A 72,089-nucleotide genomic window follows, 5' to 3' on the forward strand; every position below is an offset into this window, starting at 1 on the left:
ATTCCCAACACATGAGCTTTTGCAACCACAACAACAAGGGAAGAAAATAACAGCAATTTCTCAGACTTAGTGAAAATCACATGTTGAGGCATAATTTATGCGTAAGTAATTTTGGTGATTGTTGACAATACCATACAGGACTAATCGTGTGTGTCAAGGTTTCAGGCAACATTCGTCAACGGCACAAGACGACACGACTCCTCTCTTCGGGAACGGAAGCACGGCGCTATCCTAGATTCTTTTCATTTGAGTCATAGGAAAGCCGTACTATTAAGAGGGGATCCGTAGTGGAAAGGTTTGGGTGGAATCTATCTTTGCACGCGCACACCTCTATTTTCTCCCTTTCCTTTATCCTTGTCGCGGCCCTCGCCTGTTTGTTCTTTGCGTCTCGGCAAAATGGTCCCCAGCGGTAGTACCGCTGGTCCCAGCGGTAGTACCGCTGGACTGCAAGCGGTAGTACCGCTGCAGCCAGCGGTAGTACCGCTGGCTGGCGGTAGTACCGCCCCTGTTCAGCGGTAGTACCGCTGGCCAGCGGTAGTACCGCCCCTGGTCAGCGGTAGTACCGCTCCAGGTGCCCTGTTCCACCTACCTAGCGGTACTTCGTGGACGGACCCTTTTGCGAAGACTTTATCGGCGGTAGTAGTGTTTATACACTACCAAGGGCCAGCGGTAGTACCGCTGCTCCAGCGGTAGTACCGCTGGAAGCCCCAGCGGTAGTACCGCTGAGTGCAGCGGTAGTACCGCCAGGCAGCGGTAGTACCGCTCCTTCCCAGCGGTACTACCGCTGGATTTCGGGCAGAGAGTGGGAAAACGGTCTGAATTTTCCCCCCACTATATAAAGGGTTCTTCTAGCTGAGGAACCCTATCTTTGACCTCTCTAAGCTCCATTGTTGCTCCACAAGCTTAAAAGTGCCCGATCTCTCTCCCTAGCCAATCAAACTTGTTGATTCTTTAGGGACTGGTTGAGAAGGCCTAGATTCACACTTCCACCGAGAGAAAAGTTGATTCCCCCACCTATCCCTTGCGGATCTTGTTACTCTTGGGTGTTTGAGCATCCTAGATGGTTGAGGTCACCTCGAAGCCATATTCCATTGTGGTGAAGCTTCGTGGTCTTGTTGGGAGCCTCCAAGCTTTGTGTGGAGTTGCCCCAACCTTGTTTGTAAAGGTTCGGTCGCCGCCTTCAAGGGCACCTATAGTGGAATCACGGTACCTTGCATCGTGCGAGGGCGTGAGGAGAATATGGTGGCCTTAGTGGCTTTTTGGGGAGCATTGTGCCTCCACACCGCTCCAACGGAGACGTACTTCCTGTCAAAGGGAAGGAACTTCGGTAACACATCCTCGCCTTCATCGGTTCCACTTGTGGTTATCTCTATCCTTTACTTTGTATTTGCTTTCGCTTGTGACTATATCTTAGTAGTCTTAATAGCTCTCATTGTTAGCTTCTATAGGGTTCACCTCATTGTCATATTATTTGTGAACCCGTTTAGTGTTTACCTTAACTTGCTAAGATTAATTAAAAAGTGGTCGTTGTCTATTCACCCCCCCCCCTCTAGCCAACCATATCGATCCTTTCAATTGGTATCAGAGCCACGTCTCTTTATTAAGGGTTTAACCACCCGAAGAGTATGGAAGGCGAAGAGGAAGTGAACCATGGGCAAACCGAGGGCATGGACTTGACTTCGGTCACAAGGGACGACTTGAATACGGCTATGGCAGCCCTCAAGACGTCCTTGACGAGCGAAGTCAAAACCATGCTTAAGGATTTAATTGATGGTCTTAGAAGTTCTCCCGAACCGGCTTTAGTGGTTAAACCCACCATTTCCGATTCGGAGGCCAACTCCTCTAAGGAAGCGGCTAAAGGTATGCAAACTGCTTCACCTCACGAAAAGGATGGGAATGGAACACATGCCTCTGTTCCACCTCCCCTGACTTATGGAGGACCCGTTCTCGCACCTCGTCTTAATCCTGTTGGTCCTCCTCCTAAACTTGTGAAAGGTGACTTTGCTAACTGGGTATTTTCTATTAAGTCTCATTTGAATCACAGCTCAACAAACTTGTGGAGAATCATCGAGCAAGGATATTACCCCCATGACCCAAGCAACCTCACTCCAAGAGAAGATGCAGACAACCAATATAATCACTCTGCGCTGTTTATCCTTCAGTCTGCTGTGCCACCTGAAGATCTTCCCCACTTACGTCCCTTCACCTTGGCCAAGGATTGTTGGGAGCATATTATGGTGTTGTATAAGGGAAGCTCAAGTATTCAACGATCCAACTACGAAGTGATACTTGATCAGGCCGATGAGTTTGTGATGAAGGAAGAAGAGGACCCTCGTGATCTCTATCGGAGGGTGACTGCTATTGCCGTGGCACTAAAGGATCATGGAAGTAAGGATGTGGATGACACTTGGGTCAAACGCAAGTTCCTCAAAGCCATCATGCCTTTCAACAAAGCCATGTCATCTGTCATCCGTCAGCGGCCAGACTTTCACTCTTTGTCTTCCAGTGAAGTGTTGGATGAGTTCATTGCAATGTCAATCATGAACGAAACTGCCGACAATGCACTTGCTCGTGTCCGATCAAAAACCGCTTCACCCAAACTTGCGTTGAAAGCAAGAGTAATGCTTGAAGAAGAAGAAGAAGATGAGGAAGAGGAGAGCTGCCCGGAAGACACAAAGTATGCCTATCATGAGCACATGGCTCTTGCATCAAGGCAATTCTGGGGAAATAAAAGGAACTCGAGACCAACCTTCAACAAGAACAACTCAAGTGTTTTCAAACCCAAACAACGAGTAAGGACATGCTATAACTGTGGCAACGTGAGTCACTTCGTGGCAGAATGTCCATATGAGAAGAGAGAAGACAATGGAGGCAAGCTCATTCGCAAAGACAGAACCAAAGCATTTCCAATCAAGAACAACTTTGTGAAGAAACCTCACCCAAAAGGAATGGTGGCCCTGGAGGAGTATCCTTCTGATGATGATGATGATGATGATACAGTGGCAACGGCAACTGTTGCTATAGCCACTACCCCTTCCCAGAAGGTGTCTCTTTTCAACGCCCCCAACGAGAACCACATCACCAAGTGCCTCATGGCAAAAGGTACCAATCAGGTAACTTCTATCATTAAGACCAACATTACTTCTACTCCTTCATTGTTAAATTGTGTAGAAGATAGTGATGTTGGAAAACTTAATGAACATGATCTTGATAAGTTTCTATGCACTATTAAGGGAGAAACCAAGAAGCATTTTGTTGCTCTCTTGGAACAATTGGGTGAGGCCACTGACCTTATTGAGTCTCATGAGGAGACCATCTCCGAGCTTCATGGACATAGTCGTGACTATGCCGATGAAATTGCTGAATTATCTAGTACTCTTGAAGAAGAGCGCACTCTTCGTTTGGCTCTTGAGGAGTCATATAACGATGACTGCACTAAAATGCAAAAGAAACTGGATCATGATGTTGTTCTTACTCGCATGCTTAAATCTGAAAAGTATGCTCTTGAGGTTGGCCGTGAAAGACTCAAAGAAGAGTTTGACATACTTGACAAGGCCCACAAAGCCTTGAAAGGTGCTCATTTCGCTCTGAAAGAGTCTCATGATCAACTCCAAGCAAAGCTTACCAAGGAGATCTCTACTTGTCCTCCCTTTGTGCTAATTGATAATACTTGTGCAACTAACCCTTGTTGTGAGCATGTTCATCTTGTGGAAGAAAATGCCAAGTTAAAGGAGAAACTTGAGAAGGGCCTTGTGTCATGCAGACAAGGTGAGAAGAGTCTGAACGATCTCTTGAGCACTCAAAAGGGTGTTGTAGGAAAGGAAGGAATTGGACTTACCTCCAAGTCAAAAGGTAAAAGAAAGAACAAGAACAAACGATCTCTCACCCTCATGGACATCTTTGTCAAGGAGGGTGAGGGTACTCAGAAGGTGAACAGGAACAAGGTGAACTATGGGAACCTCAAGAAGGGCAAAGCCGTTCCTACGAACACAGCCGGCAAACTCAATTCCTCTTATGTGTTATGTTGTGCTAGTGATGGGCATGTTTATGCCAGATTTATTGGTTCCTACGATGAAGATATTGAATGGGCTATCTGGGTTCCTAAGACCCTTGTCTCTAACATGAAAGGACCCATTAAAAAATGGGTACCTAAAACCAAGCCTTGATCCATTGCAGGAGTTTGCTTCCGGTGGGGTGTCATGGTTGCTCGATAGTGGAGCAACAAATCATATGACCGGAAGCAAGGACTTAGTGGTGGATGTGCACCCTTCTCCATCTATGCCCACCCATGTCCAATTCGCTGATGCATCCTCGTCAAAGGTATTGGGATTTGGTAAGGTGGTCGTCTCTCAAGATTTGTCTATTGAGAAGGTCATGCTTGTTGAGTCTCTTGCCTACAATTTACTTTCCGTTCGTCAACTTGCAATCATGGGTTTTTCCACATTCTTTAATCTTGACACTGTGGTCCTCCTAAGGAGCAAGACTCTTAAAGTAGCCTATGTTGGACATGTCGAAAATGGTCTCTATGTGGTAAACTTTTCAAAGCGACCCACTAAGACTGCGACATGTCTAATGGCTAAAGTTGACGTGGGCTGGCTTTGGCATCGCCGCTTAGCTCATGTCAATATGAGGTCTTTGCAAAGTCTTCTGACAGGGGACCATGTTCGTGGACTAACAAATGTGAGCTTTGCTAAAGATCGTGTTTGCAGTGCTTGCATTGAAGGAAAGATTCATGAAACTGCTCATCGTCCATCAACTCTTATCTACACTAAGAGGCCATTGGAACTTCTTCACATGGATCTGTTTGGTCCTCCAACATTTGATAGTCTTGGAGGCAGAAAGTATTGCTTAGTAATTGTTGACGACTACTCAAGATATACCTGGGTATATTTCTTCAAAAGGAAGAGTGAAACTCAACAAACGGTTATCAACTTTGCCAATGAAGCGCAACGTCAACATGAAGCAAAGATCTTGATGATTAGGAGTGACAACGGCACCGAGTTCAAGAACTACACCCTAGATGAGTTTCTAGGTGCTGAGGGGATAAAGCACCAATATTCTGCACCATACACCCCTCAGCAAAACGGCGTGGCAGAAAGGAAGAACCGGACCTTGATAGACGCGGCAAGAACAATGATGGCAGAATTCAAATCTCCATACAACTTCTGGGCAGAAGCCATCAACACAGCATGTCATGCGTCCAATCGGCTCTACATCCGCAAAGGCTTGAACAAGACTCCGTATGAGATTCTGACTGGAAACAAACCCAATCTCAAGTACTTCCGGGTATTCGGTTGTAAGTGTTTCATTCTCAAAAAGGGAGCTCGGTTAGCTAAATTTGATTCTAGAGCACATGAGGGTATCTTTGTTGGTTATGCTACAAACTCTCATGCTTACCGTGTCCTCAACAAGTCCACCGGACTAATTGAGGAGACGTGTAACGTAGAGTTTGACGAAAATAATGGCTCCCAAGTGGAGCAAAGTGGTCTTTGTGATATAGGTGATGAAATTCCTCCCGAAGCCATAAGAAGAATGGGGATTGGTCAAATACTCCCCATTGAGGAACCCCTTGTGGCCGAAGGAGAAGGACAATGCTCTACTCAAGTGGAGCCATCACCCCCACAAGCCCCACACGCTTCCGATGAACAAAGAGAAGACTCTCAACAAGTTGATCAAGCTCTCAGTCAAGATCACTTGCCTAACAATGGTGATGTGCCCCATGATATTCAAGCACTACCCCAAGACCCCGAACCTACTCATGATCAAGATCAAGTGCAACCCCGAGATCTAGAACAAGTAGAAGCACAAGATCAAGATCAAGAGCAACCACTAATACAAGATCAAACTAGTGAACCTGCTCAAGTCGAAGGACAAGATGATCAGGAGACTGTCTCACAATTCCCGTCTGGAGCTCCAACAACCGGCTCAAGACGCAAGGGCAAACAGAAGCAACAAGTCGATGCTCCCCCGTTATCTAATGAAGAACTCTTGGAGCGCCGAGCAGCCAAGCATGCGAACAAGCTGAGAGTCAAGTCACATCTTATGAAGAATGTCCTTGGCAGCTTAAAAAGGGGAGTATCCACTCGTCAACAGCTTTGGAATTATTGTGAGCATCACGCGTTTGTCTCGTATTGTGAACCTCAACAGGTACAGGAAGCGCTCGATGATGAGGATTGGCTCATGGCCATGCACGAAGAACTTAACAACTTCGAGCGCAACCAAGTCTGGGATTTAGTGCCTCGGCCAACGAAGGAACATAATGTCATCGGGACCAAATGGATATTCAAGAACAAGCAAGATGCAAATGGAATTGTGATTCGAAACAAGGCAAGATTGGTGGCTCAAGGCTACTCCCAAGTCGAGGGTATCGACTACGGTGAAACCTTTGCCCCTGTCGCTCGTCTAGAATCCATTCGCATGCTACTTGCTTTTGCTTCTCATCATAACTTCAAATTACAGCAAATGGATGTGAAAAGTGCATTTCTTAATGGTCCTTTAAATGAGTTGGTATATGTCAAACAACCCCCGGGATTCGAACATCCCAAGCTCCCAAATCATGTGTACAAACTCAATAAGGCACTCTATGGTCTTAAACAAGCCCCACGCGCGTGGTATGAGTACCTTACTGAGTTGTTACAAGATCGTGGGTTTGAAATTGGGAAGATTGATCCCACTCTTTTTACTAAGAGGGTTAAAGGGGATTTATTCATATGCCAACTATATGTTGATGATATTATCTTTGGCTCTCCTAACACTTCATTCAATGAAGAATTTGCCGCGCTAATGACTGAGAAGTTTGAGATGTCCATGATGGGAGAGTTGAAGTTTTTCCTCGGATTCGAGATTAAGCAAGGTCTAGAAGGGACATTCATCAAACAAGCCAAGTACACTCAAGACATGCTCAAACGGTTCGAGCTCGAAGATGTCAAACCGGTCAAGTTTCCCATGCCAACCAGATGCAAGCTTGACAGTGATCCCAATGGTAAAGCAGTGGATCAAAAGGTATATCGCTCCATGATTGGATCCCTCCTTTACCTTTGTGCATCTAGACCGGATATTATGTTGAGTGTAGGGATATGTGCACGGTTTCAATCCGCACCAAAAGAAAGTCATTACATGGCTGTCAAACGAATCTTTCGATATTTGGCTCATACCCCAAACTTTGGCCTCTGGTATCCCAAAGGAGCAAACTTCAATCTAGTTGGCTATTCTGACTCAGACTGGGCTGGAGATTGTGTGGAGAGGAAGTCAACATCTGGAGGGTGCCAATTCCTTGGTCGCTCTTTGGTAAGTTGATCGTCAAAGAAGCAGAACTGTGTCTCCTTATCATCCACCGAAGCTGAGTATGTGGCAGCTGCAAGTTGTTGTGCACAATTGCTATGGATGAGGCAAACTTTAAAGGATTATGGTGTCACTTGTGACAAAGTGCCTCTTCTATGTGACAATCAAAGCGCCATCAAGATCTCCCTCAACCCAGTGCAACATAGCAAAACCAAACATATTGATATTCGTCATCACTTCATCCGTGAACATATCAAGCTAGGTGATATTGAGGTTCATTTCATTCACACTGAAGAGCAACTTGCAGATATTTTCACCAAGCCACTTGATGAAGCAAGGTTCCGGGAGTTAAGGCACGAGCTAAATATCATTGATTCGAGTAATGTGGATTGAAGCTAGGCATATTGCACCTCACTTCACATTTCATCTTGGTCTAGATGTAGGCATGGACATAGGGGGAGTGTTGTTCTCTCAATGAACTCTCCCTCCCCCCATTATGCGTAAACCAATCTAGTCTTTCACTTTAGCCATTTTCAAATGGCACTTGTGCCTCAAAGACGAGCATTGGTCATGAACCCAAGGATAATTCTTCGCGGTGTCATACCATTGTCTCAAACATAGGTGGCCTCGGCCACCGACCCTCCATCCTCTCTTACGTATAAAGGAGAGGATATACTATGACAAGTCGATACCTCTTCTTAGAAGTCATTCTTTTTTTTCTCTCACTTGTCATATGCCCAAGTTTTCCCGCCTTTCCTAGCCGCGTTGATACATGTCCAGCGGTACTACCGCCAGGGTAGCGGTACTACCGCCAGGACCCCAGCGGTACTACCGCCATGGGTAGCGGTACTACCGCCAGGACCCCAGCGGTACTACCGCCAGGGGTAGCGGTACTACCGCCAGGACCCCAGCGGTACTACCGCCATGGGTAGCGGTACTACCGCCAGCATTCAAAAATCTAACTCGGCCGGCCGGAATATTTTTAGGGTTTCGAGGGGAGCGGTACTACCGCCAGGGGGAGCGGTACTACCGCCAGGACCCCCAAGCGGTACTACCGCTGCGCTCCAGCGGTACTACCGCTAGGTAGCGGTACTACCGCTCTGGTACAGCGGTACTACCGCCGGGTCAGCGGTACTACCGCTGGACCCAGCGGTACTACCGCTGCCCATACCCCTTGGGCTATATAAAGGGAGGGGGAGCCCGATTTTCAATCTGTTTCTTCTTCCTCGCGGCTCCTCCCTCCCCTACCCCGAAAACCCGCTGTTTGGATCTTTCTTGGAGGAGCTCTCTCTTCCCGTTGGTGTGGAAGGGCTGATTTACTTCTTCTTCCTCCTCCAAAGCCATGAATCCCGGTAACAAAAGCTCCTCCCCTCTTCTATTTGGTTGTTTTTCGTGTTCTAGGGTTAGGAGCATTGGGGATTGCATTCATCTTGTTGATCCAATGGCTTGTTGCTAAGATTACTGCCGTGGTTTAGGGTTTCATCGTCTTAGATCGGATGTTTTAACCTTTTTGTTTAGATCTAAAACGTGCTCTCCCTTGCCTATGCATGTTTGTACCTCGTGTTACTATGTGTTCCTTTTGACAATAGGGCTGATGGATGCGTATTAATGATTATATATTCAGTCCATGCCCTAGAATACGAGTTTTATATGTCTAGATCTGACAGTCAAACCTCAGCGGTACTACCGCCAGGGCCCAGCGGTACTACCGCCAGGACCCAGCGGTACTACCGCCAGGTCTGGCGGTACTACCGCCAGGACTACCAGCGGTACTACCGCCAGAACTGGCGGTACTACCGCCCGGGCCGACGGTACTACCGCCAGGTGTGGCGGTACTACCGCCAGGAGCATTCACGGTGTTTTCTCCTTGGGCTTAGCAATGCATGTTTTCTTTTGTTTCTTTTCTTTGCACTTTCAAGATTCATTGCCTTGACTTTTCGTGTTGCCTCTTTTTCGCTTTGTGGTCTGTGTCACAGGTGGCTCTGCTCGCCGTTCGAACCCCCCACGGGACACGGCATCCAAACAGTTTCGCAACACAGAGGCGCCCGAGGGGTCTGCCACGTCTGGTCTCCCCCCTAAGAAGAAGTCCTTCAAGAAGGTTGCCCACAAGGACAAGAGGGTGAACATCCGAGCAATGTCTCCTAAAGAGTTTCTGCAGTTTCGCACCAAGAATCACTATCTCCAGGAAAGGGAGACGATTGAGGGAGTTGAAAATGTCTGGGTTAAGGACCATTGCAGGATATATCGAGATGTCATTGGAAGCTTCAAGAAGAACTACGTCTCTGTCCAGTGGATTGATTTGGCTCATCTTCAGCGGCATACAGATTACTTTGGTGATGCTCTTGCTTTGATTGACAAGATGGGGCTCAAAAACATCATCACCTTCAAGACCGATTTTGATCCCACGGCAGTTGCTCAGTTCTACGTCACTGCTCATTTCTCCCATGATGAACAGCGCTCCATGACTTGGATGACTGGGTCACAGAAGATGACTGGTTCCTGGTCAGAGTTCATGCAGTTCTTGCACATTGATTTTCAGGGTGCTGACACCCCTCTTGGGCTGCGTCCTCACGCTCCAGTCCCCGCTGATAAGGGCCTTGCAAAGGACAGACTGCAGCAACTATATCTGAGGAAGGGGGTGCTTCCCAAGCACCTGGACATTATGCACCGCATCTTTCGGAACACCCTCTTCCCTCGGAGTGGTAACTTCGATGAGGTCCATGGCGTCTTGGCTGAGATGTTGTTACTATGTGAGGAGGCTATGTCTGTGGAGTCTGCTCAATTGGATATTGCAGATGTGATGTTCACAGAACTATGGAACTGCATCATCAACCGTAAGGTCCCTATCTACGGGCCTTACCTGTTTGCTTACATCTGCCACAAGTGGGAACAGGCATTTCCGGGTGAGGTGCTCTACGCACAGTCTGACTATATTGTGCATGACCCAATCAAGCTGCGCATCAAGGATAAGTGGACCAACCCATCTTCCTCCTCTCAGCAAATGGACACAGATACAGAGACCGCTGCTGGAAGAGGACCTGCCTCTCAGCCCCGCTCGTCTGCCATGCCATCTTGGGCTATCAAGTTGCAGGACAAGATGAAGACCCTCTTCTGTATGCAGGCCAAGGGTCAGTACCAGTCACACGTGGCTGAGAAGCAGAGCCGCCAGAGGCATAAGCGTGTTCTCAGGACCTTGGATGTGGCCATCTCCAGTGGCTCAGAGGACGACATCACGCCGGAGGCCACCTGGATGCAGGCTCAGGGGTACCAGTGGTCGGGTGATGAGGCGGAAGATGAGGAGGAGACTGACCAGGAGGGGACTGACGAGTCTGGTGATCCTGAGGACGAGGAGTAGCTACCTGTGACATTAGGTGTGCCCCTTTTTGGTGTCTTGTGCCAAAGGGGGAGAGAGTCTAGGATTTGATTTCATTCGAACTTTGCATTGCTTTGCTGATTTGCTTTGAACTTGGTTTGCTTTGTTTGCTATTGTGTGTGAGACATGATCTACCCTATGTGAGTTTAGATTTATTTCCATCATATGCTGTGAGTCATATGTCATATATCTCCATCCTTTTTATTCTCATATTATTATTATCAATGCAAATCTGGTATTGTCATCAATTCACCAAAAAGGGGGAGATTGTTGAGGCATAATTTATGCGTAAGTAATTTTGGTGATTGTTGACAATACCATACAGGACTAATCGTGTGTGTCAAGGTTTCAGGCAACATTCGTCAACGGCACAAGACGACACGACTCCTCTCTTCGGGAACGGAAGCACGGCGCTATCCTAGATTCTTTTCATTTGAGTCATAGGAAAGCCGTACTATTAAGAGGGGATCCGTAGTGGAAAGGTTTGGGTGGAATCTATCTTTGCACGCGCACACCTCTATTTTCTCCCTTTCCTTTATCCTTGTCGCGGCCCTCGCCTGTTTGTTCTTTGCGTCTCGGCAAAATGGTCCCCGGCGGTAGTACCGCTGGTCCCAGCGGTAGTACCGCTGGACTGCAAGCGGTAGTACCGCTGCAGCCAGCGGTAGTACCGCTGGCTGGCGGTAGTACCGCCCCTGTTCAACGGTAGTACCGCTGGCCAGCGGTAGTACCGCCCCTGGTCAGCGGTAGTACCGCTCCAGGTGCCCTGTTCCACCTACCTAGCGGTACTTCGTGGACGGACCCTTTTGCGAAGACTTTATCGGCGGTAGTAGTGTTTATACACTACCAAGGGCCAGCGGTAGTACCGCTGCTCCAGCGGTAGTACCGCTGGAAGCCCCAGCGGTAGTACCGCTGAGTGCAGCGGTAGTACCGCTCCTTCCCAGCGGTACTACCGCTGGATTTCGGGCAGAGAGTGGGAAAACGGTCTGAATTTTCCCCCCGCTATATAAAGGGTTCTTCTAGCTGAGGAACCCTATCTTTGACCTCTCTAAGCTCCATTGTTGCTCCACAAGCTTAAAAGTGCCCGATCTCTCTCCCTAGCCAATCAAACTTGTTGATTCTTTAGGGACTGGTTGAGAAGGCCTAGATTCACACTTCCACCGAGAGAAAAGTTGATTCCCCCACCTATCCCTTGCGGATCTTGTTACTCTTGGGTGTTTGAGCATCCTAGACGGTTGAGGTCACCTCGAAGCCATATTCCATTGTGGTGAAGCTTCGTGGTCTTGTTGGGAGCCTCCAAGCTTTGTGTGGAGTTGCCCCAACCTTGTTTGTAAAGGTTCGGTCGCCGCCTTCAAGGGCACCTATAGTGGAATCACGGTACCTTGCATCGTGCGAGGGCGTGAGGAGAATACGGTGGCCTTAGTGGCTTTTTGGGGAGCATTGTGCCTCCACACCGCTCCAACGGAGACGTACTTCCTGTCAAAGGGAAGGAACTTCGGTAACACATCCTCGCCTTCATCGGTTCCACTTGTGGTTATCTCTATCCTTTACTTTGTATTTGCTTTCGCTTGTGACTATATCTTAGTAGTCTTAATAGCTCTCATTGTTAGCTTCTATAGGGTTCACCTCATTGTCATATTATTTGTGAACCCGTTTAGTGTTTACCTTAACTTGCTAAGATTAATTAAAAAGTGGTCGTTGTCTATTCACCCCCCCCCCTCTAGCCAACCATATCGATCCTTTCATCACAGCTTTCACCAAGCTGACAATTTCAGCCACATATCAACTTTGACAAGGCACAACCTGCACACACAAACTCCTAAGCATAAAACAGAACTACCATGCTGTAGAGGGGTTCACCCACTTTTGCCACATCAAGGAATCATCCTCATAGGCTCAACACGCCACATGGCACCAAGCTCTAAACATAGCATCAAGACAGAAAAATGACAATTTATGAAGTTGCTCCAAAGTGAAATCTAATTCCACCAGTGGATTCCTGGGATGATTCTACCCCAAATCCATATATAACACATGGGTACTTGCGTGGAACAAATAGGAACAAAGCTAGCTCAAAAATCCACATGAAATCAACATAAGCATATACAAGCATCATCACATGTGATGTTCACTATCGCATCACCTACACTTGCACATGCTCACACTCACAACACCAATGGTGAACATGAGGGTTAGCCCTCATGCTCTTGTGCCTAAGCACACCACCACACACACACACACATGAGCACCTACACCTAACTATATGTGCTCACACACTCATAAGCACATACACTCACACACACATACATGTCTAGGTGCAAATGAGGGTTGGCCCTCTTTCACAAGTGCATCCACATGCACACACACCATGACAAGCACTTGCACTCACACAAGTCCACATATCCATCCCTACACAGACACAACCATACTACATATACACACACTTACACTAGTGCACACACACACAAGCACATGCTCACAAGGTCCATGAGGTTGTGCAACTTGCACAAGTATGTGGGGGGGAGGTAACCACACACACATACACATATGCACAACTAGTGCATGTGCCCTCACACACACAGATACACATGAGCAACTACCTACACATGCTTCCACTACACACACACAACACCAAGTACTTGCCCACACATGCACACATACATGTATAAACACACACATACATGCACTAGCTAAAAGGGGGAACTTGCTTCCTGCCCAAACAATGCACCAAACAACCAAACTATAAAACAGCAAAAGGAAAACAAAATAAAAAAAAGGAGGAGGCTTGGGATCGAACCCAAGATCCACTGAACCACAGCACCTCCACACAACCACTGCACTACTGCCCTCGGGCTCGACAGAGAGTGGAAGGGTAACAGGGTATGTTTCCCTATCAAGCTACTGCTCACAATCCAAAACAAAATAAAAAGGGGCGCTTTGGGACTCGAACCCACGATCTCCACTGCGCCAAAACAGCCCTCTATCACTCTGCTAGTCTTACGGTGCTTAACACAGAGGGGGGCTTTGCTATTTTGAGCATCCCCCTCTGAACCTGCTACAGATTATCGGCGGCCAGAACAGGGGACGGCCACCGGTGATGCTACGGCCTAAACCGAGGAGCGGGCAGTTGCGGGAAGGAAGAGGGAAACGAGAGGAACCCATTTCACTCCTGATCACTCGAGACGGACACCTACAACTATGTCAACAACGCGCACGGCGGTGCCGGCTACAGAGAAGAACGACGGCAGCGCTGCTACGGCCTAGGAGGGGATCTACCGCAGGGAACGGAAGGGGGTCGGGGCTTACTCACCCTACGCATCGAGGAGAGGAAGCCGGCTCGACGTGGAGGATGCAGGCGACGAAGACGAAGCAGACGCTGCGGAAGAACCCGTCGGAGCAAAGGAGGAAGAGGTCGTCGTGGACGTCGTGGATGCAAAGGCGATCGACGACTCCTAGCTGCGGGAATCGAACCTCCTGGGGTCCCGCGTTCTCCTGGTGCTGTCTGGGAGGAAGGAGGGCGATGATTTTGATGGCGACGACCTCACCAGTGGCCGACCATTGCGGAGGGGAGCTCGGGCCGCCTCCTGACGACTCCCGGGAGAGAGGAGGGAGGAGAAGGGGTTAGGGCTTCGAGGGGGAAGCTCTGCTGCTTATATTGTCCTCGAGAGGCGAGCTGGAGCCGCAGGATCAAGGGGAAAACTGATCCGTGGTGGGAGGAGTGTTCGTACACAGTGACGCCAGCGGGAGGAAGGAGACGGTCGCGGTGGTGGGCTGCCTAGCGAGAGAAGAGATGGAGATGGGCCAGCAAGGGGAGAGAGCCCACTCGGGTGGCGCCAAATAGACACAAAGGAAAAACCCTCTGGGTTTTTTCCACTAAAACAAATCACAGCAGAAATAAACTCCTAGTAAAATCTAGGCTTGCAAAAAAAATGCCCCTGGTCATAAGGGAATTATGACCTATTTAAATAAAATGAAAAGAGGGTTTTTGGAGCAAAGAAATATTTACAAAACAGAATTATTGTAATCTATTTGTGAATAAATACCCCCCTTAAGATAAGTTTTAAAACACCCTGATCATAGCACCACACTAACAAGAAATACTCTAAATGAACTACATTTTACAAACAGGGTTAAAGCTAGCAAAACTTGAACTTGAGAAAAAAATAAGAAGAGGTTTAGTTGAAACCTAGCCTTGGATAAATAAGCAAAGTTGGAAGACAAGCTTTGCACATCACTTCACACACCACATACTCATCACAATCACACATAAAGATCAACACCACAACACACAAGCATGGTATGTATGCTATGGATGGCATGATGCAAAGGGAATTCAAGGCATGACCACATGAAATGGAACTCCATAGAATGACATTATGGAACCAAACAAGGCAAGGTTTCCAAATATGGCAATGTTACACTTGGGGCATTACAGAGGGGGAGGGGGAGGAGGGAGAGACACGGAGAGGGAGAGAGAGAGAGAGAGAGAGAGAGAGAGGGGAGGGGAGAGGGAGAGGGGGAGGAGAGAGAGAGAGAGAGAGAGAGAGAGGGAGGGAGAGAGGGAGGGGAGAGGGGGGAGGAGGGGGAGGGAGGGAGGGGGAGGGGGAGAGAGAGAGAGGGAGGGAGGGAATGAGGGAGAGAGATAGGGAGGGAGGGAGGGAGCGAGCGAGCAAGAGAGAGAGAGGGGGAGAGGGAGGGAGAGAGAGAGAGGAGGGAGAGAGCAAGGCGAAGGGGGTATGTGCTAGGTTTATATGGGAGGCTTCACTCACTGATTTGGTCCTAGGGGTCGGTGATATCTACTCGTTGGGAACACCGTATGGACGCTCCCAACCCTTTCCTCCTTAATGAGCCCACGGGGATCCTAGGGTCTCCTGCTCTGACCAAATGAGTGGGAACTCAAGGAAGATAAGGTTGGGAGCGTAACATTTGGGATCTATTGGTTATACCGCAATCCACTCGCCTCATATCAATGGTTCCCGATGTGCAGATAAATTTTTGAAGGACATCTGCTATATTAGCTACACACTCATACAAATAGGGACGGTGGCCAAAACTTAGCTCAGGAGGAAACTCATGGAGTTCATGTGTCCCGGAGTGCCCATGCGAATTTCTCAAGAATTTTCTTTAGGGAAAGTTATGTCAACGTTATTACTCACTCTTAAATTGTGAGTATGTTATTACTTTCAAGCTATTTATACAAAATGGCACTAGTTCATTAGTTTATTCTCTATTTTTGCCAGTTTTTATGTCATCTCGTCGCGATGATTCGTTGACTGGATTGGAAGGGCTGAAAGGTCATAAATGGAATGTTAGATGGCAGGGAAAATGAGAGATAAGTAGACTTGACAAATAGTGACATTTGCATAAATAGCCAAAAGTAATAGCATAATCATAATTCAATGGGTGAAATGATGGCACTCACATGAGTTTGCTTTTCTTATTATTATTATGGTCTGCTTTGCATTTTTTTTTTAACAAGGGAAAGGGTCCAGAAGGACCCCGCACTTCATTGATCAAAGCGATGGGTAGTACATCTTACACAAAAGACCCCGAAGAAACTAAAAATTACAAGCTACACCTTGGATCTTACGAAAAGGACCCTGTAAAGAAACAATAAACGCGTTCGGATCCAACTGCTCATCATCGGAGCCAATCAACGTCGGCGCACGAGACGAACCACTTGGTCCGGCAAGACCTCTAGAGCAGAACAACAGACTCCATCTTAGAGCAGCACTCCCTCCCATCATGCAATGTTGGCCACGAGGAAAGAGAATGTTCGTCATTCGACCAAACGATATGTCGGATTGTTGACGAAGACCAATCGACCATGCCAGGCGTCGTAGCTCCATCGAAACCACCATCGTCTAAGCATGTGATTCCCATCATCTGCCTCTAGTAGAGAGGCCCCTCTCTAGATCACGGGAGGACACCACCAACGCTGGAAGCTTGGATCCAGCGTTTCTAAGCACCATGAGAGGAGGTCAAAGCAAGATCTCACAACAGCACCACAACAACAGAAATCAAGGGGAAGAACCACCACAACCTCCAATTCCTGGGCAAGATCGAGCTTATTTGGAGGGATGCTGCCAAATCCAGCGACATGCGCTTCCCTCCACCATGGAGGCAATGAAGAAGACGTCGATGACCACCATTGGATGTTGCCCGTATGCTCAAGTGGCTTGCAACCCGACAGCATAGTGCCAATCCACGACATAAAGCCGAGACTAACTAATAAACCTAACCTACTTTACACAGGAAGAACGCGAGCACCTCTCCCTAGCCATCTCGAGGCGGCATCGCCGCTTAAGGGCGACCCCATGCGACTCTCAAGAAGAAAGCGGCAAAAGAGAGGTGAAGGGGAGGGGAAAGGGGAAAGTGCCCTAAAGCAACTGTCTTCTTTGCATTAGGCATGCACGCGACGGGAGCATGTGCACCACTAATGATGATGTTGTAATAAGCTCTACGCACACGAAGGGGAACGCACGCTTGCTTTGCGTACAATTCCATACAAGCCCTTTAACTGAATCCAACCTCATGTAGGGGAAACAGGAGTTTGCTACATACGATGATGGCAATAGGTAGGGTATGGGCGGGTACAACCTTCTTGTGCCCAAACCCATACCCACGAAAACTTTCTATACCCACTTATTTCAATACCCATGAACATAAATTGACACCCATGCCCATACCCATGACGTATCCTATACCCAATGGGTATCTAGTGGGTACAATATATAGCATTTAATTTTTTTAAAGAGAAATGGCTTTGAAATTCAAGTGACGGTTGATGGAAGCCCGATGCAATAGGGAGGTTGTAGTGGGAATGGGTGATCGCTGGATCGAGAATTTAACACCAATCCAATAGCAAAGAGTCAAGACTTCATATTTTCAAGGAGTCACATAGGAGTTGGTGATTATGGGCCTATAAGCTGTGGACGGTTTAACGAAGAATTAGGATGTGCCATAAGAGTTGGATGTTGACCCTACATGTCATATGAGTTATTTTCATTTATAAACCTTTTCCAGTTATCCATTGGGTTATCCATGGACATAATTTTATACCCATACCTTATCCATATATTTTGCACGTATAGATACCCATTATCCATGGGTACAAAATCTCTCCCAAGTCTTCTCCATGTCCGTTGTTTTCGGTAGGGCGCCCGTGGGTACCCATACCCATAGGCAAAACTGCCATCCTTGCATGGTTCAGGAATTGTGCAACAATTAATAACAATCACTGATTGTGATTGTTGTAGCGCCAGGAACAGATCATGTACCTAATAATTTTATCATATGAAACGCAATTCCAAAAAAAAAATGGTATTACATCGGTGCGACCAAATACTACTATGGAATCATGTGCTTTCAGTTCATTAATGTATGACAATTCTAGATGCTGCGTTTTCATATTTTTGTGTTTCTAAAACCCTGTGATCCAAAGAAGCCCTAAACTAACACCGCTTATTGAGGCGAGAGTATAAAGAAAATAAGCCAACAACTTTTTTTTTAGATTATTAATGCTTCTACTCTCCCATCTCTTAGTACTGGTAGCAATCTTAAGCAATCTATCTATTACTCCCTCTGTTCACTTTTATAAGACGTTTTAGACAGTTCAGACAATACCCAAAACAGTTCAAGTTCAGCTGTCTAAAATGTCTTACAAAAATGAACAGAGTGAGTATTAAACTGCTCCTTAACTAGGGAAGGGCATAAATGCATCTCCAAATAGTTCTGCAATGCCGAAAACCGAACACAAACCAGAATAATGCATGCACGCAGATAGCACACAACACAACGATAAGCAGAATCCTGCTCCAAACTAACAACTATCAGGTTCCTTTTCTTCCTAGTCTTTCATAAGTTCCACAACTAGCTTTCATAAGGTCCCACAACTAGCTTTCATAAGGTCCACAACAGAAATGGCCAAAATACGCCCAAGCACTAGAAGTACGGTAAAACATCTAGAAATACAGAGAGCCTAACTGAGAATTTGCTCTCCCCTGCAGATAACATTTTCATAGTGATTGATAACCAGATCACGGTAGCGACCAGATGACTACTTAACTTGATTGGAAGTAATTCAATGTCAGCTTCCAAGTCGGTCGGTCAGCAGGTGCCGCCACGGACCAGGAAAGCATCAGGAACAGAAGCTGGATCTAGCTCATAGAAGCCACGAAGCGTGTCACCTTTTTCTTCTGTCAGACGGTAAGAAGGTATATGGTGCGAAAACCTCAAGTTCTCATTTGCAGGAATCTCCAGAATACCCCTTTCTTTGTCAAACCTGAACACAGCTGTGTAACCGTCTACTGGAGTCAGAAACGAGAACTTTGTGCTAGCTTCAGTCCGCTCAGTAATCTCACCGATGGCATATTCACACGCATCATCGCTGGAAGGAACCCAGTCGGGTGCCCAGTTGTTGTAAATGGCCCAAATTTCACCTACTCGCGGGTAAATTTCAAAACATTGGCCATTAACTTGGCTGGTTTCTACTAAATGAGAGAATGCGTCATTTGAATCATACTTGATCCTCCAGTTGCGGATCTTAAATGTCCCACAGCTCACAGGTATCTCACGCTCCAACCACATCTTCTCTTGCTCCAGTTGAGGGCTAGCTTCGAGCCAAGATAAATGCAATCTGAACGGTTCCATATCAACTTTGGTCACCCAGCCGTAATACTTCGGAAATTTGTCAAAATCGCTGTAAATAGCCCATATCTGGCCACGTTCAAACTTTTTATATGATCGCCCTTCTTCAAAGTTATAGAAGTCCGTGTCTGGATATGTTGCAATAGAACTTGGTGAGGTGCAGAATAGCTGAGAAGAAGAACCAGGCACATTCGCAGTGCCGCCTTTCTGCTTCTGTCTTGGGGTTCGTTCAAGGGAATCATCTATCCGTTTTCCTCCACTTTGCTGATTTTCCTTTTGAGCACTTGGTTCATTTCCAGGACCTGGTGTACTAATATCACTGGCGTCAATGAAACCACTGCTAATTGTCTTGTCGATAGTAACTGATAAAAACGATGTGTCCAGGTTACTAGGAAGTGACACGGTATCAAGCTCAAGAAACCCACCTGCCACACCAACCTTTTCATTTCCTTTTGTCCTATAAAATGGGATATTGTGCGAGAATCGAAGCAGTTCACTAGATGGTATAACAAAAGATGATCTATCAATTGCTTTTCCAAATAGACTGACAAACCCTTTAATCTTGACCAAGGGAAAAACAGCAACTCCAGCTTCCGTCGTGAAGTCTGACAGAACCTCCACAACTTCGTACTCGTATGTCTTATGGTTATCTGCATCTGAACACCACTGCATACTCCAACCCTTATAAAGAGCCCACACCTCACCCTTCCTGGGATATATTTCATAGGCACACCCTCTTCTGCCCATCACCCATGGAACAACAGTATGAGAAAACATGAGGGCACCTTGTGATACCTCTGTTTTTCCTAAAATAAACTTCCCACAAGCAACAGGCAGTTCTTTATCCGTCCATCTGTCTTCTTCATCATTAACTGCCTTATGCTCCAGCCAAGCGTACCGAATAGTGGATTTGGTAGCATTCACATGCTTTATTCGAGCATAATATCGTGGCATGCCATCACGGTCATCATAAACTGCCCAAACCTGATCAACTGCAAACAAATTCACATCCCTGCCTTTATCAAAGTCAAAAAATTCTGGGTCAGGGTAGGTTAATTCCACAGAATCGCAAGGATTCTTCCCAGCAGCTGCATCACATGTAAATTCTTTCTTAACGCTTTCCTGGTTCCCTTCTTTGGCAGTGCTTCCTTTCTCTTTGTTGTGTGCTTTGCTAGGGACATGAGCTTCACCAGTTTTTACATCAGCACGAGCAACATTATCATCAAACATTTTCTTACAACTAGTGTCAGCATTTGAAAACCAATCTTTTAGTGTTCGCCTCTTTTTGCTAGGGGGAACCTGGGTACTGTCATCATTGTTTGCCTTTCTCCTAGCTGATCTCCGGGGACTAGGGCTGCCAGTAGCACCTGGCTCTGCTGATGTATCTACTACCCTACTGCATGGGTTTTTACTATAAACAACATCTGGATCACCAGGGTCAGATGCCATTCTTCTACCTGCCTTGTCATCTGCAGTTGTTGCAGAAGTTTTAGACATATTCCCTCTTGAAAATCCAACATCTGAATCAGCAGGGTCAGATGCCATTCTTCTACCTGCCTTGTCATTTGCACTTGGTGCAGAAGATTTAGACATATTCCCTGTTGAAAATTCAACATCTGGATCAGCAGGGTCAGATGCCATTCTTCTACCCGCCTTGTCATTTGCACTTGGTGCAGAAGATTTAGACATATTCCCTGTTGAAAATTCAAGATCTGGATCAGCAGGGTCAGATGCCATTCTTCTACCAGCCTTGTCATTTGCACTTGGTGCAGAAGATTTAGACATATTCCCTGTTGAAAATTCAACCCCCCTTTTCCCACCGGCCCTTGCATGGTTAACCTTCTCCTCACCACCCACTCTGGCACTCTTCATATGTCCATCAGTTTGTGCTCCATTCACCGAGGGATTAGCATCACCATTCAACCTAGAAGGAGAGAACTTTGTAGAACAGTCTGGTTGACTGGGAAAAGCACTCTGTTCTCCAACACCGCTGATTGAATTTGATGTGAATACAGAAGGCGCATCCGGTGCATTCAGCTTAGAAGCAACAAAATATTTAGTGCAGTTCTGACAGCGGATGCGATGATTTATTACGCCACTGTAGTACTGATATCTTGTTTTACAGTGGATGCATATGGTCCATATTGCCTGTGCAGCAGTTGTTGATGGAACTGGTGGTTCACATCCTGCTACACTACTTCTATTTGCACCAGGTTTCTTCATCTGTTCTGCAGCTGTCTGCTTTGGTACTGCCGCTTGCTTTGGCATTGGTGCCTGCTTCGGTACTGACGCCTGCTTCGGTACTGACGCCTGCTTGGGTATTGCTGCCTTCTTTGATTGGGTTGCCTGCTTTGGTTGGGCACCTTGCTTTGGTCCTGTAGTCTGCTTTAGTTCTGAACCCTGCTTTGGTCCTGTAGCCTGCTTTAGTTCTGAACCCTGCTTTGGTGCAATTCTAGAAGCAACCCTCCACTTGATGTCATATGCAGGTTTTTTTGTTCGATCAGACAATGTTGAGTGAGCTTCTGCTACCAATTTAAAAGCAGCTTCTGCACCAGGGTAACTATTTTTATCAGGGTGAAGTGAAAAGGCAAGCTTCCGGTACTGCTTCTTTATTGTTGCCTCATCAGCCGTTGCATCCACTTGGAGAATCCCGTAGAAGTCCAACAACTCATTGATCTTTGCCTCTGCTGCACAATGCACTTCGCAGACAGTCAACAGCTGAGACAAGTTTTCAAGTTCTGGAAAAATCCTTTGTGCTTTCAGTGCAATCCTTTTGGCACCAACAAAATCTTTGCTTTCTAACTTTTTTAAAGCAATTTCCCTAGCCTTGACGGCTTCTTCTCTGTTGCACTCCATAATACTGCTCCTGATATTGATTCTGAAAACCAACCACACGCCTTCACATAAAATGCTATGAGCTGAAGAAGGCTATGTAAGACCCAAATTTGATTTGAGTCTCCCTGCTCAAACAATCTCAAATCTGGGACCAGCTGACAGATACAAACAAGATCGTCTGGTGTGTCAGGTCCTGGAATTTATCAAAGAATGATAGAAGTTATAAGACCATATTTATATCCAATGAAATGCACACTAATGAGAGCCCATGATGATGATGCTACTTTGTGAAGTAAATAATTAATAACAGACAATGCAGATAGGATAGATCAACAAACACCTTGTTCTCAGTAGCAATCACTTGAGTGTAATACTGGTTATTATGTGTAGGTTCTATTCTATTTGCCAGATAATTTGTACTAAGATCCAAAAAATGAATGATAAGATTACTGCAGATTTGGGATTTGGAGGGTCTAACTATGGCTAATTGTCATATTTAAGTCCATATATGCATCATTTGTACAATGTTAACAATCAAACTAGTGCATGGATGAAATCTAAAGTCAAAGTATGGCATTGAATGCCTGTCAGATTGTATAGAACAACAATTATATATTTTTTAACTATGTTGGTACCACTAATGTGCTAATAGGGTCATCGAAGGTACAATGTCACTAATTAATCTGCGCAAACAGAGATGGGGACACTAATCAGGCTGTGTAGTTTCTGCCTTCAATGGCTTGCGATGATACATGATACTGATTTCGTCATTTGGAATGGAACTGGGTCGGCAGCTAGGTATGATGGATCTTGATACAGTGGATCCACAAGTATCACAATGTCAAACACTCAATGTTGTGGCATCTTAGAGTCTAGTTGTCTATTAAGCTTAGTTTAGAAGTATCCAGGGTGTGTGTGTGTATGTGTGTTTCCTGGTAGAACGGTCTGTTTGCGTTCCTAGATGAACCCAGCCTAGTCTAGAAGTATCCAGGGTGTGTGTGTCTGTTATGATCAGAGGCCGAGTTAGCCAAACTGGCCCAGTTATCTTAATAATATTAGGGGCTCAGCCCAAGTTATCTTAGTTATCTTAGAGTCCAAGTTATCTTAGTTATCTTAGAGTCCAAGTTATCGAGATTATAAACCGATGTAAACAGCTCTTTTGGAATCAAGCAATAAGACAATTCTATTGCCCGGCTCCCAGAGGAGCCGGAACCCTAACCCTAGCCACCGCCTCCTCCCTACACGGAGACGGCGCCGTCGCGCCGGCCGCGGCGCAGTCGTCTCCTCCAACCTCCCTCCTACCCTTGTAACCTAAGGCCGAGGGCCGGTAGAACCCTAGTTTCTACCAGTTTGGTATCACGAGGCTCTGGTTCGATCATGTCATCACCGCCGCCCGTCTCCACCGTTGCGCCGTCGTCCCCCACCACCACTCCGATGATCTCCACGGCCGGCGGGCCTCTTCTGCCGCGCCGCCTCCGGCCATCCTCACCCCGGAGGAGCTGACCGGCGCGATCCGCGACCTGGCTACCGCCGTGCAAGGCATCCGGCTATACCTGGCCGCGCCCTACGGGCTGCAGCCAGCCGCGCCACCACCAACCAGCGCCGGCCCGTCCTGGCCGCCCTGGCAGCAGCCGCTGCTGGCGGCAACCGCCGCGCTCACCTGGCCGCTACAGCCCACACCGCAGCTGCCTCCGCCACCCTCGGCCGGGCCGCTGCAGCCGACCATGCAGCTGTCGCCGCCGCCACAAACCACCTCCGGGCCGCGCCCTAGCTCTGCGCCGGGGGTGCCGATCCACCAACTCCCGTTCCCCCCCTCGCCGTCACCGCTACCGGCCTGGGTGACCGAGTCGTCACAGCCGGTGTACAAACGGTCTCGGCGCCACCGCACATCTAGTCGCCACCGGCGCCACCCCCGCAGTACGGCGGGCCATCGAGCTTCGCCGGCCCCGACGGGTACCCGGCGCCGACCCCTGCACTACTCCGCACCGACGAGTCGTACCGCCATGGCGGCCCTACCCACACGCCGCCGCGCTTCGCCAAACTGGACTTCGCCACCTATGACGGCACGGAGGACCCCCTGAGCTGGCTCAACCAATGTGACAAGTTTTTTAGGGGGCAACGGACGCCAATCGCACATGGCTCGCTTCATATCATCTCCGAGGTGTCGCACATACTTGGTATTACGCTCTCGAGAAGGACGAGGGCGGCATGTCTTCATGGGAGCGTTTCCGCGAGCTCTGCCTCCTACATTTCGGGCCTCCGATCCAAGGGAGCCGCTTGGCGGAGCTTGGCCGCCTACCCTTCACCTCCACGGTGCAAGACTTCGCCGACCGCTTCCAGGCCCTGGCGTGTCACGCGCCTGGCGTGACGACTCACCAGCGGGCCGAGCTCTTCGTCGGGGGCCTCCCCGACCACATCCGCGTGGACGTCGAGATGCGCAGACCACAGATGGCCATGTACTATGCCCGCGCGTTCGAGCAGCGGGCGGTGGCTATGCAGCAGGCGTTCCCGGCCCAGGCACCTCGCCCACCCCCTCAGCCGGCTATGTCTGCACCCAGCCAGCCTGCCCAGCCGGCGACAGTGACGCCCGGCACAGCAGCAACTCGACCGTTCCGTCGGCTAACCCCGGACGAACAAAACGAGCATCGTCGCCAGGGGTTATGTTTCAAATGCGATGAGCCCTACATGTCAGGCCACGTCTGCCCGCGCCTCTTCTATCTGGAGGCAGACGACTATGTCGTGGAGGATACAGCTCCCTCTGAGCTTGCCGAGGCGGCAGCCCCGACGTCAGCCACCGCTCTCGTGGTCTCCCTGCATGCCCTTGTCGGCATACGAACGGAAACAACGATGCTGTTGCCAGTGACGGTTAATGGGGAGCGCCTCTTAGCTCTCCTGGACACGGGCTCTACACACAACTTCCTGCCAGCGTCTACCATGCATCGCCTAGCCCTCCAGCCGACGGGCGGCGAGCAGCTCCGAATTACCGTGGCTAATGGTGACCGTCTGCTGCCACGGAATTGCGCAACAGGTTCCCATCCTCATCGGCGACGAGTCCTTCGCCATCACGTGCGTTGGCATCGACTTGGGAGACTACGACTTCATCCTCGGCGTCGACTTCTTGCGGACGCTCGGGCCCATCCTTTGGGACTTCGACACACTGACCATGACTTTCTGGCGTCAAGGGCGCATGGTGCAGTGGAAGGGCGAGGGTGGCACTTCTCCAGCATTTCCCTCTCAGCTGTCGACCGCCATAGCAGACTCCGAGCCGCCCCTGTTGGCTCATCTCCTGCAGCGGCACGGCGACCTTTTACCGGTGCTCCTTGTTCACAAGCCCAAGGGCTTGTGGCGTTTCTGCCTCGATTACCGTGCTCTCACTACCATGACGACGAGGGTCAATTTTCCTATACCGGTCATGACGGAGCTCCGAGAAAAGCCGCAAGGGCCACGCTTATTCCATACGCTCGACTTGCGTTCTGGCTACCATCACGATCACTTCGAGTTTCTGGTGATGCTTTTCGGTCTCTCCAATGCGCCGACGACATTCCAGGCCTTGATGCACGACGTACTTCGGACTAGCTCAACCCTCCGAAGGCACCTTGGGAGCAGCTCAAGGAATTCCGCCAGCATTTTCTAGACATCCAGCTCGAGGACGAGTTGTTTGCGCAGGCGGGGAGAAATGTTATGATCAGAGGCCCAGTTAGCCAAACTGCCCAGTTATCTTATAATAATATTAGGGGCTTAGCCCAAGTTATCTTAGAGTCCAAGTTATCTTAGTTATCTTAGAGTCCAAGTTATCGAGATTATATAAACCGATGTAAACAGCTCTTTTGGAATCAAGCAAAAAGACAATTCTATTGCCCGGCTCCCAGAGGAGCCGGAACCCTAACCCTAGCCACCGCCTCCTCTACTCGCCGCCGCCTCCTCCCTACCCCGAGACGGCGCCGTCACGCCGGCCGCGGCGCACTCGTCTCCTCCAACCTCCCTCCTACCCTTATAACCTAAGGCAGAGGGCCGGTAGAACCCTAGTTTCTACCAGTGTCCTAAGTAGAAGAGTCTGTTTGTGGGTATAGTCCAGTTGTCTCTTAGATGGACCCAGCCTAGTCTAGAAGTATTCAGCGTGTGTTGAATTATTGTTTAGTGAACAGTAATCAACCTGATGAAGGGTCTATAGAAGGATGTATCCCTCTTGTAAGGAAGGAAGCAATATCTAGTTCCGACCTATGCTTCTCTTCCGCCCCTCTAATTCCCCAATCTTTCCCCACTACCCTTCTGCTGTACCACAGCGCCTACATGGCGATGACCCTCGCATCCACCGAGTATCCCACCCTACAACCTCCGTAGCCAATGTCGGCTACAACACTAAACTACAAGAGTCACACATATTGGTCAACTCATGGAAAAATCATGATGAAAAAAAAGTGGTTCTTCTCGTTATCCGTGTCCAACTAATAGTCTCAAGGATGGTATACTAATCCCAGTGCATCTACCATATGCATCCTTATATTCGAAGGCTTAAGAGCTATGAATAAAGAGGAACCCCAGGACTGCGAGAACAACTTTACGGGATTCGTGGCTTCAACGGTTTCGAGGTTGAAGCACTTAAGCCAAAGCTCCTAGCACCAAGTCCAGAAAGCAACGATTCTTTTACAAAATAACCAATGTTTTGTACGGATTAGTTCCGCATTAGTTGGCCTAGAAACATCAATGTGTACTATTGGCTCTCAACTGACAAGAAAATTATTTTTCTACATACATCATCTCTTTTGATGACAACTCCTATTCTTCGAGACAGCAAGATTTCTCTATTGACTATGATTACAATTTGTACAGTTAATTTTTTTGGTCAGTTGGGCACAATGAGAGGAGGCAAGGACAAGCATGACGAGATAAGTAGCCCTCAAGTTTATACAAGGACAATTGATGAAGGCAAGGACAAGCATGATCTTAGCTACCGTGTTGGGATATTGTACATGTCTCATGATCACGTAGTTAGTCCATACATGCCTATCAAAACAATGGCAAATAAGTTTGAAGTGCAAACAGCTCCATTAAGTGATGGATTGCTCCCTGGAATTACGGGCATGTTTGGTTGCCCTCCACATTTTGCCACACTTTCGTGCCACAAGTGTGGCATGCCGGAGTTTTTTGTGGTGGCCAAATTGATCGCCACACTTGTAGCAGAAGTTGGCTAGCAACTGAGTCTATGACAAGTGGGGTATGTGACTCAGAATTGTGGCATGCGACAACTGTGGCTACAACCAAACACTTCTCACATTTGTGGCAGAAATGTGTGACAAACTGTGGATTGCAACCAAACACGCCCTACATGTAAGATAGTGATAGGGTAATCATTCTCGGCTTAATCATATACTATTTTAACAGTGATAAATATCATTATTATTCACCCATTGTTGGTTCACACCACGGACATCATTTTACAATGTGCTGCTTTTATTTGTCACCACTTGCTAATTCTATTGCCACTTTGCTTCACTGTTTTCTCAGTCTAGTATCAGAATATATTTTGTGAAATATATAATAGCTCAAATGAATATTTTTCAGAGTACTCATGAAATCACAAATATGATTGGATTACTCTACTGGCACACAAATGCAATTTTAGTCATCTGTTAAGATAATTACAGCATGTCTCTTCACTAACAGAAAGTTTCACGAATAACAAAGCCATGATACATCCGTAGAACATGTAAGCTCCCTACAGATAGGGAGCTGTGGCTGCTCCTGGTGGTTTGCGGTGGGTGTTTCCAATTGTCAGCAAGCGATGGTGGCCAGCTACTTCCTGGTTGACCCGCATGTCAAGCTCTCAGCAGCAAGCTCATACCGCTCTCGCGTCGCCTTCAGACACTGAAATCGTACTTGGACCAAACCGTAAAGGAAAGAAGGAAAAAACTACTTCTTGATTCTCCTCAACACATTCATTCCTCTTCTCTTGCGCCGCCGATCCAGAGCATAGCAGGCTATAATTTAGGGAGTCTGATCTGGGAATGCACTCCCAAGCCTCTAGGGCCCTCTAAAATACGTATAGAGGTTATGTTTTCAGGGTGTCTGATAGAGTTGCTCTTAGAAGTTCAAGGAGAATAAAGAAAAAAGCGGCTCATCCTTTTATTATCATATTTAGAGCTCCAATACTAAGCGTGTTTCTTAACGATATGAACTTCACAGTAGTTAGCCACTGCTTTTGATATTACGCCGTGTGGTGTCTTAATAAAATAAGTTATGCTCAGCTTGGTCTACAAGCTCTATTTCAGATTGCTGATCTTTGCATGCCTTGTGTTTATAACTTTACAAACAAGTTCCTGATAAATACAGAAATAAGGTTGGGAAGGCCTAAGGCAAGACATGCAGGTAGATCATATCAAAACAGAAATGTGAATATGAGTAGCTTCTACATGCACAACGGTATGGATTTCACAATTGTTAGCCACTCATGCTATTACTCCTCGTTCCTAAATATACGCCCTCTGAACAAATTTGAAGGTCGATAGCCTAGGTATTCTATAGCAGTATCCATAATGTTATTCAGATTCAATCCATGAACAAACTGAATGCAGCTATGTAGCATTAAATGCAGCCATGAAAAACACAAACTAAATGCTTGCACATGTTGTTTCACAGTGCATCAGTGAACTGTTTAGGACATACATTCTGCTTTTAAATTTTGATTCAGACAGTTCAGTGACCTAACCGTATCGCCTAACTCATAGAAAAATATATGGGACCGACATAGCACAGTGACAAACCACAGCAAACTGCAACACCACGCTACATGTAACACCAGCGCAGCACTTACCCGTTCAGCAAACACCAGTACCGCTACGTGCAGGCCTCATGAAACTCGCACTGCATCCAAGCCACCGATGCAAAGAAACAAAAGTCGACGAACAAACAAAGGGTGTGTTTGGTATGAGGAAGAGAGTTGAATGTAATGGGTTGGTTCCGCACCTACAACTCTCGTGTTTGGTTGCAAAGTGGAACGGGATGCACTGATTCCCCAGGGAGGAACTCGAGCGTGGCTGTTTTCTCCTTTTCTTAGAATATTTTTAGGCTTCCGATGGGATTTCCTGGTGGTGAAGGGGACCTGGCCGGGTACAGCTCAAGCGCTGGTGCGGGTTTTTTAGTTTTCTCGATCGTCCGTGCTGTTAGACCTTTCAGCCTGAGCATTGATAGTTGTGGATGACACTAGGAGAGTTGGGACAATTTTCGTTGGTTTATTTCTCACACAATGCCATGCCAACCTGAGGGGTTGGGGATACATATTTATAGGCTGCTAGCCAGCCAAGCATATGCTAAGATGCTAGTCTAAGATGCTAGTCTAAGATGCTGCTAAGATGCTAGTCTAAGATGCTATCCTAACTGCCAGTCCTTGATGGTCAAGGATTCTATCCTAACAGCCACAAGGACCATGTGCTGCAGCCCCACAAAGGACTATGTGCTGCAGCCCCACAAAGACCATAGTACATAGACTTATCCATCATTCTCCCCCTAAGTCTTGTACGTCGTCTTGTGGGAGAGTCGAATCATCCCAATCCTGGAGCAGAGTTCGAGGAACTTGATCCTCCCAAGAGGCTTGGTGAGCAGGTCTGCGAGCTGGTCCGTGGTGTTGATGTAGCTCGCCTCGATGCTCCCTTCTTCCAAACAGCTGTGGATGAAGTGATACCTCAGTCGGATGTGCTTGCTCCGTTCGTGGAAAACGGGGTTCTTTGCCAGGGCCAGGGCGGACTTGCTGTCCACCAGGAGCTGCACCGTTCTGGTGTCTCGGACGAGGAGATCACCAAGCAGTCGAGCGAGCCAGAGCGCCTGAGTGCAGGCGGTGGAGGCCGCTATGTACTCGGCCTCACAGCTGGACAGGGCCACCACCTGCTGCTTGACCGATTGCCAGCTCACGAGACACTTGCCGAGGAAGAAGAGGATCCCGCTCGTGCTCTTGCTGGTGTCGATGTCGCCGGCGTGGTCGCTGTCGCTGTACCCGACGAAGTGTGCCGCCCCCGGACACCTAGGGTAGTGGAAGCCGTGGTCGAGTGTCCCTGCCACGTAACGGACGATCCTCTTCACTGCCTACTGGTGCTCCGACGTCGGTCGCTCCATGAACCGACTAACATAGCCCACGGAGAATGCCAAGTCCGGCCGTGTGTGGGCGAGGTAGCGAAGGCTCTCCACAAGGCATCGGTACTGCGTAGCGTCCACTTCCTCCGTCGTGCTGTCGCGGCTCAGTTTCAGCCTCTCCTCCATCGGAGTGAGAGCTGGGTGGCAGTCGGTGAGCCCAGCTAGCTCAACGATGCGCTTGGCGTAGGCGGACTGTCGAAGCGCGATCCCGGAGTGATCCTGGTGCACCTCGATCCCTAGATAGAAGGAGAGGAGCCCCAGATCACTCATCTGGAAGGTGGCCTTCATGTCTTCCTTGAACGCCGCCACCTCTGCATCTTTGATGACGGTGATCACCAAGTCGTCAACATAGACGCCCACCAGCAGGGCATTTCCTCCACTGCCCCGTCGGTAGACGGCCGCCTCATGCGGGCTTTGCTCGAAGGCCATCTTCTTTAGCGTGGAGTCCAGCTTGGCGTTCCACGCCCTAGGTGCCTGCCGTAGGCCGTAGAGAGCCTTACGCAGGCGGAGTACCTTGCCCTCCTGGCCGGGGATCGCAAATCCCGGTGGCTGATGCACATAGACTTCCTCCTTCATGTCGCCGTTGAGGAATGCCGACTTGACATCCAGGTGATGGACACGCCAGCCCTCCCTCCTGGGCAGCTAGCGCAAGGAGAAGTCGCACGGACTCCATCCGTGCCACGTGAGCAAAAGCGTCTTCGAAGTCGACTCCTTCCTGCTGCAAGAAGCCTCGGGCCACCAAGCGAGCCTTGTGCTTGATGATGGCGCCGGCTCCATCCCTCTTCAGCTTGAACACCCACTTAAGGATGATTGCGCGGTGACCACGAGGGAGGTCAGCGAGCTCCCAGGTGCGGTTCTGCTCGACCGCATCCATCTCCAACTGCATCGCGGCGCGCCATGCCGCGTCTCTCTCATCCTCTGCAAAGGACCGAGGTTCGCCGTCCTCACACGCGAGTTGTAGCTGCGCCTCCAGGTCGCGTGGTACCAGTCCCGGCACCGGCTGGTCGCCGAGTAGATTATCCATCGTACGATACCGTAGCGATTCGCCGCTATGATACGCGTTGATGCGCTCCTCGTCGTGAGTGAGCGGGGAAGCGAACTTCATCGGGTTGTGCTCTGCGTGAGCTGGTGCTGATGAAGACGAGCCCGGAGTGGTGACTGCCGGGGCTGGAGTATGCGGCGTCGCCGGTTGTGGTGCCGTCGGCGTAGCAGGTACCGAAGTCGATGTAGTTTTGGGGGCTGGGGTAGACATGCTCGGCGAAGAGGAGCTGCTTGCTCCCCCAGCTTCCTTGAAGTGGACGTACTCGACAATGAAGTCGTCATACGTCGACATCGAGCCGTCGTCCACCGCCTTGTCCCATTTCCACCCTCGCCCTTCGTTGAACACGACGTCTTGCGCCGTGCGCACACGCTGTGTCTCTGGATCGAGGATGAGGTAGGCCTTTGAGCCCTCCGCATAGCCGATGAAGACTCCCGGAGTACTCCTGTCGTCGAGCTTGCCGATGTGGCCGAGCTCTTTGGCGAACGCAAGGCAGCCAAAGACCCGCAAGTGGGAGACCGCCGGCTTCCGCCCATGCCAGGCCTCGTACGGCGTCCTGCCGTCGAGTGCCTTAGTAGGCGAGCGGTTGAGGATGTAGACGGCCGTTAGCACCGCCTCTCCCCAGAAAACAGCTGGCATCCCTCTCTGCTTGAGGAGAGCCCGAGCCATCCCCACAACCGTCTGGTTGCGCCTCTCGACGACGCCGTTTTGCTGCGTGCTTTACGGCGCGGAGTAGTGGCGCTGGATGCCCTCATCAGCGCAGTACGACGCGAATTCAGCCGCCGTGAATTCGCCGCCGTTGTCAGTGCGCAACACGCGCAGTTTGCGGCCGCTCTCCGCCTCCACAGCAACCTGCGCGCGCCTGATGGCGTCCGCCGCCTCTCCCTTAGTACCGAGGACCATCACCCACATGTAGCGAGAGAGGTCATCGACGAGCAGCAGGAAGTAGCGCCGACCTCCTGGTGTGGCTGGCGTCACCGGGCCGCACAGATCTCCGTGCACGAGCTCCAGCCTCTCCTTGGCCCGAAAACTCGCTTGTTGGGGAAAGGGGAGTTGTCTTTGCTTCGTCAGCACACAGATGTCGCAGAACTGCTCCACATGGTCGAGGCATGGCAGGCCTCGCACCATCTCCTTGGCACTTAGATGCTTCAGGGCCTCAAAATGAAGGTGCCTAAAGCGCTCATGCCATTGCCACGCCTCGTCGTCCCGACGGACAGCGAGACAGACCGGTTGTGCCACCTGCACATCAAGGACGTAGAGTCGATTTTCACCTCTGGGTACCTTGGCGAGAAGGCGACGCTGGCGATCCCAGATGCGTAGGACCCCATGCTCAATCAGCACGCGTGAGCCGTTCTCATCCAGCTGTCCCAAGCTGATGATGGAGTTCCTTAGCGCGGGGATGTAGTAGACACCGGTGAGCAGCCGGTGCTCTCCCGTCTTGGTGGTGAAGATGACGGAGCCGACGCCCTTAATTTCCACAGCTGAGGCATCCCAAACTTGACGGCGCCTCACGCATCGGAGTCGAGCTCGGCGAAGAATTCCCTTCGACCGGTCATGTGGTGGGTGGCGCCGGTATCGAGGCACCACCCCGCAGTCTTGTCCTTCCCGGAGCCATCGCCGAGAAGAGCGTGTGCTTTTGGCTCGTCGAGGTGGAGGAGAGCCTTTGCGACTGGTGTCGCTGAAGGTAGCTCGATGCTTGCATGCGCCATGAACAGAGCCGTCTCCTCCTCCGCCTGTGCGACGTGAGCCTGGCCTTGTTGTGGTTGTCGACACTCATTGGCCCAATGGCCAAGCCGGCCACAGTTGTGGCAGCTGTTGTCCTATGCCGGCTTGGGCTTGCCAGCGACGCCGTCCTTGGCGCCTCCGCGGGCGTCACCTTCGGCACGTCCTTGTGCCTTGCCGCCCCTTCGCGCCTTGCGCTGCTTGCCGCGCTTGCGGCTGCCCGTCGTGGAAGAAGGCTCCCCCTTCTTCTTGTCACCAAGGCTGGCATCCCACTGCTCCCGAGTTAGGAGCAGCTTCCCGCCGGTGGTGATGGGCCCCGAGGGCGGCTGTGGCTCGTCGGTGTCGACGACCTTGAGGCGACCTATCGCCTCCTCGATCGTCATCGTGGAGAGGTCCAGCAAAGACTCGAGCGAGCGAGCCATCTGCTTGTACTTCTCGGGAATGCACCGGAAAAGCTTCTCGACAGCTCTCTCCTCGGTGTAGGTGGCATCGCCGAACTTCACCATCTTCTGCAGTAGAGTGTTGAGACGGAGAGCAAAGTCATCAACGTCCTCACCTGGCTTGAAAGCCAGGCTCTCCCACTCCTTACGAAGTGCCTGCAGTGTGGACTTGCGAGCACGGTCGCTGCCGATGCGTGCCACGGCGATGGCGTCCCAAGCCTCCTTGGCAGTCCGCTTGTTGGAAAGCGAGAACTGCATCTCGGGCGGGACTGCGGCGATGAGGGCGTCCAGCGCCCGTCGATCTTCTTGGTGGTCGACGTTGCTGTCCTGGACTGCCTCCCACAGCTGCCGCACCTGGAGCCTGATCTTCATGATCGCGGCCCGCTCGACGTAGTTGGTTTTAGTGAGGGTAGGCCACCCAACACTGGGACCAACATCCCTGACCACAGTCCGGACCTCGTAGAGGCCGCGGTCCTGGTCGTTGCAGCCGCCGTCGCCGTGCGCACCTCCACCTGGAGCGCGGGCGTGCTCGGCTGCCCACTGCGATGTCCGCTCTTGCGCCACTTTGGCGCGGTCTGCGTCGGCGCCGTCGTCCGCAGGCACGGAGCCGTTGGAGCTGCCGGAGCCGACGCGGAGTGCCTTGGCACCCGCTGTAGCCTCGCGTGCTGCCTCCGCTGCTGCTGCTTCTACCTCCGCCCTGGCAGCTTCTACCTCCGCTCTGGCAGCTGCCAGCTCCGCTGCAGCCAGCCTTGACACCCTTGCTGCCGCAGCAGCTGCTGCTACAGCTGCTCGCTCACGCGACGCGCTCGGCCTCCTGCCGGGCCGTATGCTCGAGGTAGCCGTGTGCTGAGAGCGACCTGCAGACATGGCTCGCTGCAGGGGGGTTGTTGCGTGAAGAGGAGGCTGTTGCTGACGAGCTGCTGCTCGACAGTCCGGAGGGAGGGAGGTAACTAGGGGCAGTCGGAGCAGCTGCTGCTACCGGCTTAGGCTGCTCAGCTCCCGATGAGAGAGGTGAGCAGGAAATGCTCAGGGTACAAGATAACGAGGCTCTGATACCACTTGTTAGACCTTTCAGCCTGAGCATTGATAGTTGTGGATGACACTAGGAGAGTTGGGACAATTTTCGTTGGTTTATTTCTCACACAATGCCATGCCAACCTGAGGGGTTGGGGATACATATTTATAGGCTGCTAGCCAGCCAAGCATATGCTAAGATGCTAGTCTAAGATGCTAGTCTAAGATGCTGCTAAGATGCTAGTCTAAGATGCTATCCTAACTGCCAGTCCTTGATGGTCAAGGATTCTATCCTAACAGCCACAAGGACCATGTGCTGCAGCCCCACAAAGACCATAGTACATAGACTTATCCATCACGTGCTGCATCTGGAGTGATGGTGTATACATGTCCCTGCTAATTACTGCTAATTACCGAACACGTCATCAGCGGATACCGCCTCACCACTCATTATCTCGTACAAAAAGGTAATTCGCCGACACATCCCCCTCTCCACCTTCCCTCTCCCTGCATCTACTCCACCTCCGCTTGGACGTGGTCACAAACCATAGTTGCTTGTCATGCCGCTGCCACCATCTCTCTCCCTCGGGTTCATGCTGTCACCATCGGTGGGAGGAGTGCAAGCCGCCGCTCGTGCCGCTGCTCTCTGTGCCAAGTTCACACAACACTGTGCGCGTACACTGCCTATTCCAAACTCTGCTTCAGGATAGCTCGCCTGCGAGGGGAGCGTTGCCGCCGTCATCCACGCCTCCTCCACCCCAACAACATCCTCCTTTAGCACACTGCTGGTCAGCTCGACCTCTGGTCACCCCTTGCTGCACCTGAAACCTGCTCGAGGGCGCTTGGATGTGGAACACAGCCACCGTCAACCATGCTTCCTTCACCCTCTGTCCTCTAAGTCTCCAATCATACTCAAAATCTTTCTTTTTCTTAGCTTGTGGTATGTGCAAATCGGACTATGGCATATGTGAATTCCGAAAAGACTTGTGTGTCTATTTTCCTATACAAAAACACAGTTGGTGTTGATGGTGTGCCTGCCTCTAGAACATTTGAACCGTCAGATTAGAATGAATGGTGTAGATCTTCCACGGTTCCCCACCTGATGACATGGGGCCCGACGAGATAACCTCTTTGCCGCGGTCAGGGCTTGTGGCTGCACAGCAAACGTCCTTCCCCTCCAGAATGTTCATGACGACCTCCCGGAGCAGTGGCGGGTCGTCATGGTCCTCCATGTGGATCCGGACTCTTGCTGGCACAAGCTGAATCCCTATAGCGGCGGCTGGTTTTGACACTGCAAGGATGGTGGTTGAAGGTTTGGTGATGTTGTTCACATCTGCCCTTTTCCCGTCCCAACTCATCCTCTTCCCCAATTCTTCCCATCCTATGCAGGAGTGGGGCAACGGAAATGCAGTGGCTCGCGGAAGATTTGGCGGTTGGTGTGGGCGGCGCTGGTGCACTTCTTCAGATTCGTCAAATGAAGAAGACGGTGATGGAGGCCGACGGGTGGATCCCTGGCTGATGTAGCACAATGTCGCCGGGGGAGACGACATGCGGTTCTCTGAAGCGGCAGTGGCCGCAATGGTGCTCCCTATGTCTTCTTTTTCTGTTCATAGAAAATTTCATATAAAAAGGTGGTAGAATCAAAACCCCACCTTCTAGTGTCCACCGCCGCTAATTTTTCACTGCGATTTTTACAAGCTGCCTCATATCGAAGTTAGATTGTTCCTTTCTTCTTCCTGTGTTTTATTTTGTCTTGGCCTCATCGATGGAGATTCAAGTTTCCTGTTCAGATTTCTCAATTCTTTGCATGAGGACATTATAGTCTTGAGATACGTTGTTGTACTTGGACAATGCATATAGAATTATTCCACGTGTTGATGGATGGTGTGCACTTAAGCAAAATTAATCCAACATTCCAACAACATTATGAAAAGGGATCTTTCTTCCAATCTTTGCGTCTAACAATCTACTCTCTCTGTTTCTAAATATAAGTCTTTTTTGAGATTTCACTATTGAACTACATACGGATGTATATAGATATATTTTAGAATGTAGATTCATTCATTTTGTTTTGTATGTAGTCCTCTACTAAAATGTCTAAAAAAACTTATATTTAGGTACGGAGGGAGTAACTGTTAGAGACCCTTTTCTGGATCATGTTTGTTCAATATAATATTTATGTCGTTCTACCCTTTTATATACTATATATGAACTTGTGTTGTAGATGTCGCGACTTCCAAAAAAATTGGTTAATGATTTTTATCATGTTTTCCTTCATTCGACCACATGTAAAGTGAATGGTGGCAAATTAGATTTCATTATTTGCTTCCTTGCCTTTTGTTACACTAAAAATGGAATTGTGATACCTAAAGCAAAAGCACTTGCATGACATACGCTATCATCAACTTTCCAAGCAGCGATAATAATGGTTCAAGGTATATTCAATGTCTATTTTGAAGTCCCAAGGTACTAGGTTCTAATTCTTCTACATTCCTTTCAGATAATTGCAATGTAATTCTTTGTCCATAGATACAAGTATACAACTTATGGGTTACATGGTTTCTCGATATCCCTATTCTGGTTACTCTTATACTTATATTCACTTGCTTTTTAAGTCTCCTTTTGATAATTGGGATTGCCAAGCTATGCAAGCCGAGCATGACGACCCGTCGATAATTGGTGCGTCTAGGATTGGTCGGTGGGTGTTATGCAAGGTCAAAAATAGTGTGTCTTGCTCGATACATTTCTGAGATATATGAAATTTTCTATAAAAAATGGATCTTCCGTAACAACGCACGGACATTAAACTAGTATCTCATAGTGATTTGGCATGTTTCTGAATTTTATGAATTTAGAAGAAGTACATATTTGATGTTCCTAGTATTGCTTTGATATTTTACAAGATGTAGAGCCAAAATTGCATGAAGAAATATAGAGTGTGCTTAATTTTCTAGACGATCTCCGTTTTGTCAAAATGCGAAGAGAGAAGAACAAGGGTGCACACCAGGTCACGACGACTCAATCTCCTCAACCACACGTGGGATCAATCCCTCGGTCCAACTGCCTCCCTCGGATCGACCAGCGTGGTGTGAGACCAAGATCTTGGCAAGAGCACACGGTATTTCTAAGAAAACGGAAAGGACCTTTGCATTCCATTTCATAGAATGGTGTGCCAAATCTGTCGAACAAAAGGGCAGGTCAAGAGCTGATGAGGCAATGTTTCTATGGCCTGGCCGCAAAGGAGGCATCTGGGGTGATGTTGCAGTCCGCGTCGTGCGAGTCTTTCAGCCGTCCAGCAACAATCTTGGGCAGCCAACCAGTGAAAGAATTTTACCCGTGGTGGCGCCTAGCTTTTCCAAACCAACTTCCAAGAGGGGCATCGCATAGATCCTTGAAAACTGGCTGCATAGCATGACTGCGCCAAATATATGTCGTTGGTCGTCCACTTCCAGAGCACGCGGTCTAGTACGTTTGAGAGGGTGGTGTGGTTCACGGCTTGCCAGAGCAGCAGGTATTGGCCGATCTCGTGAAGACCAAGGATCCCCTGAATGTCACGCGCCCAAGTGTTACCAGCAAGCCCCTCCGCCACCGACCTTGCCTTGCATCGTTGTTTGGGGATGCACTGGTACAGCAGTGGGACAAGCTCACGGACAGACTGCCCGTTGATCTAGCGATCCTCCCAGAACAACGTTGTCGAGCCATTCCCAAGGACCATGGTAGTGGATGTGAAAAATAACGCGCGCTCCTCGTGGGAGAACTACAGGTCCAGGCCTTGCCAAGCGCGGTCAGGATCGACACGAGCGAACCATAACCATCGCAGTCGCAGCGCGAGAGCAAGGCGTTCTAGATCGCGGACGCCCAGGCTGCCATACTCAAGAGGGTGGCATACATGTCGCCAATTGACATGGCAATGACCTCTGTTGGTAATGGCTTGCCCAACCCATGGAGCACATGGCATTGGCGGCTTTTGGTGTGGCCATTCCTGGTGTGAGTCCTCATGTCCTCTCCCTCTTGGTTTACGCTCATGGTTGCTGATTTTGTATGTTATTCTGTGGCTGATGGGAAGTTGGTTGATTGACTTGTCAGAGCAGGGCAAGAGCACTTCATTGAGCTGAAGAGGAAGGTGTGTGTTGATGCGTGATGTTCAAGTTCGACGACAACACAAAGGAGGTCGTGGTCGAGAAGAGCAGAGTGACCGGGAGAGCTGCATTAGTGGGTAATGAGAAAGGCAGCCACATTCACAAATATGCGGCCTTGGACGTGTCATGTTGCTCGCCAACGGCGTCATTGCCGCTCAACTGCTTCAGCCGATTTACAAAACTACGGCCCTAGATGTTTCATGTTGTTCGCCAACGGCATCATCAACGTTATCGCCGCTCAACTGCTCCAGTTGATACTATTTGGTAAGAGTAGGATGTGCCCCCCCTCCCGAATGGGAGTTTGTCGTGGCCCGAGGTACAGTTTCTTTTTTCCTAGACAGGATATGGCACTCGGCGGAATGAGGTGGCTGCAGGCAATGGGGGGTCCTGGAGTTGGGATCGTGCTCATTCTTTTGAGACCACGCTGGACCTGGTCGAGATGTCGTTGGCCAAAGTGGCGTGCCCATGGCCAGGCATTACGATGACGTGTTGGTTCCATCGCCGAAGGTACGAGCGCTAGGAGGAGCTGCAACGGGAGCTGGCTTGGGTCAAGAGTTGCGTGCTGGTTAGCGAGCACATTAAGCTGTCGGCCAATAAACAGAGCCTCCGGCGACTAGTCGAGAGTCGATTGTTTTTCCTCAACCCCATGAACATGCTACAGATGGAGGAGCTACGTTGACTGCGCAAGCTCACGCCACACTGCTCATCACCAGGCACCAGCAACACCGGCTGATCGACCTTAGCTTGAACTGCAGCGGGCTTTGTTTTTCTTACGGTAGTTGTTGTTGTCGAGTCGTCGTGCGGATTTGTATGCTCTTTTTCCTCTTTCCTGTTAGGGGTACGTGGGAGTGGGGGCAGAGAGTGTTTCCGTGCGATTCCGAGGTGCCAGGCTCGGAAACTAGTCGCACGGGCGGATGCGTGCGGGGCCTGGCTTGGAATTCGATTGTGTTTCCATGGGCCAATTCTGTAACCACCCCAAACAGCGAAATCGGTTTTCCCAATTCCAAGCCAGTCTTTCCTACATCTAAACAGGGTGTTCTTGTGAAACTTTCCAGGTGAAATTACAGACGCGTTTCAAGTATTACCTCCGTCCCAAAATTCATGTCTTAGAATTGTCTAGATACGGATGTATCTAATACTAAAACATGAACAGATACATCTATATCTGGACAAATTTAAGAGGGAAATTTTGGGACGGAGGGAGTATGTAGTTTAAATATTTGCAAGGACATCAGTAGTCAAAAAAATAAAAATCTTAACCATGTTGTCCAAAATAAAAAATATCTCAAAAAATATAACCCAGTTATAGAATTGAGCCTTTATTAATATATAATTTCTAAAGAATAAATAACGGATTCGCCCCTGCTTAATCAGTTCTGGTGGAAAATAAGCTGAACTGTACTAAGAATATTATTATTCTTATTGGCTCACATCTTTAGAAATCAGAGTCTCTATGTATCACAGTTAGGAAATATGCATCAGATTTGGCTTCAAGTGCTTTTAAATTGTCAAAATATGTTCATAGACTTAGCTTCATAGAAATTATTTCCTTTTTGACTTCAAGTGCTTTTAAATTGTCAAAATATGTTCATTTACTCGTGTTCTTCTAACTGCGCCTTAATGTTCTTTTCAGACTGTCACCTTTTCATCGCCATCTCGATTTCTCTACTTTCTTCGGATTTTTTGTTGTTGTCCGCTTCTGAGTTTGATTTTCTAATTTTGATTCAGAATTTCAGATATTCAAGAGCTTATGGTGCTAGCAATTGGATATTCATATATTCCTACTATCTTTCGTACTCTGTTTTGAATTCCATTTAATTCTGGTCATATTTTTCCCCTCTATATATATGATGCTTACCACGCGCATTGTATGATATATATATATATAGAAACTCTATTCATCACCCAGGGTGCAGAATAGTTTATTCTTCACCCGAGATAATCTTACGATCAATTTACAAATAAATTAAATTTTAAATACAAATATTTACATTTATATTGAATCACTACGTAAAATCTGACAAAAGAAAAACAAAAATATAGGTCATAATACCAGAAAAAAATGAATTTTTTTTATTTTTTGCACTATTTTTGTATGTTCGTAATTTTACGTGATATAAAATATTTTTATATTGGTTCTATTTTTTTTACAGTCTCGTTTTACGTATAAAATAAGACAGAATTGACGAAACGTAAAATTACGGTGCATTGATATTAAAACAGAGGGGGGTGAAGAATAACTATTTCTCACCCAGGATGATGAATAGCGCGACCCTATATATATATATATATATATACACACACACATATACATATGACAGAAAAAGGGGCCCTATGTGTTCTCCTGATACTACAAGGTTAGAATCTTCTTTCTATGTTCTATGTTGTTGGTTATGGTAGATTGCCAATACATAAGAATTAGCTAAAGAACTTACTGATCATGTTCTTTGTCCGGTTCTCATAGAAGAATTTCTGCTAGCGTAATCATATTTAGTTTACAGCGGTGCAAATGAAGGTGCAGAAAGTACATAAATTTGAAATCATGCAGGTGTTCTTCTCTGGCTCCAGTATTAAGTCTGTTTGCATTTCCTCCATTTTATTTATGTACATATACTATGGTCAAGAAGGCAAATCAACAGAAAATCAATTAGCATGTAACATCCCATCATACTCTTCTCAATGAATTACCTTTCGGTTTCACGACAGTTTCCTATTGAACAAATTTTATTTTCAGCGTAAACTTTAGTAAATGAGTACATCCTGCAAATGCTATGTGTGAAGAGATATTTACAAACTTTTGGTGTACAATTGAAATTATCAGGGCAATTTACTAACAGTGCAGAATTACTTTCCCCTACTTCAATCATTAGCACTGCAGTAAGTTAATGGTTCATAAGACGGTAAAGCAACCTAAAGCGAATACCACTCGCTCTGACGCTTAAGCGTCTGAAGCAGGACGCTTTATAAACAATGAGTATGTATGTTTCATACATTTATTTGTTAGTTATTTTCAGTCACAGGGCAAGGAGGCAACATTTTCCAAACTGCAAGTGTGTTTTTATCTATGCTTCCAACCTGCAACTGCATTTTTACCTCCAAACTGTGGCATCGACATGTAGAGTTTGCAATGCAAATTTATGCCATATGGATAAGCATTCCAGCTTGCTCCTCTTGGTGGCTCACCAGTGTTCTACTCTGCTGTGCTTGAAGTGGTAGATTCATGCCATTTGTTGATGGAAGGACTAGAAAATAGACAGACATGCCTGAATATGTTTGGTGTTTAAGACTGAGCAGAAAAAACTTAAAACAATATATTGTCCTTTTTTCTGCTCAGTCTTAACACCTGGTCGATGTTCCGCATGCTTAAATTCAGCTAGTTCATCCTAGATGCCAAATCAACTCATTCCTCCAAATCGCTGGAATCACGCGGAACCACCCCTTCTCTCGATAGACAGCACCTCTCACTTACGTCCCATGGCGGTGGCGCATGTGAGCCCATCGACGCTACAGGCGGAGCGGCCGGAGCGAACCATAGCCACGCCGGCCTCGAGTCGATGCCAGCGTAACTGTCAGCGGGAGATCTCAAGGGAGAGAGATCTAGAGCCATGGAGTCAGCCTCCTCTGTCCGCGCTATCTTTCACTTTCCAGAACAAGGTCGCCCTCCTCTATGACCTCCACCAGCAGGTGACGCACTCTGGTGACGAGCAGAAAAGAGGTGGGGCAGTTGTGGCAGGCAGGACTTCTACCAACGTGGGCGAGCAGTAAACATCAGCAGCTGACCAGAACTTACGAGCGTAGTGGCCGCGGCGATGTTTAATGCTTAGGATATACGACCGACAATGTTCAATGCTAAGATTTTGCTTCCCTATTTTGAGTGCATGACTTGCGTTTTGAACAAATTTTTGACATGTACAGACAGAAATTGAGGAAATGTCAGGAGCTATAATATCAACAATGTAATATACGTATGTGAGAATCTTGCCATTCGAATACAAAGAGGTGAGATAACCTAAATCTATTATGTTCTGCTCCCTCAACCAAACGCTGACATGGAACCATTCTAGTCCACCTAATTGCCTCCACCAAACACTGAAATGGAACCGACATATTCCAGTGGAATGGAACTATGACATTCCATTCCACTTCATTCCCAAACCAAACACATCCAAAGATTAGCATTCAGCCTAAAAGAATACAGCCCAGAAACAGAGAACCCAGTGCCAAACATGGACCAACAGCGATGCGCTAAAAGATGAAATGGAGCGGCAAAGAACGCGTCTGCTTCTAATATTATTATGTCTAGGATTTTTTTTAATATGCTGTATGTTAATTATTGTACACAGTGAGCAAACATATGAATGCATTATGTGTGTATGCAAAGAATGACAAACTTAATAAAGGTATACACAATGATGAATATATAAAAGCTATTCTCTTGCTTAATTGGGTGCTAAAACAGTCCAAACAGAATGATATTATCAATTAAACAAAGCATAATGAAGTTTAGGCTGGCATATGCACAAGCCAAAGCCACATAGAAGGGGCCTTAAAGCTAGGTATTGTGCTTTTCTAATTAAGCAATAAGAACAGTAATCTTCTTTCCCCAAATTTTGTTCTATGATTTCATCTCATCTCAACCAAATCAACAGCACCCGCTGATATTCCCAACCCATTCTATATAGAATTGTTTTCAAGGTGGTGATTTCCAGTTTGTGCACCTTCATACACAACAGATAACACCTAGGAAGCTCAGATACTGCAGAAAACTGGCGAATCAGGGGTAGGATACGTCTGGATACATAACCCGTATTTATCAGATCATTTTTATTTTCCAGAAAATTAAATTAACTTGGATACCAGAGGGATACAGCCAGGATACTAGGCTGTTGGAGGGGGCAAGAACGATCGGCAGGTTGCATCGACAGGCGGCTGGCGGGTGCAGGTGGCAACGAGGCAATGATAAAAGGCTCTGTTATTCTCTTCCCGCAAAAGGAAAGGCTAAGTTATTCTCTGTACTCTTGTTAGTTAATCCTTGGCTTATCTCATATTTAGATAATCTGAGCCTTCAGACCTACTTAATCAGAACTGTAGAAACTCCGTACATAAGAAATTAATTAGAGAATTCATGACCTGTGAGACAAGATTTTGCACTGTTTATCCCTCCTCAGTAGAAATATTTAGTTCATTAACATGAAAATTGCCTTTCGCATTTGCTTTGTGGCAATTTTTAGTGAAAACTAAATTTTTCAGAGCCGCCACCTGTTTTTTTTCTTGATGAAGATTTGGATTCATTAGCCTAGGCTGTTTGTCTACGCATTTTTCTGATCAGTCTCCACACTATAGGCAAAATACCTCACCCCCCCCCCTCTCCTATGTCAGAATCCTGGTTACGTCTCTGCCTGAGCAACGCCGGTGCGGCAAGGAAGGAGGACGGCCTCCGTTGATCCAACCCCACAACTGGCACCACACTTGAGAAGGGAACGATAGCAACCACTGATCCACCCAGCAAATCTGAGTGACCTTTACTTAGCCATGGTGAGTTTGAGATTTTACCCTGAGTGTCCTCGCTTGTTGAAATTGGCCTTCTCATTTGCATAAGGTAGGGGAAATGTTTGATTCAGATGTAAGTATTGTGCACAAGAATACAGAGGAAACTACAAAAGAGTTCAAGCGTATTTGCTCAAGATATCCAAGAGGGAGACCAGATCATGTCCAAATGCGACTGATCCTACTCTTCGGCAGCTTCAAACTGAAGTTGCAGCGGCTGAAGAAAACTAGGATTATATTAATGGTGCATTTTCCATGTTCCCATTGACTTATTAGTATTTCCAAACCGTCATATTTTCATCTAATCATTAATTTATATATGTTTACGTACCATGGTGCCACCAAACCAGTATATCGCCATATCTGAGCAACCTACGACAACACAACCCTATGGCTTTCAAAAAAAGCTCAAGCTCAATAAGCACTTCGAGTTCGGCTCAAGCCTTAAACTAGCCAAGCTCAAGCCTAGACTCAAGCCCACGAGACTAACGAGCTTTAGCTCAAATAGCTGAGCTCAAGCCTAACCTCTATTTTTACGTATTTAGAAACTCACATGACATATCAATATCAAACATGAACATTCTAAAAAAGGGGGTTCAATGGTTATGTGAAAGCCACTCACCAAAGAAACATAGATCAGAGTCAGTACCAGGTGCACAAACTCCAAGTACAGTAACTCTTCTTGAGAAAGAAGCCTGAGTGACAAGACAAGACAATTAGAGGACCATGGGAGAAATTGTACATATTGCTAATTTACAATTAAACAACATAAACACAGCTTAAAAATAGGGCACACCCAGTGCTGAAAGCTCCCACACAAGGTGGGGCCTGGGGAAGGGAATTTCTAGACAGCCTTACCCATACATAATAATTCTCACATGGAGGACAAAATGGAACTGGTAACAGGTGGTGGTGCCGTAAATGAGGATGACCAAGTATCAAAGTGTAACCGAATTAAACCATATCAAAATTATACACTAACTGATATACTCCTTGCCAGCCATGCTAATCCAGTTTGCAAATGTTAGGGATTCCCTTGGGTGCACACGCAATCCGACAAAAGAATGGAACACATAGCCAGAAATCCAGAATACGACATACCTTCAGACAAAGCTAGCAGCTCCAAAGGGTCAAATGCAAGTATCAGCAGTGTAGCTGCCATCCATTGAGACAAATATCAGATTGGAAAGATATTTGTTCAATAAAAAAATTATCATACTTGATTGCATACATGCAAAATTCACAGCCAACTTGTATTCAATATGCCGTTGGTTTCAGGGACATACCTTTGCCAGTAATGCTAAACCTATGGGGTAGTGCTTGGTCTGGCTTGTCTGGAAGGAAATCTGAGGAAGGTAAGATGTCATAGTTAAAGTCCTAAAGATAATATATAAATTAGTGTCCTCATCAAAAAACAGACAATCTTTCAACTCTCACTAAGAGATATTTTGTGATTAAATCAAGAGGAACGAATTGGGGAATCCCAATCCCATTGTCTCCAAAGTATTTAACTTCCCTGTTTCCATTCTTCATATTCAGAACACAAAAGAGAGGCCATGTTCTTATGATTTAAACTTGACAAGAGCTAATTCAAATATTAGTTAGGCTTCAAGAAAGAATCGATTACCCCGTATATAATGAGGAATAACTCAAAGCACATTTCTCAGAGAAAATACTAAAGTTGGTATTTCAATGTTTACTCGAGCATAGCCAAGCACTGTTTGCAATCCTAGTCCAACATGTGCGCATGACTTTGACTAGAGAATGAGGCCCTTCATTGTGTTATCTTGGTAAGGTGGACAGTTAGCACTGCTGGATTTCAAGAAACTCTATCTGTTGGTACTCTAATCAGCCCAACACTAGTTGAAGCCCTAATTACAACATCTCGATTTACGCTCACATGAGTTCAAAGCTACAACCTCTGTTCACTAATGTAGGACGACATTAGTGCCAAAACGTCCTACGTTAGTGAACAGAGGTGGTACAACATAAAAGAATTCTTACCGATGGGACAGGCCGGAAGCGACTGGAAGCAGAGGAGCGTCGGGGCGAGATGGAGATGGAGAGGTTACTCGTGACAGACTTGAGCCCGTCGAGGGAGAATGCGTGCAGGCCCAGCGGAGGAGGCAGGCGACGGAGCAGGTCTGGGCGGAGGTGGAGGTGGCGGCGGCGTAAACCCTAATCCCCGTCTCTGTCCGCCATTTCGCCCGCGCTGGGAAGGAGCGAAGGGAGAGGTGGGGACGGCAGTGGCGGCGGTCGAACTAGGGGGCCTCGCGCCGTCGAGTTGGAGCTCCTCGCGCCGTCGAGCTCGCGCTCCTTGCGCCGCCGCCGCCGCTGCGCTTCTTGCTTCTCTCTGGTTTCCCTTCTCCGAATTTTAATCGGGGCCAGACGGGTGCAAGAGTTTTTAGATCGATCCGGACTCCGGAGAAACAACAAAACGAAAAGGGTGAACCAATCCCGAAAACGGGGCCTAAAACGGGCCCCCAAAAAGGCCTTAGGCCGTGTTCGGATTAGATGTATTTGAATAGGCCAGCACTCTGCGCCGGCGCGCCGGCCCAACTGTTGGACCGGTCGACGTGCAACCGTGAGATTTGCCCCTCTCGAGCCGTTGGATCCTGTCTTTTTCAACCTCCAGCACGCACACGGGAAAAGGAAGAGGCCCACCTCGCACGTGCCGACCACCTCGCCTCCTCACCGTTGGTCGCCCTCACCGTCGGTGGCCGTCGGTCGCCGCCTCGGCCGTCCGTCGAAGCACCATGGATGCAGCACCGCGACTCAGCTCGTCCAGACCGCTCGCCGCCTTGGCTGTCCCGCGTTCCGGGACTCAGCTTGCCCACCGTTCACTGCCCCCGCCGCTCGCCGACGCACTCGCCGCTGCTCATGCCCGTCGGTCTTCACCTCGTCGGTCGCACCTCACCCCCCTGTGTTGCAAACGTTGGGAAAAAAATTCAACCGTGTATAGAAAAGCTTCAACCGTTAAGAAAAAAGCTTCAACCAAAAACTTCAACGAGGGAAAGTTGCAAACGTTGACAGAAAAAGCTTCAACCGCATATGGAAAAAGTTTCAAACGCCGCTCCGGCTGCAGCATCTCGTGTGGTCACTCCTCAAAGGGTTTCAACCGTGTATACAAAAGCTTCAACCGTTAAGGAAAAAAAAGCTTCAATCAAATACTTCAACGAGGAAAAAGTTGCAAACGTTGACACAAAAGCTTCAACCGTATATGAAAAAAGTTTCAACCGTCGCCCCGGCTGCAGCATCTCGTGTGGTCACCTTCGATCACCGCCGTCAGGCGCGGCGGCAGCCGGTGGAGAAGATGCAGCGCTCGTCGACATCGCCTGAGGTTGCAGGGGGGAGGGGGAGAGGAGGGAAAAAGAAGAAGAAGGAGGAGGAGGAAGGAGAGGGAGGAAGGGAGGAAGACGCGGTGCCACGCGAGATCTAGGAGATCGAACGCTAGCCACGCGACCGGCCGAACGTTTCGGCCGGCACGCTGGCGGAAAACGTTTCCCATTTGAATACACAGGTGTATAATTTACACCTGTAACTTACTGCCCACTGTGTAAATTCAACCCGAAATTGAAACGACGCCCGCGGGTCTGTATTTTTCACCAACATATTTGAAAGAGAAACGGTGATCCAAACAGGGCCTTATTGTACCTAAAAAGAAAGAAAAGTATCGTTTTCCCCTTCAAATCGTGTGGGTGGATCAATTTCCTCCCCGACTCTAAAACCAAATCAATTAGCCCTCCAGTTGTCTAAAACCGGTGCAATTTCCTTCAGGCCTCGTTTGGTTAAGGGAGATTGGGGAGGTTTTGAGAGAAAAATCCCCGGAAGGGCCAGAAACCTCACAGATCCTCGGGCGTTCATTTGGTAGGAGGGGTTTGCTTAGCCCAATCCCCTCCATTCCCCTTCAATCTCTTTCTATCCATGTGTTTCAAAACCCTCCTCGGAGGACTAGTGGAAGCAAAGCCCCGAAGATTTGAAAGGATTGGGTGGAACAAAGGGATTCACCCAATCCCGTGAAATCCCTCCCTCTCAAAACCTCTCCAATCCTCCTTAACCAAACGAGGCCTCATAGTTGTTTTGGAGTGGATTTCGGTGGTATTCACGTATTCTCTTGCTCACTCGACAAGCTGAGTAAGCCAAGTTCTTTCCATGGCCATAACTTTACCCAATTCTTCATTTGCAATCTCTAGCTCTCTGTCGCCGCGACGAACCCCAGCTCTTTCCATCGTCGTGACGAACCCTAGTTCCCTTCCTCGTCGCGTCGCGCAACTCAGTCATCTTCCTCGTCGTGGCGCACAGCATGGCATCTGCTGGCTCATCAAGCAGTCATCGGTCCTCGTCCATGGCGTTCTCGATACAGTTGTCGGTGCCTTACCGGGAGTCACCGATGCAGTACTCGCATGAGAAGTTGTGCCACTGCAATGTCAAGGCTCCCAGGTGGATTTCATGGAGCATCGCCAAACTCGGCCGTCGATACTACAACAGCAGCCAATGTCTGGTAAACCAATCCGTGCCCGCCGGTTTTTTGTTGTTTTCTACAGCCAGTCTCTGCAGCAGTAAAGTTATGGTCTTTGTGCGATCCTCTTGACGAAATTGTTGAAATTGCTTTCTGTTGAATAGGGTCATGAGTGTCGATACTTCAAGTAGCATGACAATCCCTAGATCAGTTTAACAATAGGTTGCTAGATGATCCGTGTGATATTGTGAATCGGCTGAAGACAAAGGTGATGAAGCTGAAGACCGAGAAATCACGCTCGAGCATGCCCTGATGGAGGCCAAGTGCAGCATTGGCAATGTTGATGTTTATGTCATGGATTTGAAAGTGTAACATGCTCAAGAATGGAGGATCTTGCTAAAGAATTTCATAGAAGAGAATTGTTGTACAAAGTTGCCATCTTCTGCTGCATTATCTGTGTTGTTTGCATGGCTTTCACGATGTGATGCAATATGTACTCCCTCCGTACCTAAATATAAGTCTTTTAAGATATTTCATTAGATGTCTACATACGGAGCAAAATAAATGAATCTATACTCTATAGTACGTCTATATACATCCGTATGTAGTACATTAGTTGAACCTCTAGAAAGACTTATATTTAGGAACGGAGGGAGTAATATGTAGTGTTGAAGTGAAGCAAATATGTATGATCTAGTGAAGAATTTTATTTGAGTTTAAGATTGGTCAATGTTAACTGAATATTGGTCATTGATAACTGAAAATTTTGACTGGAGTTTTCTGAATTTTGGGGTGTGCACTAGACCGAATGGACACACTTACATAAGCGCATTCAAACTGTAGGTTTTTCCTCTCCACAGGAAATGTTATCATCATCCCTCCCTTGTAGTCAACCAATCCATCCACTGTCTGAAATTTGCCAAAATAATGAAGTGACACATAAAAGAATTCATCTTGATCTGTCGCCTCGCCGACACCACCTGCCCAAAAAAAACTTTACAACACTACACAGATAAACAACCACAAACCCCCTCCACCTACTCGATTTGGCTGTCATGGCTGCAAAACCAGTTACCACAAAACCCCTCCCCTACACGTGCTTCATTTGAATGCCATGGCAATAAACTTTGTTACCACAAACCCCCTCCCCTGATCAAAAATTGTTGGGGAGGAAGAGAAAGAGGAAGAGGTGCTCACGAGCGGGGGCAACAGTAGAGGTGCTCGACGTGGCCGGCGTGGTTGACGACATGGAGGCAAGGGCGAGCGCGGGCGGCATGGTTGATGCCATGGAAGCAAGGGCAAGTGTGGTGGTCAAGGCGGGTGTCGTAGTCGAGGGGAATGAGGGGAGAAATCACCTAAGGATCGCCAATCGATGTAACCACTTGAATTGCCTACTCGGCTTGTCCAGTCAGCAAGAGAATAAGTGAAAACCACTGAAATCCGCTCCAAAACTGCTTTGAGGGGGGTGTACCGGTTTTAGACATTTCAGGGGCTAATTGATCCGGTTTTAGACTTGGGGTCGATCCATGAGACATGATTTTAGGGGGGGAAGCGATACATTCCTCAAAATGTAAGAGCGCACATAACAGTACTGAGTTTTTCTGTCTCAAGCATATAGTAATTTGTAAATCTAATCGTGCCTCACCGGTACTAGAAAATCTCGGGTGCTGGAATTAGTTGCGGTTGTATGTTGGTATGTGTGGTGGTAAAAGTAGGAGCTTGCGAAAGGTGAAGTGTTGGCACCTCCACCCCAAATTGCTTTCTCCATTCAAGTCTTGGTGTCAAATTATGAAGTTGCCTCCCCTTTGAGTAAACACTAAACCACATGAAATCTTTTATAAGATCAATACGGATGCATCTTTTCATGAAGATGGGACAAGGGATGTAGGTGTTGTCCTCCAAAACAATATTTGAGGAAGTTGTTGCGGGAGTGACAAAACCTTTGACCAGTGCTCCCAATGTCGGCTCGGCGAGGCGCTTGCACCGCTGAACGGACTAGAGTTTGTTAACCAGTTGGGATGCACCAATATTACTTTTGAATTAGATTCATCGGTGTTGACTAGGCATGCAAAGGAGAGTCGGCAATTTGTAGCCCCTATACAGCAATATTGGCACACATTTTTGCTCGAGCAAGAATGATCACTAATATTATTTTTCTTACTATCCAAGGGAAGCTAATCGGGTAGCACTCCATCTTGCAAAAAATGCTATGAGTCAAACAGTAAAGTAATTTGGGATGATGATCCCCCTAGTAGTATTATGCCTTTTGTAATAGCGGGTGTAACTCCATTGGATAAGAAATAAACACCAAGAGGCTTTTCCTTAAAAAAAGAGTTTCTCTATCTAAAAAACATAACTTAAACCTGAGTTTTTGTGTCAGCGGATAAAAATATTACCCTAGGGTTTTCTCTACTCACGCAATTCTCACGTCGTTAAGTGCTCCCTGATCTTCGGTTGGGCTTGTTGAAACCCGAGTCTCCCTAACCTAGTGTGCACTTGGGATGGTCATGGGGTTGGTTAGTCCATCCACCCAGCCTCGGCAACATTGCTGATGACGGTGGAGGGGTAGATTGGATTATTGGTGACTTCATCAATAGGACCACGTAGCTTTGCAGGAGGCGGAGAGATGGGCAAAGAAGGGATTTATCTTGAAGCAACAATGCGAAACATGAAACTAAAATACGTTGAACTTGTGGCGCGTGTTAACATTAGGAAACTGTTAGTGCAAATGTGTTTTAGGACATAATGAAGTCCGCGTGGCGGTTAGTGTATGTAAGTGCATCCAGTACCCTTGGTGATTTTGGTGGATTGAAGACGTATAGGTTAAGAGGCTAATATGTTTGTGAGTGTACACAGGCTCTATAAGTCGCTGAGTAGTTTGAGTTATACGATGAATATCGTCCCCTAAAAATGTATGTCTTCAGCTGAAGACTTTGGTCTTTCCTTTAAGACTTTGATCGCGAAGAAATTGCGATGAAATTGATATTCTTCATGAAGATATTGAAGATGAGGATTTCGGTGTGTCCTGAAGAAAACACCATGAAGACTTTGAAGCATGAAGTTTTATTCTTTCTGTTTCATTTTCTTTACACTTGAGTCATAGGATCGCCGTATTGTTAAAGGGGTTCGAGGTAAAACTACAGAATTATTTTCCTCATTATGCTCAACCCAAGCCTAAATCTTCCAAAGCCTCAAAATGAGGAATATGAGAGACATGAGGACTTTTACAGTTGAAAGTTCCAACCGTTGACGCGCCTCGCGCCACCTCACTGATCTTATCCACCCAAAGGTCATATTATTTAAGGGCATTTATGCCAAATCATGTCGGGATGCTCCCAGGCTATAAATAGCCGCCCCCACAACCACTAGCTGGTCGTCCGCTCCGAGAGAAACTAACACTTGACATTTAGAGCAACCCAAATTCCTCAGAGTCTTCGCGAGAAAATCATCAAGTGAGGAAATACCCCAAACACCAAACACCAAACCAAAACCAAGTGATTGAGCATCACTGAAGAAATTGTTCCTGTGTGGAACCGACGCTTTTACCTTTGAGGATTGTGTATCCTCCAGGCGGTTAGGCGTCATGCTCTAGAGCATCGAACAGTTTGTGAGGGTTTGGAAGTCTGCCCTGAAGACTTACCACGAGTGATGGGCGAGGACCGTGTGTCCTTATCTCAAGGAGAATACAGTAGGGATTGTGTGTCCTTTTGATTTCAATACCAAGCCGCTCCGAACCAGACGTACAACTATCACAGTAGTTGGAACTGGGTCATCAACAACTGTCTTCATCGAACTGCGGGTTCTATTTCTTCAACTCTTTCATTTCCTCAATTGTATGTTGAAGACTTTCATCTGTGATGTTTGAAGAATTTGTATGAAGACTTTCTATGAATTTCCTCAACCTCAAATTCTTAACTTGAGTTAATCTTCACCTGCTTACTCTGTACTTGCGAACTGTGCAAATCGAATCTCATAAACTTCATCGAAGTACTTTGTTGTAGTCGTTTTGCACTCCTGATCCTGCACTATTTCCGCTGCACTAAGTTCATAACTAAGGACTTTCCTCACAAGGAATTTCCTCAGTGATGAAATTCTAAAAATCTCCTATTCACCCCCTCTAGTCGATATAACGCACTTCCAATTGGTATCAGAGCAAGGTACTCCCTTGTTCTGTGTGATTTTGGTTTAACCACGTGGAGTTTTAGTTATGTCGACCGCAGGTATGATCAAGGTTGCTGCAGGATGTCCTACCTTCGAAGGAAAGGATTTTCCCTACTGGAAGACCAAGATGAAAATGCATCTTCAAGCTATTGACAATGATCTCTGGTATATTGTGGAACATGGTGTTCCCTCCATCGCTGCTACTATCTCTGCCACTGATGTGAAGAAGTTCAAGAAACTTGACTCGCAAGCGAAGAATATCATCTGTGGCCATGTGAGCAAAGGTCAGTATGGCAGAGTGAGTGCTTTGGGCACAACTAAGCTTATCTGGGATAGGTTGTCCAAAGTCAATGAGGGAGTCTCAACACAGCGTGACTCTCGTGTTGATGTTCTTCACAATCTCTTCAATCGCTTCAAGAGGCTTGACAATGAAAGCTGCCAAGATACCTTTGATCACCTCACTGACATCTGAAATGAACTGCAAGCACTGGGAGATAGAGACATCACTGACCATGAAGTTGTGAAGAAACTGCTAAGATCTCTTGATCCATCATTTGACACACTGGTTCTGATGATTCAAGAATGAAGAGACTACAAAATGCTTGATCTTGCTGATATACTCGAGAGACTCAATACTCAATAAGAAGAAAAGAGAAATTTGTATGGACCAAGCTACTCAAGACCTCGTGCGCTGAAGGCTAAGGATATTTCCTCATCTGAAGAAGAAGACTTAGATTGCAACATTGGTGACCTTGAATAATTGGGACAGGAACTTGCTATGCTCGGGAGGAAATTCCAGAAGTTCACAAAGTGTGGCTAGTTCGGTAAATCTTCAGGAAGAGATATGAGGAAATCGGAATCTTCATGTGAGTATTACAAGAAAAGAACCTGCCACAAATGCAAGAAATCTGGTCACTACATTGTTGACTGTCCTTGCTGGGTGAAGGAATCAAGGAAGACGAAATACAAGGATGAAAGTTCTGATGACTCGAAGGAAAAGAAGAAATCTTCAAAGTCCTCATCCTCAAAGTCCTCATCACACAAGAAGACCAGTTTCAGAAAGGCTCGTGCACTCATTGGCAAGGAAATGGATTCTGAAGAAGAATCTGAGGAATGTGATGAAGAGGAAGGTTCTGAAGAGGATTCCGAGTCTGGTGTGGCAAGTCTTGCACTGGCTACCACATTCGTCAGCAAGTCAATCTTCAACCTTGAAGAAAATGACAACATTATCTACACTGATGTGGGGACCCCGACTTACGAGTCGAGATCGCCGAATGAACGTGCTCAGTGATCCGAGAGATCAATACTCACCGAACACACATATACTGAATATTAAGAGTCTTACATCCAAGTACCGAATTATTACATCACATGACCGAATGGTTAAGTTCACAAGGTAGGGCCTATAAGGCCAAATCACACTGATACAACTAGTGGCGGAAATCTTAGGGCTAAGCGGGTGCCCATGCCATCAGCCTACACCAACAGGCATTCTGACTGGGAAGCGTCCTAGTTCACAGGACCGTCTCCGAAGACATATTCTTCTCCAAACTCCGGTCCTTCCATGTATGGTCAATAATATAACTAGTGGCAAGCCAATGAGTACTTTTGAATGTACTCGCAAACAACCAATGATATGAAAAATGCAATTGGTAGTATAACAAGTAATATGCAACTTTGGTGGATTGCAACTTAACTATGAATAAACTTGTTCATGGATATGCAACATAAACTATATGTTGTTTAGAAGAACAGGTTACACATATCAATATATCTGTCATGGGCTGAACACTCCGGGTTCACCCGATATGCCAAGTCACCAAACTTGGTCATATCAACTCCTTCATATTAGCACCATTAAACACACACACACACACACACACATACTTGGTTTATGCGGAAATGACGGGACGTAGTTTAAGCAGGATTACCCAACTGTCCTTGACCGTGGACACGACTATTCGAATAGTTTTACACTCTGCAGAGGTAGTACGCTGGACCCACGAGATCCGGGAAACTTCCGTGTCATCCACGACTCGCGGTATATAACATACCTAAGGTAAGCACCCGATCAATGCCTTTCCCCTGACGATACTAGACAAAGAGGTCCACTCGATTGGTACGCCCACATGTTGTACGTCTTACGAGCATCGACTTTGGACAGTAGCAACCATGCGGGGACCAACGGTGTGCCTGGAACACGTAAAAACGACACAGTCACCCTACCTGGCACGACCCCATCACGAGAGTGACCATACATCACTCCCGCCACTAGTAATGTGGCTCTCTGCTAGCACCAACCAGAGTAATCAACAAAGCTCCGTCCCATAAAGGGGTAACATGGTCGTACATGCAAGGTTGGGACGGTCGACACATCATAAATCTAATCCCATTTCCAAAACCATAAACACACAAAATACACGGTGCACCACTTCACCAAAAGTGGCCACCTAACTCATCTCACCCTCGGACATTAATGGCACCCGACGAAGTTTTCATAACCTTTGATTTTATACCATCATCATGCTCATGCTACTATGCTTAGCTCTACTTGTCAACATGATATTAGCGTGACCCTCATAGGTGGTAGGATCATGCTCAAAATGCAAGTGCTCCGGAGGAGCCATCGGTAACATCACTTCAATGATTTACCGATACTTATGATCACATGCAACGGAAATATTTGCTACACTAGCATGCAATATAAAATATTCTCAAACATGGTCAAAGGGCTGCTTGCCTTGGTCAACTAAGAATCCGGGGTCTTCGGGGTCTTCAAGTCCAACTCCTTCGTGAGACGGGGTTTCTATCGTCACTTTAAATAAAAAGCAATAAGTAGCTCACTCCAAAACAGATCACAAAGTCACTTTAAAAATGTTGTTTAATTCTGATAAATCCATATTGTTATTTTAAAAATATTTGTCTCTCGTTTAGATGAAAGATTTATTTTAGAAATCCATTTAACAGAAGCAAAACTATTTCAATTAATCCTTTTTATTATTATAAAACAAAATGGTTGTTACAAAAATTCATCCAAGGGTTCTCTTAAATACTACACATTTTTAGGAAAATTATGGTGGAAGAATAATAAATTTATACTAGATAAATCTTTTTTATAAAAATCATTGAAAACCAGGTTTTAAATAAAAAGAAAAAGGGCAACAGCCCTGGCCTGGCTTGGCCGGGGACTGGGCAGGCCGAGTGGCCAGCCAACCAGCCTGCCAAGGCGCGCGCGCCGTCAGGTTTGAACCTGATGTGCGAGCCCCTCCGGTCAGCGGCTGGGGGAGCGAGGGAGAGAGAGATGAGCCACCGACAAGTGGGGCACACCTGTCGGAGTCATCTCCTACCTGTGGACAGAGAGGAGGAGGAGCACACCGGTGTGGCTACCGACGTCCTGAGGCCCTAACAACGAGATGAATGGGTCTGGCTCGTCGTCGCCTACCTGGTGGTGGTCGAGTTGACAATGGGGGGGCTCTCGTTCACCGGCGACGAGGTGGCCGCGGCGGAGAGGTTTCGGGTGAAGGTGGTGGTGGCTACGGGCACAGATTCGCTCGGGCGAGACAGGGGAAAGCTTCCTGGGGTCTTGGCGAGTGCGTAGGAGGGAAGAGGGGCTTGAGAACCGCCTTGTAGCCAGAGATCGACGTAAGGTCCAAGGCGGAGGGGCCTCGATCGATCTCGAGCTCCGGGGCTCTTTCTGGTTGAGGGGGTAGCTAGTGAGGTGATTGGGGTCTTGGCGAAGTGGAGTGAGAGGTTCTGGAGCAAGGGGAGGGGCTATAAATAGGCCCGCAACAGTGAGACGACTCGGGTGCGCCGGTGATCCCACCGTGGCGCGCATGGGGGTGCAGAGAGAGGCTGGGGTCGAAACCACGATCTCAGGACGTGGTTTTGGACCTCCGGGACTCACTGCGAGAGAGAGGGAGAGGAGTGGCATGCATGCGTGGCCGCGCTCCTCTCGCCGAACCTGGTGCGCGCGGGCACGCATCGCCTTGGCTCTCAGCGAGGGAAAGGAGGGGGCCTGGGGGCTGCCTGATGTAGAGGGGCTGTCGGGGGAGAGGAGAGACACCACGGGGAGGCTTGAACTGGCCGTGGGAGTTGCCCCCACCTCGGTTGCTCTTTGTAGCGTGCCCAGAGCGCAGCTTTGGCATGCCACGGCATGCTGGTGCGCTCTGGGGTGCCTTGGATGCGTTTGGCCTGTCCTGGGCCCTTGTTGGGAGATGCCTAGTCGTTTGAATCCCGTGGGAGCTTCTGCTAGTCAAAGGAGGGAAGGAAAACACGTGCTGTCAGCCTTAGGCTGGAGCTCAAATTGGATTTTTTGGATTTTCTACTTTGAACCAGAGGAGGGCCACTTGACTGGAGTTGGGCATTGATGCTAGCCACCTAATCTAGGAATTTGAGAGAAAAGGAGTGGGTGTAGCTGGGATTAGGAGGGGTGCTCGATAGTGGTTTGGGGTGGTTGCACCCTATGACACGCTATGCAACTTAACAGGACTAGTTTTGGGGCATAAACATGAGGCTACACCAAGTTTGGGCTCCATTGGACAAGTTTAGCTTTGTAAACTTGAAATCATCCCCAAATGACCATATATGTTCCTTCCAAAGGGAGTGTGGGCAAATCAAGTCCCACAAATCCCATTTTGGCATGGAGCTCTCATTTGAGGTATTAGGCACCCGTGCAAAGTTTCACCTCCATTGGATAAACTTTGCTATGTAGAGTTGCTCTAACTTCATTCTGGACAGAAAGGATTTTGGAATTATTTAGTGACCTTAACCACCTTGGATCAAGGTGAAACTTTATGTGGGCACCAAATATGGCTTAGGAAGGTCACTAGAATTTTCTAGGAATTTATGGAGAATATTTCCTTTGGAAATATTTAAAAAGGTCAAAACAGACATAATAGGTTTTCACGGGTTTACTCAATTATTTATAATATAAATAGGGTTTAAAGTATTATGTATGGAAAATATATGTCCTTCTTAGTATCTCCAAATTTTCTCAGATTTTTCTAAGGCAGAAAAGTATTTTTCCATATAGGAATATCATTTCTGGCCTCGGAAATGGACATGCAAATAAAATAGGAAAATGATTTATAAAATAATTATTTTATGGTTTTGGTGAACTAAAATGGTTTTAGAACCAAATCACCAACTTTGGATAAGAGCACTTCTTGCCATCAAAGACTTGTAGTGCAACCCAAAGGAGGGTTTTGTTTTAACCAGAAATAAGAAAAAGGGGTTTTGAGCATATTGTAGTTATGAAAAAAAATGGTTTTGATGGTACTCAATCAATCATACAAGCATTCAATGACAACCATGGCACTCACATCATTGATTTTGGAAAAGTTTTAATAAACTCAGATTTTTGAATAAGAGAAGAAGTGTAGTGAAAACAGGGTGTGACACACCTATCCCCCTTACAAGAATCTCGTCCCCGAGATTCCTAAGCTAGGTGCTAAAAATGTACGGAAACTCAGATCGGAGATAGTCTTCACGCTCCCATGTTGCTTCTGCTTCGGTGTGGTTGCTCCACTGAACCTTGAAATACTTGATGGTGCGGCTTCTGGTGCAATGTTGTGCTTCATCCAAGATACAGATCGGCCTCTCATGATAAATGAGATCTGGCTGAAGGTCGATGGCATGATGGACAATGTCCTTATAAAGATATGGACGATTTGGCGCTTGTAGATGTTGGGGAACGTAGCATGGGAAACAAAAAATTTCCTACGCACACAAAATACCTATCCATGGTGATGATCATCTACGAGAGGGGAGAGTGAATCTACATACCCTTGTAGATCACTAAGCGGAAGCGTATATAACGTGGTTGATGTAGTGGAACATCTTCGCGATCCAAATCATAGCCCGTCCCGCGATCTGATCACGATCCATCCCGATCTAGTGCCGAATGGACGACACGTCCGCGTTCAGCACACGTATAGCTCGATGACGATCCCTGCCTTCTTGATCCAGCAAGAGGGGAAAAGAGGTATATGATTTCTCTAGCATGACCACATGGTGGTGGTGGTGGAGCTATTCCGGCAAGGCTTCGCCTAAGCATCGCTGAAACTAGACTAGAGGAGAAACAGATCTAGAGAGAGAGGGCAACACGTGGCTGTTTTTCCGTGTCTCAAAAACCCTCAATACCTCTAGTATATATAGGAGGGAGGGAGGGGAGGAGGCAGCCTCAAACCCTCGAGGTTTGGCCGAAATTGGAGGTGGAGGAGTCCTACTCCAATCCTACTAGGAGTAGGATTCCTCCTTTTCACTTGGAAACCCTTTCCACCTTTTCCACCTTTGGGTTTTTTGCCTCTCAAACCTCATGGGCCTTAGTGGGGGCTTATGTCAGCCCACTAGGGCCTTGTTTGTATCCTCCCACATCCCATAAGGCCCCTCGGGGCATGACTCCCCTCCCGATGGTCCCCGGTACCCTCCCGGCACTCCAGGTACACTACCGATGAGCCCGAAACTTTTCCGGTGACCAAAACAGGACTTCCTGTATATCAAACTGTACCTCTGGACCATTCCGGAGCTCCTCGTGACGTCCGAGATCTCATCCAGGACTTCGAGCAACTTTCGGTTACCAACACCTATAACTCAACTATACCGAAACGTCACCGAACCTTTAGTGTGCAGACCATGTGGGTTCAAGAACTATGCAGACATGACCGAGACACCTCTATGGTCAATAACCAATAGCAGGACCTGGATGCCCATATTGGCTCCTACATATTCTACGAAGATCTTTATCGGTTGAACCTCTATGTCAAGGATTCAATTAATCCTGTATGATGTTCCCTTTGTCCTTCGGTATGTTACTTGCCTGAGATTCGATCGTTGGTATCTCTATACCTAGTTCAATCTCGTTATCGACAAGTCTTTTTACTCGTTCCATAATACAAGATCTCGTGGCTAACTCCTTAGTCAAATTGCTTGCAAGGCTTATTGTGATATTGTATTACCGAGTGGGCCCCAAGATACCTCTCCGTCATACGGAGTGACAAATCCCAGTCTCGATTCACGCCAACCGAACAGACACCTTCGGGGATACCTGTAGAGCACCTTTATAGTCACCCAGTTACGTTGTGACGTTTGATACACACAAGGTATTCCTACGGTGTCTGCGAGTTGCATGATCTCATGGTCATAATAACATATACATTGACATGCAGAAAAGAGTAGCAACAAACTGACATGATCATATGCTACGTTTATAGTTTGGGTCTTGTCCATCACATCATTCTCCTAATGATGTAATCCCGTTATCAAGTGACAACACTTGTCTATGGCTAGGAAACCTTAACCATCTTTGATCAACGAGCTAGTCAACTAGAGGCTTATTAGGGATAGTGTTTTGTCTATGTATCCACACATGTATTTGAGTTTCCAATCAATAAAATTATAGCATGGATAATAAACGATTATCATGAACAAGGAAATATAATAATAACCAATTTATTATTGCCTCGAGGGCATAGTTCCATCAGTCTCCCACTTGCACTAGAGTTAATAATCTAGTTCACATCACTATGTGATTTTGATGAATCTAACACCCATACAGTTCTGGGGTTTGATCATGTCTTGCTTGTGAGAGAGGTTTTAGTCAACGGGTCTGAACCTTTCAGATCTGAGTGTGCTTTACAAATCTCTATGTCATCCTGTAGGTGCTGCTACCAACGTGCCATTTTGGAACTATTCCAAATGACTGCTCCACTATACGAATCCGGTTTACTACTCAGATTTTTCCGGATTAGTGTCAAAGCTTGCATCGGCGTAACCGTTTACGACGAACTGTTTTAACACCTCCATAATTGAGAAAAATTTCCTTAGCCCACTAGTTACTAAGGATAACTTTTGACCATTGTCCACTAATCCATTCATGGATCACTTTCGTACCCCTTGACAAATTCATGGTAAGGCACCCATCAGGTGTGGTACACAACATATCATACTATAGAGCCTATGTCTAATGCATAGGGGACGACCTTCATCCTTTCTCTTTCTTCTTCCGTGGTTGGGCTTTGAGTCTTACTCAAATTCACACCTTACAAACAGCCAAGAACCCTTTCTTTGTCGATCTATATTGAACTCCTTCAAAAACTTGTCAAGGCATGCATTTCATTGAAAGTTTTATCAAGCGTCTTGATCTATCTCTATAGATCTTGATGCTCAATGTTCAAGTAGCTCAATCCAGGTTTTCCTCTGAAAACACCTTTTCAAACAACCCTATATGCTTTCCAGAAATTCTACATCATTTTCGATTAACAATATGCCAACCACATATAGTCATCAGAAATTGTACAGTGCTCCCACTCACTTTCTTGGAAATACAAGTTTCTCATAAACTTTGTATAAACCCAAAAACTTTGATCATCACATCAAAGCGCATATCCAACTCCGAGATGTTTACTCCAGCCCTTAGAAGGATTGCTAGAGCTTGCATACTTGTTAGCATCCTTCGGATCGACAAAACCTTCTGGTTGTATCACATACAACCTTTCCTCAAGGAAACCGTCGAGGAAACAATGCTTTGACATCCATCTGCAAGATGTAGCAACTCCTAACATAATTCCAACAGACTTTTAACATTGCTACGAGTGAGAAAGTCTCATCGCAGTCAACTCCTTGAACTTGTCGGAAACCTCTTTGCAACAAGTAGAGCTTTCTTAAACGGTGACTTTCACCATCATTGTATGTCTTCTTTTAAAGATCCATCTGTACTTAATAGTCTTACGACCATCAAGTAGTTCTTCCAAAGTCCACACTTTGTTTTCATACATGGATCCTCTCTCGGATTTCATGGCCTCTAGCCATTTGTCGGAATCCGGGCCCACTATTTCTTCTCCATAGCTTGTAGTTTCATTGTTGTCCAGCAACATGACCTCCAAGACAGGATTACCGCACCATTATGTAGTAGCGCGTATCCTTGTCGACCTACGAGGTTTGGTAGTAACTTGATCTGAAGCTTCATGATCACCATCATTGGCTTCCACTTCAACTGGTGTAGGCGCCACAGGAACAACTTCATGCGCCCTTCTACTCTCTCGTTGAAGTGTTGGTTCAATAACCTCATCAAGTTCCTCCATCCTCCCACTCAATTCTTTCGAGAGAAACTCTTTCTCGAGAAAGGACCCGTTTTCTGAAACAAACACTTTGCTTCTGGATCTGAGAAGGAGATATACCCAACTATTTTGGGTAACTTATGAAGATGCATTTATCCGCTTTGGGTTCAATCTTATGAGGCCGAAGCCTTTGGACATAAGCATCGTAGCCCCAAACTTTTAAGAAACGACAGCTTAGGTTTCTCCAAACCATAGTTCATATGGTGTCATCTCAACGGAACTATGTGGTGCCCTATTAAAGTGAATGTTGTTGTCTCCAACGCACAACCCCAAAATGATAGCGGTAATTCGATAAGAGACATCATAATATGCACCATATCTAATAGGGTGCGGTTGTGACGTTCGGACACACCATCACACTATGGTGTTTCGGGTGACATTAGGTGTGAAACAATTTTCACATTGTCTTAAATGTATACCAAACTCGCAACTCAGATATTTACCTCCACGATCACATCGTAGACATAGTATCCTCTTGTCACGACGATCTTCAACTTCACTCTGAAATTGTTTGAACCTTTCAATAATCCAGACTTGTGTTTCATCAAGTAAATATACCAGTATCTACTCAAATCATCTGTGAAGTAAGAACATAATGATATCCACTTCGTGCCTCAGCACTCATTGGACTACATACATCAAAATGCATTACTTCCAAAAAGTTACTTTCTTGTTCCATCTCAATGGAAAACGAGGCCTTCAGTCATCTTGCCCATGTGGCATGATTTGCATGTCTCAAGTGATTCAAAATCAAGTGAGTCCAAACGATCCATCTGCATGGAGTTTCTTCATGCGTTTACACCAATAGGGATGGTTTGTATATCTCAAACGACTCAAAAACGAGTGAGTCCAAAGATCCATGAGCATGGAGCTTCTTCATGTGTTTTACACCAATATGACTCAAGTGTGAGTGGCACAAGTAAGTGGTACTATCATTATTACTTTGCATCTTTTGGCATAAATATTATGAACATGTGTATCACTACGATCGAGATTCAATGAACCATTCATATTGGTGCATGACCATTGAAGGTATTATTCATGTAAACATAATAACTTTTATTCTCTAACTTAAATGAATAACCGTATTGCAATAAACACAATCCAATCTTGTTCATGCTCAACACAAACACCAAATAACATTTATTTAGGATCAACACTAATCCCGATGGTAGATGGAGCGTGCGATCTTGATCACATCAACCTTGGAAACACTTCCAGCACATCATCACCTCGCCTTTAGCGAATATCTGTTTATTCCGTAGCTTTTATTTCGAGTTACTAACACTTAGCAACCTGAACCGGTATCTAATACCCCGGTGCTACTAGGAGTACCAGTAAAGTACACATCAAAATCATGTATATCCAATATACTTTTGTCGACTTTGCCAGCCTTCTCATCTACCAAGTAACTAGGGTAGTTCTGCTTTAGTGATTGTTCCCCTCATAATAGAAGCACTCAGTCTCGGGTTTGGGTTCAACCTTGGGTTTCTTCACTAGAGTGGCAAGTGGTTTGCTGTTTCATGAAGTATCCCTTCGTGCCCTTGCCCTTCTTGAAACTAGTAGCTTTACTAACCATCAACAATTGATGCTCCCACTTGATTTCTACTTTTGCGGTGTCAAACATCGCGAATAGCTCAAGGATCATCATATCTATCCTTGATATGTTATAGTTCATCATGAAGCTCTAATAGCTTGGTGACAGTGACTTTGGAGAACCATCACCATCTCATCTGGAAGATCAACTTCCACTCGATTCAAGCGATTGTAGTGCTCAGACAATCTGAGCACATGCTCAATGATTGAGCTTTTCTCCCTTACTTTGTAGACAAAGAATCTTGTCGGAGGTCTGATACCTCTTGACGAGGACACGAGCCTGAAATTCCAATTTCAGCTCTTGGAACGTCTCAAATGTTCTGCAACGTTCAAAACGTCTTCGACGCCTCAATTCTAAGTCGTTTAAGCATTATGCACTGAACTATCATGTAGTCATCAAAAGCGTGTATGTCAGATGTTCGCAACATCTATAGAGGACGCTCGGGGTTTAGTACACCGAGCGGTGCATTAAGGACATAAGCCTTCTGCGCAGGAATGAGGACAATCCTCAGTTTATGGACCCAGTCCGCATAATTGCTACTATCATCTTTCAACTAAATTTTCTCTAGGAACATATCAAAACAGTAGAGCTACAGCGCAAGCTACAACATAATTTGCAAAGACCTTTTGACTATGTTCATGATAATTGAGTTTAGCTAATCATATTACTAATAACTCCCACTCGAATAGACATCCCTCTAGTCATTTGAGTGGCGTATGATCCAAATCCAGTAACTCAAGTCCGATCATCACGTGAGTTGAGTATAGTTTCAATGGTGAACATCTCCATGTTGATCATATCAACTATATGATTCATGCTCGACCTTTCGTCTCTTGTGTTCCGAGGCCATGTCTGTATATGCTAGGCTCGTCAAGTTAACCTGAGTGTTCCGTGTGTGCAAATGTTTTGCACCCATTGTATGTGAGCGTTGAGTCTATCACACCCGATCATCATATGGTGTCTCGAAATGACGAACCGTCGCAACGGTGCATAGTCGGGGAGAACACAATTTTATCTTGAAATTTTAGTGAGGGATCACCTTATAATGTTACGATCTTTCTAAGCAAAATAAGGTGCATTAAAGGATTAACATCACATGCAAATCATAAGTCATATGATATGGCCATGAACTTGTGCTTATTGATCTCCATCACCAAAGCACCGACATGATCTCCATTGTCACCGGCGCCGCACCATGATCTCCATCATCATGATCTCCATCCTCGTGCTGCCATCGAGGTTGTCACGCTATCTATGCTATTACTACTAAAGCTACCACCTAGCGATATAGTAAAATCATCTGCAAGCACAGACGTTAGTTTGAAGACAACCCTATGGCTTCTGCCGGTTGCCGTAGCATCGACGTGCAAGTCGATATTTAACTATTACAACATGATCATCTCATACATCCAATATATCATTAATGTCTTTGGCCATATCACATCACATGCATACCCTGCAAAACAAGTTAGACGTCCTCTAATTTGTTGTTGCATGTTTTACGTGGCTGCTATGGGTATCTAGTATGGTCGCATCTTACTTACGCAAAGCCACAACGGTGATATGCAAATTACTATTTAACCTTCTCCAAGGACCGCCTCGATCAAATCCGATTCAACTAAAGTTGAAGATATAGACACCCGCCAGTCATCTTTATGCAACAAGTTGCATGTCAGTCAATGAAACCGCTCTCTCGTAAGCGTACGAGTAAAGTTGGTCCTGGCCGCTTCAATCCAATAATACCGTCGAATCAAGAAAAGACTAAGGAGGGCAGCAAATTGAACATCAACGCCCACAAACTATTTTGTGTTCTACTCGAGATATCATCTACGCATGAACCTAGCTCATGATGCCACTGTTGGTGAACGTAGCATGGGAAACAAAAAAAGTCTACGCACACGCAATACCTATCCATGGTGATGATCATCTACGTGAGGGGAGAGTGAATCTACATACCCTTGTAGATCGCTAAGCGGAAGCATATATAACGCGGTTGATGTAGTGGAACATCTTCATGATCCAAATCGCAACCCGTCTCGCGATCTCATCACGATCCGTCCCGTGATCCCATCACGATCCATCCCAATCTAGTGCCGAACGGACGACACCTCCACGTTCAGCACCCGTACAGCTCGATGACGATCCCCGCCTTCTTGATCCACCAAGAGGGGCGAAGAGGTAGATGAATTCTCTATCATGGCGGCATGGTGGTGGTGGTGGAGCTATTCTAGCAGGGCTTTGCCTAAGCACCGCTGAAACTAGACTAGAGGAGAAACAGATCTAGAGAGAGAGGACAACACGTGGCTGTTTTTCTGTGTCTGAAAAACCCTCAATACCTCTAGTATATATAGGAGGTAGGGAGGGGAAGAGGCAGCCTCAAAACCTCAAGGTTTGGCCGAAATTGGAGGTGGAGGAGTCTGATACGTCTCCAACGTATCTATAATTTTTGATGGTTTCATGCTATTATCTTGTCAAACTTCGGATGTTTTGTATGCCTTTTATATCTTTTTTGAGACTAACTTATCAACTCAGTGCCAAGTGCCAGTTCCTGTTTTTTCCATGTTTTTGACCCCTTTCAGAGGAGGATTTTAAACGGAGTCCAAACGGAACGAAACTGCTAAAAAGATTTTTTTCCGAAACAGAAAAAGATCAGGAAGCCTGAGAATCATGGCAGGGGGCCACCACGGACCCCACAAGCCCCCTAGCCGCGACCAGGGGGGCCCACGCCTCCCAGGCTTGTGGGCTCCCTGGTCCTCCTCTGCCCTAGGTCTTTCGCCTATAAATTCCCTAAAATCCAAGAAAAAATCAAGAGATCATCGAAAGTACTTTTCCGCCGCCGCAAGCTTCTGTCTCTGCAAGATCCCATGTGGGGCACGTTCTGGTGCCCTACCGGAGGGGGGATTCGGATACGGAGGGCTTCTTCATCAACACCATGACCTCTCCGATGATGCGTGAGTAGTTCACCATAGACCTATGGGTCCATAGCTAGTAGCTAGATGGCTTCTTCTCTCTCTTGGATCTTCAATACAAAGTTCTCCATGATCTTCATGGAGATCTATTCGATGTAATCTTGTTTTGCGGTGTGTTTGTCGAGATCCGATGAATTGTGGATTTATGATCAGATTATCTATGAATCTTATTTGAGTTTCTTCTGATCTCTCTTATGCATGATTTCATATCCTTGTAATTCTCTTCGAGTTGTGGGTTTTGTTTGGCCAACTAGATCTATGATTCTTGCAATGGGAGAAGTGCTTGGTTTTGGGTTTATACCGTGTAGTGACCTCACCCAGTGACAGAAGGGGTAGCGAGGCACGCATCTAGTTGTTGCCATCAAGGGTAAAAATATGGGGGTTTCATCATTGGTTTGAGTTTATCCCTCTACATCATGTCATCTTGCTTAAGGCGTTACTCTGTTTGTCATGAACTCAATACACTAGATGCATGTTGGATAGCGGTCGATGTGTGGAGTAATAGTAGTAGATGCAGAAAGTATCGGTCTACTTGTCTCAGACGTGATGCCTATATGTATGATCATTGCCTTAGATATCATCATGACTTTGCGCGGTTCTATCAATTGCTCGACAGTAATTTGTTCACCCACCGTAATATTTGCTATTTTGAGAGAAGCCTCTAGTGAACACTATGGCCCCCGGGTCTACTCCACACCATATTTTCAGCCTTACACTTTTTCTTCGTTTCAGTTTCCGTCTTTAGATCTCACTTTGCAATCAATCTTGAAGGGATTGACAATCCCTTTATAGCATTGGGTGCAAGCACTTTGTGTTTGTGCAGGTACTCTGGACTTGACGAGATTCTCCTACTGGATTGATACCTTGGTTCTCAAACTGAGGGAAATACTTACTGCTCCTGTGCTGCATCACCCTTTCCTCTTCAAGGGAAAACCAACGCAAGCTCAAGAGACGACAAAAGGTTTCTGTCGACGTAGTAGAAGGATTTCTGGCGCCGTTGCTGGGGAGGATCTAGTCAAGAACTCATCCAAGTAAGTGTCGCAAACTCATCTCTTGCATTTACTTTTTTTTGCCTCTCGTTTTCCTCTCCCCCACTTCTTAAAAAACAGAAATCTACAATTTTTTTTGCCTTTTTCGTTTGCATTTCCTTTGCTTGTGTGCTATGTGCCTTCAATATGCTTGCATATTTGCTTGCTAAAAATCTAGTGATATGGATCCTCATCCACTTGCTAATCTCTTTAAGAGATCCAATTATGTTGATCCAATTGCTAGTGAGTTGAGTGCACTTGACTTTCTCTATGGAGTTTTGCTTGAGATGCGTGAATCTGAAAATCGTGATGAAGAAATTTATGAAGTGATTCACGAGGGCTCCTTGAATGAAAAGTATGATTGCAATGGTTTCAATATAAATTCTATTAGTGACAATCATGCTAAAAATATGCAAAACCCTAAGCTTGGGGATGCTAGTTTTGCTATGTCCTCTACTTGTTGCAATGATCATGAATGGGGTCATGATTGTTCTTATGATCTTGAAAATTTGTTTAAACCTCATGATGAATATGATATTTGCAATAATTTTGAAAGTGGGTTTGGAGAAGTCATGACTTTAGTTGATGATAATCCCATTATTTTTGAAGTGCGTCAACTTTGCATGCATGTGGATCATGAAAAATATCCTATGGGATAGCTATATTGTTGAATTTGATTATGATCCCACATGTAATTGCTATGAGAGAGGAAAATATTGTGGTAGAAACTTTCATGTTACCAAATCACCTCTCGTTATGTTGAGATTGATATTGTCTCTTTCTTCTTCCTTGCATATGGTAACTATTGGTTGTCTTGACAATCTGTTTTCCTATAAAATGCCTATGCATAGGAAGTATGTTAGACTTAGATGTGATTTTCACATGCTTTATGATGCTCTCGTTGTGCTTCAGTTCTTGTCTTTTTGTGAGCATCATTGAATTATCAATGCCTAGCTAAGGGCGTTAAACAATAGCGCTTGTTGGGAGGCAACCCAATGAATTTATTTATTTTTCTTTCTGTTTTCTTGCGTCCACACCATCATAATTCTATTATGATTGTGTTTTTTGTGTTTATTTTTGTGTTTGAGCCAAGCAAAACCTTTGTGACTAGTCTTGGTGATGGTTGTTTGATCCTGCTGGAAAAAGACAGAAACTTTTCGCTCACGAGATGATTTTTCATTTTTATTCAGAAAGAGCTTTTGAGTTGACTCTTTTTGCTGCTCGTTGATATGCCTTTTTCCCAGAACTTGGTAATTTTTCAGAATTTTTGAGGTACCAGAAGTATACGAAGTATACCGATTGCTACACACTGGTATGTTTTTGACAGATTATGTTTTTGTTGAGTTGGTTGCTTGTTTTGATGAAACTATGGATAGTATCGGGGGGGGGGGGGTACTAGCCATGGAAAAGTGAGAATACAGTAGCCCAACACCAATAAAAATAGAAATCAAGATTTCTACAGTACCTAAAGAGGTGGTAGTTTGTTTTCTTGTGCTAATAATATCACGAGTTTCTGTTTAAGTTTTGTGTTGTGAAGTTTTCAAGTTTTGGGTGATGTTCTCATGGACAAAGAGATAAGGAGTGGAAAGAGCTCAAGCTTGGGGATGCCCAATGCATCCCAAGCCAAATTCAAGGACACCAAAAAGCCTAAGCTTGGGGATGCCCCGGGAAGGCATCCCCTCTTTCGTCTCCAATCCATCGGTAAAGTTACTTGGAGCTATATTTTTATTCACCACATGATATGTTATTTGCTTGGAGTGTCTTGTATCTTAGGAGTCTTTTCTTTTTGTTGTGTCACAATCATCCTTGCTTCACACCTTTACATAGAGACATGCACTCATCGTGATTTTGCTAGAATGCTCATCGTGCTTCACTTATATCTTTTGAGCTAGATAGTTTTGCTCTTTGTGCTTCACTTAGATCTTTTAGAGCACGGCGGTGCGTGACTTGGTAGTTGGCTTATGCTATGAAAGTAGTCCCAAAGGTGATAGGTACCCAAAGAGGATACAAAAACCTCCATCTTCATGTGCATTGAGTAGAAAGAGAAGTCTTGATTCCTCTCAATTAGTTTTGAGACGTGGATTTGGTAATATTAAGAGTTATGTTAGTATGGTGTTGTGAATCTAGAAATACTTGTCTTGAAGTTAGTGATTCCCGTAGCATGCACGTATGGTGAACCGCTATGTTAGGAAGTCGGAGCATAATTGATCCATTGATTGTCATCCTTTGTGTTGAGGTCGGGATCGCGCGATGGTTAACACCTACCAACCCTTACCCTAGGAGTATGCGTTTAGCACTTTGTTTCGATTACTAATAAAAACTTTCGCAACAAGTATGTTAGTTCTTCATGACTAATGCGAGTCCATGGTATAGATGCACTTTCACCTTCCACCATTGCTAGCCTCTCTAGTGCCGTGCAATTCTCGCCGGTGCACAAACCCACCATATGCCTTCCTCAAAACAGCCATCACACCTACTTACTATGGCATTTTCATAGCCATTCCGAGATATATTGCCATGCAACTCCCATCGTTCGGTCTCATGACTTGCGCCGTCACTCTCATATTGCCATTGCATGATCGTAAGATAGCTAGCGAGTCATACGGCAAGCTAGATCGTTGCACATCCCGATACAGTGCCGGAGGCATTTCCTATAGAGTCATCGTTCTAAGCTTTGAGCTGTGAGTAAATAAAAGTGTGATGATCATCATTATTAGAGCATTGTCCCATGTGAGAAAAAAAGAGAGGCCAAAAATCCCACATAAAAAAAAGAGAAAAAAAGAGGCCTAAGAGCCCAAATAAAAAAAAGAGAATTTAAAAAAAAAACGAGAGAAAAAGAGAGAAGGGACAATGCTACTATCTTTTCCACACTTGTGCTTCGTAATAGCACCATGTTCTTCATGATTGAGAGCCTCTCGTTTCGTCACCACCATATGCTAGTGGGAATCTTCATTATATAACTCGGCTTGTATATTCCAATGATGGGCTTCCTCAAATTGACCTAGGTCTTCGTGAGCAAGCAAGTTGGATGCACACCCACTAGTTCTCCTTTTGAGCTTTCACATACTTATAGCTCCAGCGCATCCTTTGTATGGCAATCCCTACTCATTCACATTGATATCTATTAAGGGGCATCTCCATAGCCCTTTGATACGCCGAGTCAATGTGACCATCTCCTCCTTTTTTTCTCACAACCACCACCACACTCTATTCCACCTATAGTGTTATATCCATGGCTCACGCTCATGTATTGCGTGATAGTTATAAAAAGTTTGAGAAAGTAAGAGTGCGAAAACAATTACTTGTCCAATACCGGGGTTGTGCATGATTTACATTAGTTGTGTGAGGATGATGGAGCATAGCCAGACTATATGATTTTGTTGGGATAACTTTCTTTGGCCTTATTATTTTGAAAGTTCATGATTACCTTGCTAGTTTGCTTGAAGTATTATTGTTTTCATGTCAATAGCAAACTATTGTTTTGTATCTTACGGATCTGAACATTCATGTCACATAAAAAAAGTTGCAAAGGACAACTATGCTAGGTAGCATTACACATCAAAAATTCATTCTTTATCACTACCCTACTCGAGGACGAGCAGGAGTTAAGCTTGGGGATGTTTGGTACGTCTCCAACGTATCTATAATTTTTGATGGTTTCATGCTATTATCTTGTCAAACTTTGGATGTTTTGTATGCCTTTTATATCTTTTTTGAGACTAACTTATAAACTCAGTGCCAAGTGCTAGTTCCTGTTTTTCCATGTTTTTGACCCCTTTCAGAGGAGGATTTTAAACGGAGTCCAAACGGAACAAAACTGCCAAAAAGATTTTTTCCGAAACAGAAAAAGATCGGGAAGCGTGAGAATCAGGACAGGGGGCCACCAGGGACCCCACAAGCCCCCTAGCCGCGGCCAGGGGGGCCTGCGCCTCCCAGGCTTGTGGGCTCCCTCGGCCTCCTCTGCCCTAGGTCTTTCGCCTATAAATTCCCTAAAATCCAAGAAAAAATCAAGAGATCATCGAAAGTACTTTTCCGCCGCCGCAAGCTTCTGTCTCCGCAAGATCGCATCTGGGGCACGTTCTGGTGCCCTGCCGAAGGGGGGATTCAGATACAGAGGGCTTCTTCATCAACACCATGACCTCTCCAATGATGCGTGAGTAGTTCACCATAGACCTACGGGTCCATAGCTAGTAGCTAGATGGCCTCTTCTCTCTCTTGGATCTTCAATACAAAATTCTCCATGATCTTCATGGAGATCTATCCGATGTAATCTTCTTTTGCGGTGTGTTTGTCGAGATCCGATGAATTGTGGATTTATGATCAGATTATCTATGAATCTTATTTGAGTTTCTTCTGATCTCTCTTATGCATGATTTCATATCCTTGTAATTCTCTTCGAGTTGTGGGTTTTGTTTGGCCAACTAGATCTATGATTCTTGCAATGGGAGAAGTGCTTGGTTTTGGGTTCCTACCGTGCGGTGACCTCGCCCTGTGACAGAAGGGGTAGCAAGGCACGCATCATGTTGTTGCCATCAAGGGTAAAAAGATGGGGTTTTCATCATTGGTTTGAGTTTATCCCTCTACATCATGTCATCTTGC

The 72,089-nt window shown here is 46.5% G+C and overlaps 1 protein-coding gene across 1 annotated transcript; it reads right to left on the minus strand.

Annotated features, from left to right (window-relative positions):
- Positions 1–18,474: 18,474 nt before the first annotated feature.
- On the minus strand, positions 18,475–46,530 carry LOC123443815. Its single transcript, XM_045120345.1, has 5 exons — positions 46,165–46,530; positions 45,447–45,506; positions 45,262–45,315; positions 44,783–44,855; positions 18,475–22,328 (listed from the first exon to the last, which is right to left on the minus strand). Exon 5 carries the CDS (start codon positions 22,154–22,156, stop codon positions 18,761–18,763), a length of 3,396 nt encoding a protein of 1,131 aa, XP_044976280.1. The 5' UTR covers positions 22,157–22,328; positions 44,783–44,855; positions 45,262–45,315; positions 45,447–45,506; positions 46,165–46,530; the 3' UTR covers positions 18,475–18,760.
- Between the last annotated feature and the right edge of the window lie 25,559 nt (positions 46,531–72,089).

The sequence above is a fragment of the Hordeum vulgare genome, chromosome 3H, assembly GCF_904849725.1.
Source record: "Hordeum vulgare subsp. vulgare chromosome 3H, MorexV3_pseudomolecules_assembly, whole genome shotgun sequence".
Taxonomy (NCBI): Eukaryota; Viridiplantae; Streptophyta; class Magnoliopsida; order Poales; family Poaceae; genus Hordeum; species Hordeum vulgare.

Excerpts from the sequence above, each read along its gene's own strand:
- LOC123443815 (XM_045120345.1), bottom strand. The coding sequence starts at position 22,156 with ATGGAGTGCAACAGAGAAGAAGCCGTCAAGGCTAGGGAAATTGCTTTA.